Genomic DNA, 70,301 nt, shown 5'->3' on the forward strand with positions numbered 1-70,301 from the left:
GCCCCTTCAGGAACCCACCCCAGTCTCCTCGCTTCCAATGCTTGCTTACTAAGAGACAAAGCCTTCATCACCAGAGGGGAGGCTCAGAGGCTGCTGCCTGGGCCCCGAGAGCAGACTGGGGAGCTCTCAACAGCCAGGAGCCCCCTCCTGGAGGCTGTATGGATGGGAGGGGGAGGGCGTGAGGAGATCAGGTCCTACATCAGGAGAGGAAGCAGGACCCAGGACAGCAAGGGGCACAGGAGGAGCATCATCCACCCCCAGGACAGTCCAGGGCTGGCACTGCCAGGAGCTCTTGGTCAATAGATTCATTTCTCCACCATGTTGGAGAAGGGCTCTTCTGGAGATGCCTCAGAACAGATCTCGCAGCCACCTTGCCTGTCCCCCTGACCCCTCTGATTTGCATGAAGGGCTAGCTTCTGGGCCTCACAGGCTGCTGTGTTGGCTGGCCCCCACCTGGGGCACCTGCCACCCCCTGTCCTAATTGTCTGCAGACTTACCTGTCTCCCCACCAGCCCTGGGCAGCTGGAGGGCAGGATCCACATGTGACGTGGCCCTATGTCTCCATCTCAAGCCTGGCGCCTGGTAGGTAGGGGGTCTCATAAGCCCAGCAGCTGCTAGGTAGGAGGGTCCCAGGATGCTTCTGTTGTGGAGTGGGTGACTGCTGATGATGGAGATGTGTCCATGGAGATAGCTCCTGAACAGGCATCAGGAGAGCTGGGTTCTGCTTCCTCCTTTGTCACTAGCTCACAGTGTGACCTCAAGTAAAGCATTCCACTTTTCTGTGCTTCAGTTTGCCCAGCTGTGAAAGAGGGGATCAGATGACAGGGAAGTTTTTCTACGTTTCTGAGAGTATGTGTATCAGCCAGGGGTTCAAACACAAAATCACTGGAGCAAATCAGTACAATAAGGTGGAGATTTTAGATAGATTAGATAGATAGGTGGATGGAAGGATGGATAGATAGATAGATGATAGTAGATGATAGATAATAAATGATAGATGATAGACAGTAGATGATAGATGATAGACAAATAGATGAAAGGTAGATAGATAGATGATAGTAGATGATAGATAGATAGATAACAGGTATATAAATATAGATAGATAGATAGATAGATAGATAGACAGATGGATAGAGAATAGATAAAGAGGTATATAAATAGATGATAGATAGATTGATTGATAACAGGTACATAAATAGATAGATGATAGATAGACAGATAGATTTATTACAGGGAATTGGCTTACACCCATTGTGGGGGCTGGTTAAGTGTCTCCATATCACTTGCTAGATCTTGACATCCTCAGGGCAGCAGTCAGGAAGGGAAGACCACGAGCAGGCTGGAACCCCAAGAGCATGATGGACTAGAACCCCACAGGATGGACTGAAACCTGTGTCCATTCTTGTTGCCTCTGACCTTGGTGACAAGGCAAACTGGCAGAAGCTGGGGCCCTTCATCTAACACATGCTTATGTGACCCAGCTGCCACTTCACACCAGTGAGGCAAGTCAGCAGATCAGCACTCTGTGTACTACACAGCAGAGGCTACCTTCCTTCCTCCCTCCAATTATCTCTCATGAGAACATTCCTTTTAGCCCACCCTAATCAGAAACATGCAAAAAAAGGAATTCTGGGGGACAGAGTTCACAAAGCTATCACAATGTGGTTATGATTTATTTCTTGTGTAAAAAAATCATGAAAAGAAAGTTTGGGGGAAAAAACTATCATTCTGAAATTTCCTTAGCAAATGGAGATTATCACCAAATAAATGACTGATTTTCTAATGTGCAGCTCCCAGGTCATTAATTCAGAATTAGATACAGCCATGGATTTTCCACTTCCTCAGGATGGGCCTGAGTCTCCTTCTCCTGTAACCTTCATACACACAGGCTAGACAGGCTCTGGTCAAAGGAGGGCTGATAAAGTGTGTTAAAGTGGCCTCATTTATTCATCAGGGCTGGTGTGCAAGTTTGTCTCATTGCATCTCCATACCAACACTTTGAGAGAGACACTAGGTCCCCATTTTACATATGGGAAACTGAGGCACAGAGAGAGGCTAGTAACTTGCTCAAGATTACATAGCCAGTAGGGAGTATAGCCAAGATTTGAACCCAGGCAGTCTGCCTCCAGTGCCTGAAGCCAGACCACACCATACACTACCTCTGAGACTGAGCATGTGATGCTTGTCATTTTACAAGACTTGCCTTAAGGTGTACTGATGGATTGTGAGCAAAAACTGTCAGGGCCAGAAAAGTGGTTCATTTTCACATTTGTCCCTGGAAAACTGAAACAACTGACCCTGCTGACAAGGCAGTCCGTGAATGTGTATGGTCTCATCCCTTAGCCCAGAGTGCTGTGTGCCGGGGATTACCAATTGCCTCCCTGGTTAGGTAATATTCCTTACCTAATTCTTCAGTAATAGGGCTCTCAGTTTTGAGCTGGGCATATGTTGCCTATAAAATAGGCTATTTCCCAGCAGCCTTTCCAGAGGGACATAGGTGAGGCCATGTGGTTGAGTTCTGGCTAGTGGGATACTAGTGGAAGTGTGCAAATTCTGATGCATTCTTAGAAGGAAGGGGCATGATCTGCTGCTATCAGTTCCAGCTTCTGGAGAAAGGAGCAGGCTGAAATGCAGATGTGATGGCCGGAGCTCCAGCAGCCATTTTGGACCCCAGGAAGCACCTTGGTCCAATGAGAGTCACACATGGGAGCAACAAGTAGAAGCAATGTGGGTCCCTGACACTACAGAGCACCATGCCAGCCCTGCACTGACTACTTCTGGACTTCAAGAGCATTAGGAAAAATAAACTATTTTGTGTACCTGCTTGCTACTCAAAGTATGCTCCAAGGACCGACAACAGTGGCATCTCCTGGGAGCTTGTTAGAAATGTACAATCTTGGGTTGCACTCAAACCTACAAAATCAATATTTACAGTTTAATAAGCTCCCCAGTGATTTGTATGAACATTAGAGTTTGAGAAACACTGATTTAAGCCACTGTTATTAGCTGAACCTAACTCTAACTGACTGTGACCATGATGGCCCAGCTGATGCTGGCAACTTGAGCCTCCCCTGTTATTCTTAGAGTCTATTGAGGCTGCAACTTCTGAGGAAGGCACCCATGACTCAGGGGAGCCATTCTTTTGACAGTTCTTTCCTCATCCTGATCTTGCTGTGCAGGGCTCTGCATGAAGAATGAACCCATCAAAAGCATTGGGAGAAATCAGGAGTCCCAAGGCTGTGTGTGGGTGTCTGTGCACCTGAGTGGCTCTGTGTGGGCCTGCATGTGTGTGCAGAGAGGCTGGAGAGGGAAGGGGGTGTGTTTACCCACAAGTTGTGTATGCCAATCTGTAAGGAAATAAGAATAAGACAAGATGGGGACATCCCGCTTATGGAGAAATATGATTAAAATCAGATTGGCTCTATGGTGAGCGCCTAACTGCAAGAATTCTGTGAAACTAGGCATCTGGGAAGGTGCCATCATAAGAAAGAGAACTGGGGACCTAAGTGAGGTGGGGCAGGGATGCTGGCCCCTTCTGAGGATGGAGGCCATGTGGGCTGAGAGGCTGATGCTCCCCATCCATAAGTATGGAAGGGCTGTCTGCTGGCGCAGATCATGGATGTTAACATGTGGCCAGAGGGTAGGTGCAGAGCATGGTTTATGTGTGCTGGCCAACGTTTCCATTGTCACTTGTGTTTCTACATCTCTCTCACCCTCTTTTGTCCCTCCTGGAAGAATTCCTTAACGCCTGATAGCCAGAAGGGCCCCCAGTTCCGAGAAACGTGGGAGGTGGTGAGGCTGGTGTTGTTTGTTTTCTTGCTGCTGGCGGCTATGCCAGCCTCCCCTTCTCTCTAGGAAGGAAGGGTAACAGCCAGGGACCCAGGAGGTGATGTCATGCAACTGGCAGGTGTGGCAGCTGACCAAGGGGTTCTGGGACGACTGCTGTTTTCATGGGCAGTGATTTTAGTCACTCTTTGCTGGACAAACACCCCCCTGGACTCTGGCCCAGAAAAGCAAGGCATAGCCAGGTGGGAAGGGCCAGCCCACACCTGGAGACCCACCCCCTGGGCAGATTCGCAACTGTGAATAACTGCAAGGCACTTTTCTGCCATAGAAAACTTACTTAACCTCTCTGGGCCTCAGTGTCCTCACCTGTGAGATGAAGATGATAATGTCTCCTTCTGGAGTTGTGAGGAGAACCTGAGTTAATAGATGTGAAGCACCTAGAGAGGTGACTGGCAATGGTAAGCTTGGCCGTTTCTCCCTGCTGTTATTGATCATGGCCATCACTACTATTATTGCTAATATTCTTATTACAGCTAGTTCAGAGTCCTGGAGAAGTTGGAGGAGGGGCCCTCCATGTAGAGGGATGGAGGGAAGGTAACACTTTCCAGGGGGGCTGAAGATAAGCAGAAGTTTGCCAGGCAGAGAGAGGGGAGAGCATTGAGGTCCAGGGGATGGACAACATCTGCCAAAGGCATGGAGGAGCAAAGTTGTGGATCGGGAGGAAATCAGGCATGGCGGGGATGGAAAGGTCAAGGGCAAGCCAGAAGTGTGGGCGGGGCCTCATCCAGAACCTCTCTCCTCTTTGGATTTCCCAGGTGGCCCAGCCTGGAGCCCTCTGCCCTCCTCAGCTGCACACACCCTTGTGAGGACTCTTTCGTGGTCTGGCTGCCCCCTGCCTTGTGCCTGCCTGGAGTGAGAGCTCCAGAGGGCTCAGTGCTGCCGTCCCTTTTTGGTCTGATTCTCTGCTGAAGCAAAGAGCCTTGATGCCAGATACCTCCATGGGGTTTTGTTCAATATATCAGTGACTCTCCCTCTTGGTCCCGCCAACCCCCTAACACCTCCCCACCACCCACCTGTGATGCCCTGTCTACTTCCTCAGTTGCCCCAAATATTCTCATTCTTTGGGACTCAACTGTCCTTTGCACAACATCCTCCAAGACGGCTCCAGACTCTCTCTGACCTCCCGTCCTCTCCTGTTCCATACCTGCTCTGAGCCTGGGCCTGCCCCAGGCTGCCCTTGAGCACTTCCTTCCTTGTGTAGGCCCTACAGAGGGTGAAAGCCTGGGCGCCAGCATGGTGCAGAGCTGGGAAGAAGCCTGCAGCCCTGGGGCCCTGCCTGTGCAGTTCCTGTGCCCCCATCCCAGACCAAGCTTAAAGACCGGAAGGGCTAGAAGCTAGTGAGGACAAAGTATTACTTTCCTTACAGCCCAGCATCACTGTGCTTCAACACTGAGGCCTTGTTTGCATCCTCAAGCTTTGACTACAGGTGGCTGTGGTCACAGTCCTGTTGCTGACTGCTGGGGGCCCATCTGGGGCATTTGGCCATGCAACCTGGGCATGTGCCAAAGGGAGTGTGCAGAGTCCTCCCAACCCACCAATGTCTGACTTATTCCTGTGCTTCCTGGGTAAGGTGTTTTGTTTTGTTTTTTGAATCCATCTCTGCTGGACTAATAACCCATAAAGAGGACAAGAACCTTGCCTCAACTAACAACCCACTGGGCTGAAAACAGCAGCCTCTGCAGGGCTAATTTGCTTGCTTCTGATGGACAGGCAAGTTTGTGCTATGAGGACTGGGTGGTCTCAGGACAGGGCTTTGCCATCTGGTTGCTGTCACCATGAGTGGGAGTGCTGTCATCGAGCTATGAGTCAGCTAGTCAGTGTCCCCTTCTCTCCTCTCTGCATTGGCAGCAAGTACCCTTCTCTCCTCTCTGCACTGGCAGCAAGTCCCCTTCTCTCCTCTCTGTACTGGCAGCAAGACCCAGAGTCACAGTGGATGCTCACGGGGGAGCTGGGATCCCAGCAGTCACTCCTTGTCATTTCCCCTTCCGTCCAGGGCCGTGGGAAAGCAGTGTCCACCTGGGCAGGCTGCATTCCTCATGAGTCGAGGTGGTTTCCGCCAAGAGTTTCCATCTAGAGGAGCTGCACTCTGAAGCCCATCACTGTGTTCAGGGCAACTTTTTGAATGTGAAATCCTTAACAACATGGCAAGTGGATCAAATAGCTTTTGGTTATTAAAAAACACCTGGCTGATGGAAACCTTCCATCCCAAATGCTCCATCCCTTCCTTCACTCCTCTACTCAGATTTGACCCCATAGTGGGGAGGACCTGAAGTAAGATGGGAGGGTGTGGTCTCTTCTGAGACATAAGGTACCTCCCACCCCACCCTGCCTTCTGGATCTGGCTACTGCATGGATGGGGCAGGAGAGAAAACGCTGTGTCCCGGGACCTAGGTCCTTGCCGGTGATTGGAGGCCTCCCCACTGCAGTCTGTGGCTGGTGCAAGCCCACGTGCCCTCTTCATCCCCATGGACAAATGTTCTTCTTCACCTTAGGACCCTCTGTCACTGACATCTTCCTTCAAAGGGACAATCATGTGTGGTCCCCATTCCTGGCCTCCACCCTGGCCCTGTCTAGGTGGGACGCCTCCTCACCCAGGCAGTTCACAGCTCTAGCCGCTCTGATGTTGGCGCTCCTGCAGGTGGAGTTGTGGAGCCCTTGGGATCTTTCTCCATGCCTGGCCAGAGCTCTATGGATCTGGGACAATGCGGGGACTTCCCACACTCCCCTCAGCCCTCAGCCTGCAGGGGGTTCTCTGCTCAACTACTGAGATTACACCCATGGAGCTTCCGGCTTCAGAAAACTCCAAAGGGGAAGAAGGCGCCATGGTTATGCCCATGGCCTCCTGAAATGCTGGGACCCTGGACAGCTCTCACAGGTGGCCCCTCACTCTGCTCCATGTTGATGAACAGCCAGCAGGAGCCCGCAAGTGGGGAGCAGAACGCCAATGACTTCCTTGGCAACCTGCATCACTTGACCTGGCTTAATGCTATGGCCAGGGGCAGGGCAGGCAGGGAAGTGGCCCCCCACTCCCCTTGGGAATGGGGGGCAAGCTCTCACCACAAAACCTTTCCTCCCACAAGCCACACTCAATCCTGCTCCCTGCCCCATCTCCAGGTGCTGTCCTGAGTGACGGAGCTGAGCAGAGGCTGATGATGATAGCAGGCCACAGCTCTATTTTTGGGAGGAGGAGCTCGGCCTCCTTATTTGGCTCCTCTCTTCACGCTATGGGGCATTTAGTGCCTCCTCGAGTTCACCTGTGGACCCAGTTCCCAATTCCTGAGCCCCAGGAAAGGTCCCCCTGGATGTGGCATTCAGCAAGGTTTGCTGAGTCACCAAACAGGACACTACAACAGGACATACTATAGACAGGTCATATTGTATTATATCCAGCTAACTTTTCAATAACTTTCACTAACTGTTTCTGTTTTGATCCTCTTCACCACCCTGTGAGATAAAGTCTCAATGCTGTCATCAGTCCTTGGGTAGGTGTAAACAGTAAACTAGCATGCCTGAACTTCAGCGGCCTCGTCTGTAATACTAGGACCTATAGAACCCATCACACACGGGTGTTGAGAGAATTCACTACGAAAAGGTATGCAAGGGCTTAGCATGGAAGCCTCAAAATGACCATGGAGGCACAGCGACTGCATCTGGGATGGGCAGGGCTGGGGAGGAGGCCGAGTCAGAAAGCAGGAGAGCTGGAAGGGGTGAGGTGGCAAAAGCATGGGCTCGGGGACCAGGCACACATGGACTTCAACCCCACTTTGCCACTTATTAGCTGTATGATCAGAGGCACGTCACTTAAATCATTTAATCATTAGTTTCCACTTCTACAAAGTGGGCACACCAGCATTTACCTCAGCACTGCTGCTCCTGTAGCTTTGCCCTTGTCACTAGGCAACATGCCATCTACCTAGTGTGAAAATCTACCTTGTCACTAGATGACGTGCCATCTACCTAGTGTCACTCAACAAAACCTGGGAGTCACTTTGGAAATCTTATTCTCCTCACACTCCACATCTATCACCAATCCTGTCAATTCTATTTCTAAGCACCTTCCAAACCAAATGGCTTGTGAGCAAGTAAAATTGACTGTATCGGGGTCCTTTCCAGAGATGCAGGTTCACTGTGCAGCCTTGGCCAGCTGAGAGCCGTTCTTGTCTTTCCCCCTGCTGGGTGATGGAAACCCAGACTCAGGCATGGCCTACATTGAAACACCAGAAATTCTTTATAGAATTATAGTTCTGAAGTGAAGTTATTATGCGTGAAGCTCTCTCTAATTTTGTTCCCCAAGAGGACACAACTTTCACTAGAACTACATTGGTGAGGAGAGTGCTGGCCCCATTGGGAAGTGGAATAATGGCCTTTCTCTGAGGGCCGGAGATGCAGGTCAGAGAGAGTGTGGTGGAAACAGGCTCCTGATTTCAAGATGGAAGATCCTAAAGGGGCAGAGACAAGCAATGGTACATGACCACCAAAGACAGCAGCAGAGAACATCAGAGGGGACCATCCCAGAGAGTTGGGCTGGAGTGATAACTGTCTGACCCAAGTGGATCTTGGTTACGGCTCTTCAGTTTTAGGAACCTAAAGACTGAAGTAGATAGGTAGCCTGCTAAGATTCCCTTGGATTTGACTGGAGTCATTATGATAGAAAATCATGGATTTTCAACCAATCCCTAGGTAGGCTTGATTCAATTCCCAGACTCAGTGCCCCCAGGAATAAATCCATTGGCCTTAAGGTAGGACCTTGTAATAACATGAATATTTCTCCAGGTCTAACACAGAGTGACCTGGGCCATTTGTCAGGTAATTCTGCACTGGTGAAAGAACTGTTGAACGTTGGTTCTGAGCTAAGACTAATTCCTGGAAACTTAAAACATCATTGTGGTCTATCAGTCAGAGGATTTTGAGGCTAAGGGGATGATTGGAGTTTTGACTCAATTCACCTAACTGAAGGCAAGGAGAACCCAAGCCCATCCCATGTTTATTTTCCATTTTCACATGAACAGTTGGAAATGCTTAGAAATGGACAGAATCTCTACGCTGACTCCTTGATTTGTGGAATAATGGCTATCACAGGCCTAGTATAGTACTGGGATGGGCCAGATGGAAGCCCCTGGAATTCTACCTCCCTACCAAGTTATTAGTCCATACAGTTCCGAATCCTTTGGGGAATTTCAGGTATTAGTGCCAACATAAAATATTTGAAAAAAGTGCAAGAGTAGTGATTCTTATTTTGTTCTCATATAACTTGCCTGTTTAGTTGATACAGAAGACAGGTGGATCTTGGAGAGTAACCACAGATTATTGTAAATGTATTCAAGTGGTGACCTCAATTGCAGCTGTTATTTTAAGATGAGGAACCTTTACAAATTTACACAGCCCATGGCATCACAGTTGGTCATTTAAAGAAAATCCCTATGAACACAAAAGCATCAGGAATTCAGTAGTTTGATTTCACCTGGAAAGGATAGCAGTACACCTTCATGATCTGCTCTCCGATTACATCAGGCTTCTGGCTTTGTGGCACAATTCACTGTAATTGTCTCACCATCTCCCATGATGCAATGCTCATCTCCTACATTGCAGACATCAAGCTAGGAAACCAGGGAAAGTAAAAAGTACATGTACTTACATGCTTTGTAAGGCATATGTGTGATGTAAGATAGGTGATAAAGTCCATACAAACACAAGGCTGCCACCTCACTGAAGTTTCTGCGATTCTGGTGGTCTTGGGCATATTGGGATATTTGCTCCAAAGTGAAGAAGCTGTTTCACTTTATCCCCTTGTACAAAAAGGAGGCATGAGGCTTCGTGAACCTCTATACACTTTGTAAGGAGCACACCCTGTTTGGTTGTGTTGTGTTCTTCCGACTCATTTATGAGTAAGCCATAAGACTCCCCAGTCTGGGTGGGGCTCACAGCAAGAGAAAGCTCTTAAGTTAGCCAAGGCTACAAGCAGCTCTGCCCCATTGGGCCTTATAACCCAATAGATCCAATGGTGCTAAGTTTCTTTAGTAGGTCAGTGTATTGAAAGCGTTGATAGAATCTCGTAACTGAAACCCTAACATTTCAGAGCAAAGCCCTGATCTGTTCAGTAAGCACCTATTCTTTTGTCAATTAGCTCCTGGAAGAATACTGGGCCCAAAGAGAGAAACTGCATACCTGACCAAAAGATGACAGGTGACAGAGAGGCCTTGCGCCTCTCCTTATTCTCTGGGTGTTATCAGCTCTGCCAAACAGTAAGACTGAGCATGCCTGCAGCATTCCGTCACTACCTAAGGGACCCAAACAGGGCTGGACCCTGTACCTGGCATGTCGAGGACCAGAGTCAGAGGTGGACTGGTAAATATTTAACAACCAGCTCTCTGGGGGCTCCAGCACTCATTTGTGGTGTTTGCAGATTTCCATGGTGTAAATACTCCCATTGTGGCTAATTTCAAGCTACGGACATAGAACTGGGAAGAGACCTCACCATCAGTTGTCATGAGCCACAGCAAGCTGGCTCCAGCACACCACTGCACAGAGTGGCTCATGTTTTCACATCCCTTCCATTACATACAGGAGTCTCAGAAGGTCGCCATGAAATGAAGTCAATAATAATAATGGCTAGCAAAGAGGTACAGACAGTGAAAATTTTCTTTTAGTGAACTTTCCATATGTAATATATATGTCATGCTGGCTGAACATTTTCTTAAACAAAAAGTAAAATTAATATGCAGTACAAAAGAGAGATCATGAATTAATACTTTTAAATCGCATTTTTTTTTGAAAAAGGGAAGAATCTTTTTTAAAAACATTGGTCTCCAGGCGCGGTGGCTCACGCCTGTAATCCCAGCACTTTGGGAGGCCAAGGCGGGAGATCACGAGGTCAGGAGATCGAGACCATCCTGGCTAACACAGTGAAACCCCGTCTCTACTAAAAATACAAAAATTAGCTGGGCGTGGTGGTGGGCGCCTGTAGTCCCAGCTACTCAGGAGGCTGAGGCAGGAGAATGGCGTGAACCCGGGAGGTGGAGCTTGCAGTGAGCCGAGATGGCGCCACTGCGCTCCAACCTGGGTGACAGAGCAAGACTCCGTCTCAAAAACAAACAAACGAACAAACAAAAAAAAAACATTGGTCTGTGACGGTAATCAAGAACATCACAGATTTTAATTTTGAGCTTTAACTTCTGCAAGTTTGCCAGAGACTTCATCAAAATTGATCTTCTTTGAATATCAATATTCAGTGAACACTATAGCCAGATTTGGCATTCTATCTTTGTTCATAGGTGATTAACAAACATTTTTATTACTCTCAATATCAAAAAAGTTTTTGCACATGAAGCAAGATATAAACAAATAGTTTTGTAAATAAAGTCTTATTGGACCATAGACACATAAATCACCTATGTTTTATCGCGGCTGCTTTTATGCTGCAATGGCAGAGGTGAGTGTTTGTAATAGAGACCATATTGCCTGCCTGCCATATTTATTATCTAGCCCATTAAGGAAAAGTTTGCTAATGCCAGCTTATACAATGAAAAATAAAAGGTGACTGCATTTAAAGTGTACAAAATTTGAATTTATTTTTTATCAAAAACCCTAAATTATGGTAAATAGAATCAAAACATTTTAAAAATTTATGTTTTCAATAGAAATCTTCTTTAAAATATTTAAAATTCTCTGTTACAATTGAAAGAGAAAATATAATTAATGGATATCAAAATCTTAAAATTATTTAAATAAAGCTGAAGTTTTTAATTTAATTTTTTGAAAATTTAAGAAAATCATATTAAATGATTTTACAAAACAAGGATTATCCACAATTCTGTCATTCTGCATGCATCTAGTCACTAACAGAAAGCACTGGTATTACACTTCATCATGTTCTTCTTCTTGTTTTTGTTTTTTGTTTTTTTGTTTTTGGTTTTTGGGACAAAGTCTCGCTCTGTCGCCTGACTGGAGTATAGTGCCATGATCTAGGCTCACTGTAAACTCTGCCTCCTGGGTTCAAGTGATTCTCCTGCCTTAGCCTCCTGAGTAGCTGAGACTAGAGGAGCCCGCTGCCACAGCCAACTAATTTTTGTATTTTTAGTAGAGATGCGGTTTCACCATGTTGGCCAGGATGGTCTCAATATCTTGACCTCGTGATCTGCCTGCCTCAGCCTCCCGAAGTGCTGGGATTACAGGTGTGAGCCACGGCACCCAGCCTCATCATATTACTTCTAATGTAGACCTACATATATACTAATTGAAGAGTAAAATGAATTGTCTAATATTGCAATATATTTCTCAACTGCTCATGCAAAATATCAACTCTACTATTGCGAAAGATATGCTAATTATCAGGTGCTTTCAGAATCATGAATTGGAACAGGAAGAGAAGGAAATAGATGCTCAACGTTACTAGGAAACAATATTTTGTTACTAAACATAAGTCATTAAAAATCCATTGCATTTGTGCTGAGAGGATTTAACAACTGAAACAGTTTGTATTTTCTCTTAGGGAAGAGCTTCCACCATGCAAATTCTCCTTACCTTTGGAAGCAGTGTCTGACATCTGCAGAGGTGTAACTCACAAATTTTCCAGCATTCAGATGCCTTTTGTGTTGAGGACATTAAACAAGAGATACAGGAATGGATTTCCCTGGGGCCTGAGCAGTGCCAGTCATGAGAATGGATGTTTACTCTTGTCATCTACCAGCACCGAGGCCTGGCTCCTGCGTGTTTTTAAGAAGTGTGTGGGGCTGGGCGTGTTGGCTCACACCTGTAATCCCAGCACTTTGGGAGGCTGAGGAGGGTGGATCACCTGAGGTTGAGAGTTCAAGACCAGCCTGACCAACATGGAGAAACCCCCGTCTCTACTAAAAATACAAAATTAGCCAAACGTGGTGGCACCTGCCTGTAATCCCAGCTACCAGGAGGCTGAGGCGGGAGGATCACTTGAACCCAAGAGGCGGAGGTTGTAGTGAGCCGAGATTGTGCCATTGCACTCCAACCTGGGCAACAAGAGAGAAACTCTGTCTCAAAAAAGAAAGAAAAAGAAAAGAGTGTGTGTGTGTGTGTGTGTGTGTGTGTGTGTGTTCATAATATGCAGAGTCCTCTGAAGCCTGGAGCCGGGGCAGCAGCCCCTCTTACTGGGTCTAAGGGTGGTATGTACATCCCCCACATGGTAACTGCCCATGATCACAGTGTTAGGCTGTGAGCAGTCATGCTGTCACAGGGGACCTGGCCCCAGGAAATGATTCATTGAAGGAGACACTTGACCCAAGTTGCTCTCTCTCTCTCTTCAGAATCTGGAAATGTAACAGAGGAACTAAAAGCCAAACGGAGCTCATGACAGGATTCTCGATGAAAAGCAATCAATTTCCACCTCTGAGATCCTCCAAGCTGTCCTGGACAATCTTGGATTCTGTTCTTCTGTGATTTTGAGTTCCTTCAGGCCTCTCAGTATCTTTCTAACAAAGTTTTTTCTTTTGCTGGTTTGGCCTCTAGTACTTGAAATCAGGAGAACTGTAACTAACACATCATGTAAGGAATTATCTGCATGCCCAAATTGTAAGGTGGGGTTGTACATAAGCCAGCCTGTGAAGAAAGCCTCTGTCCGACATCTGTAGAGGTGGTCACTTTATGGGGCCACACTGTGGTCACAGTGTCCACACTCTGTTAAGAAGTGGAGTCCACACCCATGTTCTATAAGCAGTAGAGTCTATCTGACTCCAGGAAGCCAAGGCTCAAGCCCAGCCTGAAGTTCACTTGCCCAAGGTCCTGGCTCCACTACTCACCTGTGGTGTGACCTTGGGCAAGTGAACTTTTCTGAGCCTCAGTTTCTCCCTCTGAAAAACGACACCATGCCTCACAGGGGTTAGGTATCTGGGAACTGCCAACCTGTAGAGCATCTTTGCATGAATTAGAAAAAGTTGCTCCTCTGGGCACAGGGCTTGGGGAGTGGACTGCAGGCTGGGCTCGAGCTCAGCTGTGTGCTGGGGTGCAGTGCCTGTCCTGCAGTGATGACACCTGTTTTGCAGGCCATCCGGGAGGTAAAGTGCACAGAGCCCCTGTGAGCAATCACTGTGCTTCCCTCTTCCTGTCCTTTCCAGAGTCTCAGGCCAACCACAAAAGACACAGAAAACCAACTTTGTGGATTTTAGGACAAAATTAGTGAAACGATTATGGAGAGAGGAGTGCTGTGTGAAGGGCCCTCACAGCTGGCCTGGGCTCCACACCACACTGAGTCATCACCTGTCTTCTTGATTCCTTCAGTCCTTAGTGCATCATCCGTCTCCGGCCAGCTTCAGGGAACACCTGTGTCTAGGCTGGTTCTGCTGGCTGGAGGGAAACCCAGATGTGAAGCCTGATCCCGGCCCTCCTGAGAAGGGGACACTGGAGGGGAAGGCAAGACCATTCATCAACACCATGATAGTCCGTTTCGGCGTGTGTGCACCCCTCGAGGGCAGGGAGTCTCCACACTCTCTCCCAGCATGTCCTCACCCTGACCCATGAGACCAGTGGGATGGGGCCATCGATGCCATTCTATAGCTGAGAAAACAAAGTCTCCTAGGACTGCGGTGAATGCCTGCTTCATAACAATACTCTCTGAAGCTGGGCCTGGAGCTTGGTTTTGGTGAGCCCTGGGTTCCCTCAGTGCACCCATCATCTCCAAGAGAGAAGTTCCTGCTCTAGTCAGATGGCAAAGCCCACCAGTGGGCCACCTTTGCTGGTAGGCAGAGTCCTGCGCATGCAAACCACCCGCTATGAACAGGCCGCCTCCTTTGCTGTGGTCTGTCCCTCTTGGCACAGGAAGAGGGCCCAGGTTTATTCTTAGACTTTGTTTGGTTCCTCTGCATGCAAAGTGTGTGGGTTTGGGCATGGCTGGCCAGAGAGATTTAGATTCACGCTTGTAGGGTGATAGGAAGCCTCCCCACTCCGGAGGACCAAAGTGCCTTCTCTGTCCCAGCTTTCCTGGAGCTCTGCACCGGGCAATACTGGACGACAGGCCAGTTTTCAGTGAAGTGGTTCTTAGTTTCCTACTTGGTATGTCACAGGTGGGGTTCTTTGGGAAGCAGCTGAGATAGAGATTTGCATTGGAGGTGTGTCCCCCAGCCTTTGTACCTCAGTGCCATCAATCAGCCATCGATGGGTCCCACGGAGGAAGGGACGTGCTCTTGGGCAAGGGGGCTCTCTTCTGCCTGCAGGAAGAGGAGGGCAGGGGGCACTGGAGACATCTTAGCAGCTGGGGAAATAAGTCCTCCATTCCTGAAGTGGGGTCCTGTGGCCACCTTACTATTGGTCTTCTTCGTACGCATCTGCCCAGGAGTCCGCAGGAGCGGCGGCAATTCGCAGAGCAGGAATCTTGCGTTGCTGGGTCCTCTGGCTAAATGCAGCACATGCTCTCGGAATCTCCGGCTAACTCTAGACGGCGGGGGAGTGAGCACTCTAGGCCTTGGGCTGCGTGGGGCATGGGGATTTCAGGAAGGCCTGGATGCTGGGATGAATTTGGAAGAGGAGATTGAGGTGTGAGGTGGGCTGGGATGAGCGTAGGGAGGGGATGTACAGGGTCCTCCATCAGTCAGAAAGCCCTACCTGAGCAGGACAGGCCTGCTGGATTGGGCACGGGGCACCTTTCTGCCCTCCCTCTCCTCTCAGGGAGACCCAGGTTGCCGTTGAAGGGATGGGGACAGGCAATAGGGTCACAGCCCTGGGGTGGCAGTGGGGAGAGCCAGGAGGGGCCAGATGCAGAGGAATGGCCCAGCTATATCTGGGTGAGCTGGCCCGGCTGCAGCGGACCTTGGAGAGGCGTGGAGGGGCTGACCGCGCTGAGTGGGGCCAGCCTGTCTGAATTAGCACAGCCGGTTTCTTCTAGCGCAGGTTTTTCCACAGCGGAAGAAGATTGAGGATGGTGGGGAGCGGCTGATTGCCTTTGGGGTCCCTCCGTGACTCAGAGCGTTTTCCAGCTCGTTGAACTGGGGCCACGCTGTGCGAAGTTTTCTCCTGACGCTCTGGCGGATGCATACTGAATAGGGAATTTAATCCATATGCTGGTGACTCCTCTACCCTGAACTCATCCGCATGCGCTCCTTAAGAGCCCTTTGATGTCCTGCAGGACGCACAGCCTTTTTATGAGATGTTTTATGCTCTCTCCCTGCACTCCCCACCCACCACTCGCTGGTTATGTTTGAGGAACGGACATTGTGTTTCTAGGAGTCTAAATAGACTCAGACCTTGAGAGACTCAAGTTCTAAATTTGAAGCTTGTGGGCTTCCCTTGGACTCAAGCCCTGGCAGCCCTTTCTCTTCCAGCCCGGGGCCTGGCGGCACAATTCCAGAGGCCTGGCTTTGCATGCACGGATGGCAGGCGGGGTGGGGCGGAGCTGGGGAAATCAGGGGCAAAGCTCTGGGCCTTTCTCCTCACCTCCAGGGTGGTGCTAGCCCTGGGCACAGGCGGAGTGAGGGCGGTGAAGGAAGGGACTGGCCCCTGCCCTCCCTGCCCCAGTCTCTCTGCCATCATCCACATCACCCATGCCGTTCATTCCATTGGGCTAACGCATTTTCTCCCTCCATCTCCAATCGCATTGCAAATATGTGTGATCTGCTCAATCCTGAACATTTATTACGGGCTCCTTTTTCAGCTGGGAGATGATCTGGGGCAATGGGACACAGGACGGCAAGTTTCCATGAGAGGACAGGAGTCCCTGCTGAGAAGGGCATTGGAGAGGGTAAGGATAACATTGGAGGCTGAAAGTCAGTTCCAGGACCCCTAGATGGCCCTGGGATTTTGGGGGTCTGGACTGGGCCTGGGAATGGGAGTGGGGGTGGGGGTGAGAGCGGGACCAACTCAGATTGCAAAAGATAGAGCCTCCAAACTACAGCGGCCATGCTCAGGAGACACGTCTCCCAAATGAGGTGCGTGTGTGTGTGCACGCACGAGTGTGCTGGAGTAGAGGGCATTTTCCTGAACTTTGGGTATGGACTGAAGTCACTTTTAGTAGCCTATTAGCGCTTTGACCCTGGGGAGGATGGCAGCTGTTAAATGCTGGGGCCCAGGGTGGTGCCAAGAATCTGCTTTGAAGAGGGAGCAGGGAAGGTTCCCAGAGAAGTCAGAGTTTTGGTCTCAAGTTTGGAGATGGAGGGGTTCTCTGGGGATACAGGGGTGAAGAACAGGAAGGGGAAGGAAAAGGAGACACGGAGATGTGCAGTAGGTGTCTGGGGGTGGCTTATGTAGTGGAGAAGGTGTTCCGTCCTTCAGCTAAGAGAACTGTGTGTCCTGGTGCCACAGAGGCAGGTCACACCTGTTGCACAGAAGACTGAGAACTGGAGTTACTTTAGCTAATTTCTGCCTGGTTATCATCCTCAGCTGGCAAAGGCACCCTGCTCTGTGTCTCCGGGACACACCCTGTTTGGGAATGTTGGTAATCCTGTGACCCAATGCGTCTCCAGCTCCCCACTGCCACCCCACCTGGAGATGGGGACAGGGGGCAGAAAGTTTTGTGCTTTTCCTTACATGGCAGATGAAGCAATAGAGGATTGGAGAGATGATATGCCTTGCCTGGGGGTCTGTCCCACATCCACATCTCCCAGAGCTTGTTGCTGCCGCATCTTCCCTGGGCTCTTGCTGGCTCTGTTTCTCTGGGGTGAGGGCGGCGAGCGGGGGCACCTGATAGGTCTGCATGTGGAGCCCCGCTGTGAAGACCAGCTTGATGGCTCCTGTCCTTAGGGGCCCACTGTCAGGTGGGGGACAGACACGGAAACAGATACAGGTAACATGGTGTGATAGATGCAAGAAGAGAGGCGAACCCACACGGGGTCCCTGAACCCAGTCTGGGGGAAGAATATGGGAAGGTAGTCTGAGAAGGCTTCCTACAGGAGGTGAGGCCTGAGTTAAAAGAGAAAGGGGAGCAGGAAGAAAAGGAGAGGGGTGCCAGAGGGAGGTTACAGGTGTTAGGAAAGTGAAGTGCAAGGTGGGGCTGAGTGCAGGGAGTGGACTGTTGTGAACAGGGAAGCTGGGGGGATAGATCAGCTTCTTCCCTGGGAAAGAGGGGCCTTCTGAGCCCTGCCGGAGTGTCTGCACTTTTTCTTACAGGCCTTAGAGACAAACAAGTGTGCATCCGGGGAAATGCAGGCTGGGTAGGGGAAGGGCTAAGGCAAGACACCAGTGAAGGGGCTGCTAAAGGGATCCTGGAGAGGAGAGGGTGCAGAGGAACAGAGAGAAGGGACATGTTCAGGAGCTACGCCCAGGTGTAATCAGCAGCCACCCCGAATGTGAAATTGTTGGTGGGGGATGCGGGGTTCCAGGATGAGCCCGGATGGAGATCCAGGTGAAGTGGGCTGGTAGCCCAGCACGGCTGCTTTTGTGCACTTAGGGCTGGAGTGCGGGGAGGCCCCTCGGGAGCCGATTTTCTGGTGTGGTCCAGGAGAGCTGAGGAGCTTAGAGAGGGCCGTATCCTCAGAGAAGGCTCAGGATGGGGTTGGGGTGAGCTTTGGATGAGCTTTCAAGCCTTAAAGAGGGGACTTGAAATTGAAGGAAGACCAAAGCCCTTGAGAGACACCCCATCTCCCCTGCTCCCCTCCCAGCCTAGCTGTGAGCATGACACGGCTGACTGAACATTTGCAGAAAGAAAGGGAGAGGAAGGGGAGGAGAGAAGCGAGGCTTCAGCCGTCATTTCTGCTCCTCCCACAAAAGCAAGAGCTAGAAGGTGTCCTAGTACATACATCTCCTCTTGGCAGGCCCATGGGAGGGCCGCGGTGTCTGAGAGTCACACCCTCTACTTGCCAAGCACCTTGGGGGCTACCTCCTGCCCCTTGGAGGGAGGGATCTAGGACAGGGCGACTCCTGGTTGCAGCTGCTACAACAGCCAATTGAAGCCTCAATTTCTAGTTTCAAGGTGGAACCAGAAGCAGGTTCTGTCCATTTTGAATGATGAGCCCTTTCCAGAATCAAAGGCTTAGAGGGGAGTGAAGCTAGGACAGCTTCAGCATAGCTTCCCAGGTGTGTGGACCTGTGGGTCAGGAGGGAAAGCAAGTGGTTTCTGAGCAAGGAAGCCAAGGGCCGCCTTCCTCATCCACCCAGATGGGGCCAGCACATGCCTGTGGCAGAACTGAGGCCGGCTCAGCCCCGCCAGGAACTGCGGAGCCCCAAGCAACTGGGCACCAAGGATGCCTGGAAACGAGCTTGCCTCCTGTGGTCAAGGGAAACACACGTCCTTCAGGAGGGCTCAGCAGACACACAGCTGCCCCTGGGCCAGGCGGGGTGACTCGTGGCTCTGGCTGTTTCAGACAGTTAGGCAACCCTTTCTATTCATGGGGCCAGCTGGGTGGAGTCCTGCCTCACTTTTGATGAAAAGGTTTGGGCAGCTCTGCCAGGCACAAGTGACTCCATGTCCCCACCAATCCTCTACAATTATATTGCTAAAGACCAGTCACAATATTGCACCATACCAAACACGGCACTGGGAACTAAGTTCAAAGCACCAGGTCACAAACAACACGTGTCCGCCAGCTTTTCAGATGAAGCTTCAACCAATTATAGGATAGCTGGATGCCTCCAGAAAGGGTCTCATGACATCTGGGCGTTCGTTTGGGAGGGCCTGGGTCTCCGAAAGCCCACTCCCATTTTGAAGCCTGCTCACCTCTCAAGGAGCATCACGAATGGTCCGGTGGAACAGCCTAGGGATCTCGGAGGATTCTAATCTCACAGCTATGACTCTTCCAAAGTGGGAAGAGTCACTCAGCTCGCTCATCTGTCAAATGAGTAAATATCTCTGGGTCCACTGTCTTCCAGGGCTGTGAAGAGAATCAAATGAGCTCATAGATGAGAAAACTAACTTGAAAGTTAAAAAGATCTTTCCACAACTCCTCCGCCTGAGCTGGCCCTGAAATCTCTGAAGGCACAGTGTTCATTTCCTGTCCGGGGCCAGTTCGGTGGCCCTCCTGGGCTCCTCTTAAAAAGCAAAGGACAGAGCCACAGAGATCAACCAGGGGTTGGAAGGAACAGCCCCACTTCAGCCCAGGTAAGCAGCGTATATATTCCTCCGCACGCCACCTCCCACCGAGGGTCATTCGACTTTCCATCAGCAGCAGCTAATGACGTGAGGAGACACGACCCTGGCGGGGTCTCGCTCATGTGGCCTCGCTCATAGCTCGGAGGAGGGCCTCATAAGTCTCAGGGAAGCCTCTGGGCTGTAAAACAATGAGACGATTCCTTGGCAGAAAGTGGATGCTGGCCCGGAGGGTGCAGACTTTTCCTTCATTGACCATCCCGTGAAGATCTTGTCTTTACTGGGAGCTTGGGAGGAGGCCGACGCCTGTGGAGCTGGGCTTTTCTAGAGAGGCATCTGAGCTGAGGCCCACCCCATTGGGCTGTATTTATTCTTTCTTGCAGGGCCTCATCTGATAGATGTCGCAGAGCCCACACTGAGGAGCAGGCATCACTCCGTGCTGGGCGGCATTAACCCAGAAGGGCCCCTAGGGTCCAGCCTGTCTGACTCCAGATTCACATAGCTTCCTTGGCCCTCATCTTTGCAGCCCTGGCCGCAGCCAGGGGCCCCTCCCCCGGCCACAGTGGTTCTCAGGTGTGTGTTGCTGTGTAACCCCGAGGACCCAGACAAGGGCTGGCCTTCCAGCCTTCTTTGCACCCAGTGTGCTCGGCTCCCGTAGGCCCTGGGACACTGTGGTTCTGAAGGCCCCAACCTATGTTGCCCTGGAGGCTGGTCACTTCTTCAACAGCCCCCACTCAGCCTTCCTCCCTGGTGAGACTTGGTTTTGCTGTTGTCCACACTCACTCCATGACTCAAGGGTAAATCCTAATTACTGTAAGCCAAACATGGCTCTTTGTCAGTGATGGGTCTAGAGGTAGGCCTGTGACACAGTTCTGGCCAATAAGATGCTGAGGGAAAACATGCTTTGGGAAAGGTTTCTCACTGATAAAAAAGACACATAGGGAGAGGTGCTCTCTCTCTCCCTCAATAGTGTCATCTGTATGTGATGCTTGGAACACTGGCAGCCATACCGAGACCACGAGGGGTGTGAGTCTGAGGACAAACCTAACATACCGAGTGGGGGACAGACTTGAAACATGGAAGGAGCCTGGGCCCACCATGATGTCACTGAATTGCTAAATTAATCAACCCTGGTGCTGTGTTTCCTCAAGAGTTCTTGTGTGACATTTTCCTTGGTGCCACTGGGGTTGAGTTTTCTGCTCCCTGCAGTGGAAGCCTCCACACTGCCTCAATCCCTGTCTCCACCTGCTCACAGCCCCTTTCCTCCTCTTTAGGAGCCACAGAGATCAGTCAGGTAGCCTCATACGCCATTAAAAACAACAGTAACAGTCTCAGCTAAGGTCACCAAAGTGCTGTGGTTACATTGCATGGAATTGCCCCAAAGATGTGTGGTTTGATGAGTTGGATGCTGGTAGCATGAAGCCCCTGCCCCCTCAAAGCCCTTCTCCGGAGGGAAAGAGGGCCTCAGGACCCTCCCACTCCATGCCCACCCCACTGCTTTCCATCCCCAGCGAGGATTGAGAGCTGGGGGATCCTCATGCTCATCCTCACCTGGGTGTTGGGATCATCCCTCTGTAGTTGGCCCCCCTGTGAGCCTCCCTGCTCCACAGGCTTCCATCTTCCAAGGGGCATTGCAGCTGTTGCTCACACTCCTCACCCCCGGAGACCAGGGCTTTTCTATCTCTGCCACAGCAAGCAAGTGGGCCTGTCTCCCCACCATTCAACCACAGGTTGGATTCACCCAGGATCTCCGCCAACCAGGGAACAAGCAAGGTTTCTGGGAGCACCAGGGCTCATGGTCTCAGGAAAGCCTCAGGGATGGCAGAGTGCAGAGGCAGCCTTCTGTGGCTCTAGCTCCCAGGAGCTTCCTCAGGGGTGGGAGTGCTAGTGGGGGCAGCTTAGAAGCAAGGAAGAAAGCTGTGGTCAGGGCTGAGGTTCTGATGGGGAACGAGCCAGCAACAGGGGTGACCCCTGCACTGGGAGCTCCTTGGGGTTGGGAACCTCATCCTTCTCTCTAAGCTGTCCCATATCTGACATGGCTTAGGATGGGTGTCCCATGGGTATAATCATTCCTTCATTCAACATGCCGGACATAGGACTGCAGTTGTGATCTCTCGCATCCAGAGCCGGGGCCCCTTCCCACACCCACCCTGCTTCCCTCTCCCACCTGCCTCTGCCCCTGGAGGACCTGTTGCCCGCCTCACTCCCTCCTGAGGGGGGAAAGATGGCAGACCCCAGGCCTGGGGCAGCACCTGTTCCCTCCAGGTGAGCCATGACCGAGGGGACCTGGCCTGGGACCTCCCCTGCTCCCCCTCTATGCCTCAGCACCTGCCAGCCTATCTTTGCTTGCCGGTGTCCCTGACATCCTGAGACCCCGTGGGTTCCCTGACCTTGGGCACCTGGCCTGGCTCCCTTTACTCACAAGGTTCCCTGGCTCAGGTTCCCCAAGAATGGGCTGACCTGTTTGTCTTTGCTGTGGGTTCCACGAGAACTGTTAAAGATGAGCATGTGAGGCTTCGCTTGACACTTCTTAAGAAAACAATCAATAAAGAAATGAAAGGGACACAGGGGAGAGGGCAGGGGCCCTGGCTGGGACCCCGGATCTTAGGCCAGGGCAAACTTGGACACCTTCCCTGACCCTCTGAGCTCTGCCCAGGGGTGGAGCGAGACGCCTCACAGCAGAGTGGCGGGGAGGACTAGCTGAGCTGTGCTGCAGGCATGGTGAAGGGCTTGGTGCCGCTGCCTGTCTGTCTGCAGGGCTGTCGCTATGAGGTGGACCACACGGTCGGAAGAGAGGGCTGTGGATGGAAGCCAGCATGGGCATTTAGCTCTGTGATTGCAGGCAAGCCAGGGAGCCACTCTGAGCTTCAGTTTTGCCACCTGTAAAATCTGAATAATAGCAACTCTCTGATGGGATGGTGGACAAAAGTGAGCTAAGCTCTGGGTAACCTGCCTGTGCTGGGTCCGACACTTGGTGGCGCATCTCCCCACTTCCCTCTTCTCCTCCTTCCTGAGCTTGAATTTAATGCATTACCCACCCCCACTGAAGTTCCCACAGGGAAGCATAGCACTTTTCTGCATCCTCCTGCTCTGTGTCCTGGCTGCCTCTCAGGGATCAGCTCAGGCATCCGTCCTGGGGCCAGCCCTGCCACACGCTCCATCTCTTGGTTTGGCTCTGGGCTCTTCACCCTGGGCCAGCTCTGCATGCCTCCCGGACTGCCTCAAGGTGTTGGTGACAACTCTATTTGGCTGAAGTGCTGTCACAGTCTCCCACATAAGGGGAACCATGCAGGCTGGCGCCCAGCCTCCTCTGGCTCAGCCTGCTGCTGTGTGGGTGGGGTGTACTTGCTACCCCTCTGCACGGCTCATGTGGTAGCGGGGGACCGACCTTCGCCAGAGGCTGGGAGGGAAACACGCAGTCCGGCCTCCTTCTAACACAGGGCTCACAGCCTCAGTTCTGGTGGGTGGTAGGGAGGAAAGAGACGTCTGCAGTGGGTGGGTCCTGGGGAAGGTGTGACCTGGTGCTAGAGGATGAGGGTAGAGATGGCCTTTGGAGCATGAGGGTGCCTCTGTCTTCTGCAACTGTGCAGGGGTAGAACCCACGCCCTCAGTGGCGCACAGGCAGGTGATAGGGAGAGGGGCAGGCAATAGTCAGGCATGGCCCCTCGGGTCTGCAGAGGAGGAGCAGAAGACTGGGGAGAGGGAAAGAACTCACTTCAGGACATGCTGGAGTGAGGCTCCGATGGGGTGCCTGGAGGTGCAGGAGTTGGGGGTCACTGGAGGCCAAGACAGGGCTTGAACTGGAGTTCACCTGAGTCACTCTCAAATGTACACAGAGGGCCTACTGCCTGCCAGGCACTGTGCTGGCTATACCAGCTACACCGCTGCAATTGGGGGTAGTTAAGACCACAGGAAAGAGTGAGGGGTGGCCCCTGGGCACCCACATCAAAAGGCTGATAAGGAAGATGTAGCTGTGTGTGTGTGCATGTGTGTGCGTGCACACACACACACACTGCACCAAAGTCCTTCATCTAAAGCTTCCAGTCAGATTCAGAATAAAGTGGCACCTTCCCCTGTGGCCTCCAAGGCCTGTCTGTGATCTGGCCCACACTCCTGCTCACCTTGAGCTGCAGACTGCCTTGCTGTTTTAGTCCCCTCCCAGGCCCTGGCCCTGCTGTCCCTCTGTCCGCAGCACTGTCGCCCTGGCAGTGGTGGGGCTCGCTCCCCCACCCTGTTAGCATCTCTGACTTAGACTGTCTTCTCCGAGGGGCCTTTCCTGACCTCATCATTGTGAATATGGCCCTGTGTGATGCCCTCCCTCCCCAGACTCTTGTGTTTTCCCCACACTACCTGAAATTGTGCTAACTGCAGATGTTAGTCCATTGTGCACTGCCATAAAGGAATATCTGAGACTGGGTAATTTATAAAGAAAAGAGGTTTCTTTGGTTCACAGCTCTGCAGGCTGTACCAGCATGACACCAGCATCTGCTCAGCTTTGGTGAGGCTTCAGGAAGCTTTTACTCACGGTAGAAGGCAAAGGGGGAACAGGTGTGTCACATGGTGAGAGAGTGGGGGAAGTGCCAGGCTCTCTCTCTCTCTTTTTTTTTTTTTTTTTGAGACAGAGTCTCGTTCTGTCACCCAGGCTGGAGTGCAGTGGCGTGATCTTGGCTCACTGCAAGCTCCGCCTCCCAGGTTCATGCCATTCTCCTGCCTCAACTTCCTGAGTAGCTGGGACTACAGGCGCCCGCCACCACGCCTTGTATAGTTAGTAGAGACAGGATTTCACAGTGTTAGCCAGGATGGTCTCGATCTCCTGACCTCGTGATCCACCCGCCTCAGCCTCCCAAAGTGCTGGGATTACAGGCGTGAGCCACGGTGTCCGGCCTCAGACTCTTTTAAACAATCAGCTCTGGCATCTCACTACCACTCACAGCCAAAGGGCGGGGCTGACCCATTCATGAGGGACCCACCCCCATGACTCCACACCTCCCGCTACGCCCACTTCCAACAGGGGGGTGTCACATTTCAACATGAGATTAGGAGGGACACACATCCAAGCCACGGCACCGTGTGTTTGTTTGTTTGTTCTCGGTCTCCTCCATTGAACACATCTTTCCCAAGACAGGGGCATGATCTAGTCGAAGCAGGACCACCAGTGTTTGGTGCCTAACAAAGGCTCAAAACATGCTTGTAGAATGACTGAATGAGGGACCCAGGGATGGGGAAGGTAGGACATGTCGGGGCATCTGCGGATCCCAAGGCAGGACTGGGTTTCACAAGGAAGGGAGTGTCATTCTGCCAAATTCATTTCAGATGGAAGAAGGCTGTAAAAGGAAAAAACAAAGCTGTAACACCACAATGTCAAAAGAGAAGAGCACATTTTCATGATCTTGGAGGAGGGAAGACCTTCCTAAGCAAGACACGAAATCCAGAAGCTATAAAACAAAAGCCTGACAGATTTGACTACATAAAAATAAAAAGCTTCTGGCAGGGCATGGTGGCTCTTGCCCATAATTCCAGCACTTTGGGAGGCCGAGGCAGGCGGATCACTTGAGCTCAGAAGTTTGAGACCAGCCTGGGCAATATGGCGAAACTCTGTCTCCACCAAAAATACAAAAAAACAAAAAAAACCAAAAACCAAAAAAAAAAACCAGCTGGGCGGGGTGTGTGTGCCTGTGATCTCAGCTACTTGGGAGGCTGAGATGGGATAATCACCTGAGCCCAGGAGGCGGAAGCTGCAGTGAGCCAAGATCGCGCCACTGCACTCCAGCCTAGGTAACAGAGTAAGACCCCATCTCAAAAAAATAAAATACTTGTCATCCCAGCACTTTGGGAGGGCTGAAATGGGTGGATCGCCTGAGGTCGGGAGCTCAAGACCAGCCTGACCAACATGGAAAAACCCCGTCTCTACTAAAAATACAAAATTAGCCGGTGTGGTGGTGCACGCCTGTCATCCCAGATACTTGGGAGGCTGAAGCAGGAGAATCGCTTGAACCCAGAAGGTGGGGGTTGCGGTGAACCGTGATTGTGCCATTGCACTCCAGCCTGCGCAACAAGAATGAAACTCGGTTTCAAAAAAATAAATAAAATAAAATAAATAAAAAGCTTCCGCATAGCCAAATACATGATAAACAAAGTTAAAAGATATCTGATGGACCGGGAGAAAAGACTGAAAGCATGTACCACAGACAACAGATTAATATCATAACAGATAATGGGCTTCTATAAGTCAGTCAGTAGAAACTCACATAACCCAGTAGAAAAAAATGAGTAAAGGAAAGAAATAGGCAATTCGTAGGGTAAGAAATTCTCACAGCCAGCGAATGGCTGAAGAGACGCTTCACCTCCTCAGTCACCTGGGAAATCAAAATAAAACAGCAAGAATACATTGGGGGCAAAATTGAAAGGAATAGTAGTGCTGCACTGGCAAGGATGTGGGGCTCCCAGGATCTCCTAAAACAGAGTGTGATCCCCATGGAGGATGTGAGGCAGCTGGGCCACTTCGTGATATTCAAAAATGCACACTCCTTGGGACCCAGAAATTTCGCTTTTAGGATGTTCAGTGCCTCAGGGTTTGTACGAGCAAAGGAAGGAAGTGGCGCCATCTAATTGCTTGTCAGCAGGGAGGACGTTGCACAACAGAAAACTGTGCAGCCAACACAAAGCCTGCCCCGCTGGCATTGAGAAATGCTCTCAACTCAGCCAGTGAAAATAACATCAAGATGCACGACAGCACGGGCAGCACGGGCTGGTTTGTGATTTTTATAATCCTGCGTGCGCAGTCACACGGATGTATACACGCCTGTAATCCCTGCATATGTAACTGCGTGCAGTCATAGGTATTTCTGGAGTGAAATGTACAACTGTCAACGGTAGGTAGCTCTGAGGAGTGGAATGGAACTGGAGGAGTGATCTCCATCTTTATTGTTTCACTGTTGCAGAATTTAAGCAACTAAAATGTATTCCTATTATAACATTTTAATAATGAAAAAATAACAGCACTAAAGAAGGGTGTGGCTGGGGCGTGGAGGGCTGCAGGTCAAGGCAGGAGAGGCCTGAAGATTGTGCACCAGGTTGAACCCTCAGGATCCTGCAGGGAGGCTACTGGGCAGAGGCATGGTGGGTGGGAGCCGGGCCACAGAATCCCCACGGGGGCCAGCCTGCTCCCAGGCCACCCCACAACTCTGTGAGGCAGGCTTCTATGTCCCCACTCTTCTGCTATGTAGAGAGATGCAACCCAAAGTCTCTTGGGCAGGGTGGAAAGTGCAGAGCCAGGGCCCACCCCACCAGGCACACTCTGACCCTCTCCCGGTACGGTCAGAGGCTTGGGACCTGGCAGTGTGAGGTGGCAGAGCCTTCACTGCGGCAGCACCCTCTCAGCTCAGCAGTCCTGGGTGGGGTGCAGTTCCGGTGCAGCCTCCTCCAGCCCCTGGGAATTTCAGGCTCCCCTTCCTGCGAGGCAAGGGTCGTCTCCTTACGGCGGCCTCCACCATGCCCAGAGCGGTGCACAGCTCAGTCCTGGACACGTGGCTATAGCAATGGGTGAGGCCTCTGGGCAAATATCAAACCAATGGACGACTTTGGACATCTGCACCTCGGGGGAGAGAAGCCCAGCTGGAGACAGACTCTTGGATGGGACTTGGAACCAAGAGCAGGTGAAGGCACCGGGGAGGGCGTGTTGAGAGGAACAACAGCCCAGCACAGAGCTCTGGGCTCCCCCATGCAAGCATAACCCAGGAATCACGGTCTCTGACATCCTGAGCCCAGAGGGGCAGAGCCTTGGGCGGGCAGAGACTTGCCCAAGGCCGCCCAGATAGCACCTCGGTCTGCCTGGCTCCCTAACGTGCCAACCCCCACCGGTCACTCTCCTTGCTGTTCCTATTTCAGACTTTGTATCTCATCTTTGTTTTATTTTCTTTTACTGCCCTCGTCCATAATAGCTAATGTGGTGATGTAAGACAGCTGCACTGTTTTGTCTTTATTTCTGCCTCTGACCTTGGTCCTTGGGGTCAGAGGCTGATTGGCTGGAGGTTTGAAAGGTTGGAAGGAAATTGGGAACAACTGCTAGAGGCCAGAAACCGAGGAGACGCAGCCGGGGACAATAGGCAGACCAGTGCCCCACGGTCTGCTCCTTGGGTGGCTGCTGAGCAGGGGCTGGAGCACGGGTCAGCCCTGTCCACTCACACAGCCGAGGATGGGACTCCAGTACAGAGAAGGAGGCACACACACCAGAGCTGCAAGCGAAGCCATGGCTGCTGCCTGCTGGGCACTTGCTCCTCCTTATTTTGCCTGCGTAGCCCCAGAAGGTGGGCGCCATGGCTCTCTTGCCATCTTACATAGGGGTTAAGGGCACAGACAGCCAGGAAGGGGTAGGGTCAGGCCTGTCTGACCTTGAGTCTCAGCCTCATAATCACCAGTCAGTAGTGGCCCTGGTATTAGGCTCGTGTCTGCACGTACCTTTTTCTACATGTTTTCACTTAGGTCTTACAAGGATCCTATGAGTTGGGTATTTTGGGCTCCATTCTACAGACAATGAAACAGAGGCCCAGGAAGGTCAATTAAGGTCACCCAGCCAGTACGCTGCAGAGCTTGCATTCTGACCCTGACCGTGGTCCTGGCTCTTTGGGTCTAGCCCAGCCCGCCTGCCCGGGGAGGGGTACAGGGAAACGAGCAATGCCCGGCCGGTCTCGCTTCATGATAGTGCCCACGCTTTTTCCTTTTCCGTTTCTTTTTCTCCAAACCTCAGTTTCCTCATCTGTAAAATGGGGGATAAGCTGCCTTCCTTCTAGGGTTTTTGAGAAGATGAATGCCAACAATGTATATAAATTTTTGGGCTTGCTGGCCAACAGGTGGCTGATAAGAGTGGTTAGGAATATTTCCGAGGGGCCTGGTTGTCGGAATTTTTTATGCAATGGCTTCAGGCAGAGCACCTAACCCTAGCTCTTGGTCACAAGATTCAGGGGAAAGCATGAATGGCTCAGTGTAAATCCATCCTAAGGGCAGGGACAAAGGGCAGGGAGTGACTGGAGCCACCAGTGTCTGCAGGTGTGTCTGTGGCCTATGGGGGGCGTCTCCAGGGCAGGGCCTTGGCCTATTGGCCTCTGTCAGCTGTCATGCACAGGAGGTATGCAATACAATCTTGATGAATAGGTGAGTCATTGTCCACGAGCCCCTAAAAACAGACCTGGACTCTCTCTCCCCCCTCCCTCGTCCATGTGTGTGCATACTCGCTCACACACGTGTGGCACACAAGCACACTGGCTTACTCGCCCGGCTGGAGTCTTATTGCACATCTGGGGCTGCCCTGGAATAGTCAGGTGATGTCACTGTCTGCAGCGGCTACCTAGCCCACAGGGACTCCAAGTGAAGCACAGAGCAGATGTTCATCACCTGTTTGCAGAACTGCCACCTTGGGCCACAGAACAGGGTTCTAATGGCACTTGCCCTCTCACCATCACTCCTAAGCTCCTGCTCAAGTGTGGGAACTGCGGGTTGTCTGCCTTTGTGTTTTCCCCAGCGATCTGTACAGAAATTGCTCAGGACTCGCTAACTGGATGGATGCACGAAAGAATGAAGTGGATCCAGTTGGGTAACTGATAAGAATGAATTCTATGTAAGATGAAAATGGTAAGCCACGTGAACCCGTTAGAACACAAGCTCACTATTGCCGTAAAATACAGGCTTGCTGTAAAAATGACAAAGTAACTGTCTTGTAAACCAGATCAGAGTCTACTGGCCCCTCACACGGTGGGCTGAATGGAAGCCTGATGGGCTTATCTGGCAGCTCCATGGCACCGTGGACCCAGGCTCTGCTGATTACAAGAATCAGCTCTCACCACTCAGTCTAAGGTGGCTGCTCCCGCTCCTGCCATCACACCCACATTCCTGCCAGCAGGAAGTGGGAAGGGAAAGTGGAAGGCACTCCTTTTTCTTTTGAAAACATGGCCCAGAAGTTGCTGCTGTTCACATCTGACCAGTCAGACTTACTCCATGGGCCACACCCTGCTGTCAAGGAGGCTGGAGAAAGTGGTCTTTAGCTGGGAGGTCCCGTGCCCAGCTTAAACTCAGAGGGGCATTTAGTGAAGCAAGAAGGAGAGAACAGAAACTGAGGGCATATTGTTTGCTGTGTCCTGCCTCATTTTGAAAGGTGGAACAGCCTGTGCATTGGCAGTGTGTAGTGGGGTGGAGGCGTCATGCCAGTGTGACTCTGCATGAGGGGAAATGGCAGGAGAGGCAAAGGTGGGCATTGGTGTGAATGGACTGAGGGGTTCAGGGGTGTGTGGAATCTCCCAGAGGTAAGGTGGAGAGCCCCTGAACCCTCTGAGAGGTACAAAGAAAAGAAGAAGGCTACACAACAGCTGGCCTGTGGCCTGCCCCGTGCCAGCCTGTGTTCTAACCCAGACACACAGACAGAGGGCACGAATGGGTGGCACCAGGCTGGAAGCTTCATGCATATGGAGTGCATGGAGCCCCTGCTTCATGGAGCCCCTGCCACGGCAGCTGCACCACGTGTTGCCAGCAAATCTGAATGAGCCATCAGCTTGTCCACAACTAGGAGTTTCCCAGTTTCCCTTGAAATATCAGCAACTCAGGCAAGGCCAGTCTGACTCTCCTCAGGGTGAGAGTTGGTAGCCCTGGGCAGTGGCCGTGAGCCCTGGCTCTCCAGTCCCCACCACTCCCTACTGGCCCGCTTTCCTCCTGCAGCCCCTATCTGCCTGTCCGGAGGGGAGTGGACCACTTTCTCCACACCACCGAGACCCCACTCAGTCACCCCAGGGTGACAAAAAGCAGGACACGTCCATCCCTGGAGAACACACATTCAGCTCATTCCCGTGTACTCAATGCCAGGCCTGTGCCCATGAGACAGGGGCTAGCAGAAAGGGTGGAGATCCCTTAGGAAAGGAGAAAGAAGTTTCTGTCTTGTGGAGAAGCAGTCCAGAGGGAGGCAGGTCAAGACAGACGCAGTGGGACCCCCGCTGCACCCTGCTCCAGACGCAGCCCAGGCCTCGTGGTCCAGAATGGGCCCTGGCACCAGCCATGCTTTCTACATTCCAAGCAGTGGGCGCAGGTGCCTGCTACCTGTCCTTTAAGGAAATTTCCAGAAGCTCCATGTAGCACTTATGCTCGCAGCCAGCAGGTCACTCACGTGGCCACACCCAGCCACTAGGGAGACTAGGCGGCCCTGTGCTCAGCGAAACACTAGGCTTGTGTCTCTAAGGCAGCCCCAGGAGAATGTGTATGGGCAGGGCTCTCTGCAGCCTCTGCCTGGGCCTCACGGATTTCTTCCCTTTCCTCCCCACCTCTGACCCCATGAGGTGGTGAAATACACATCCACGGCACGAAAGAGAAACTGTAGCCCAGAGAGGTTTCATAGTGTGTGAGGCTCAGCCTCTGAGCGGCGGGCATTCACTTCACACTCGGATTTACCCCTAACATGGGAGCCCCCACACATCCCTGCTTGGTGCTTCCATGGTATGAACCCCGCTGCCAACACAGCACTGATCCCAGAGACATCCAGACACCCGACAGTCACCACTGACCTTTGAGGTTTCTTGCCACTGGATGGAACTGGTATTTTTTCTTCTTATTGGGGTTGGGTCTAGGGTGTGATTTAGCCCATGCTGTGGAAGATGTGACTGAGTATATGTGTGGGTTACTGAGGTCTGCCCTAGGAGCCCCAGGCCTGTGGGGACGCGGCAGCATCTCTGGAGCGGAGGAAGACAGAGGCTGACACAAGGCTCTCCCCCTGGGGCGGAAGAGCTGCCCCAGAAGCTGAGAAACTGCCACAAAACAAAAACAGTTTGATTTCATCCAGCAGCCAGTGACTTATTAGCTGCATTGTTTTCAACATCATCCCTGGCCAGGGCTCAAATGTGGCTTTATTTTGCAAGCGGCTTTGTGTGTGGAGACACATCCGGGGTTCATAATGTTGCAGACTGGGATATTTTGGTTCTTTATTGAAAGGGAAGATCTTACTGCCACCGGGCCCCGCCTCACCCTCCCGATTGGAAACTATGTGACCCTTACGATGGGGTCCCAGCTGGACACCTCGAGCCAGATTTCCGAGCTGAAAGGAACACGGGGCCTCCGGGGCCGAACACATGCTCTGCACAGCTGGCCCCGGTGTTTTGTCCTGTCCGTTAAAAACAAAGCTTACACTGAGCAAAGACTTGCTTTCAGATCAAATATTTGTTGGCACACATACGTGTCCTGTTGGTTAGGAAACATGGTTTTTTTTTGTTTTAAAATTAGATTTCCCTGGAAAGAACAATGGCAAAATCAAAGGAGACAAGTGTTTGGTGGGGCAGAGAGAACAAAATCTTTTGCCCAAAAAGTCTTACGGTTTGGTGAGCACCAAGCTGTTGGCGATGCCTGCTTCCTTGGCTGGTGTCACAGGATGGGGTTTGCATTTGTCGAGAACAGCAAAGCTGCCACCTGGGTCCCACGGGGGGACCCTGGTGCAAGGCATACTGGAAGCAGCGTCGGCGACGGCGTCTCTCAGCTCTGGTCAGCCTCTGTTCTTCGCGCCTGGCTGTGGCACTGCCTGAGGGTGCCCCAAGGGCTGGGAATTGCTGGACTGATACTGGATGTGTGGGTTCTTAGACTGCTCCCCACACACAGCCAAGGACTCTGCCACGCTGCTGACCTGTGGAGGGCCAGCACCTCCATGCAACCCCGCTGCTCTGGCCACAGCTGGGGAGGCCAGCCTCGGAGATTGGCCCAGGGTAGCTGTCAGTAGCCTGGCTGGAGTGTGGCACAGTGCCCAGTGTCTGTCCAGCCAAGCAGATGCTGTCTCTTGGGGCTTTGGGCAGCAAAACACACAGAGAAGGATCCAGAGGGCAGAGAGACTCGCTGAGAGCTGGCAGTGAGCAGTGGGCGGGGAGCAGCAGGAACGACGGAGGGCCACACTGACCTGGAAGGGCAGAGGGTGGACCATGTGGAGGGCCAGGGAATGGGGAGGGCAAGGGCCGGAGACAGGCAGTGGAGGCCAGGCACAGGGGACAGTCAGGACTGTGGCTGGGCCTCTGAGCTGCTGACAGGTGACCAGAGATGCTGTTCCATGGAGAATGGCTCCTGCAGCTGCTTTTTTGCATAGACTGAAATCTAAACTACCTGCTCATATGTGCTTGAGGGGACATCTTCAGGACTTGGGCTCTAAGGAAGGGGAGAGATGCTAACAGTCAAAGTGTACTCACAGACAGCTCATTCCTTCTAGAGTTGTAGTCCCTTCCCTACCTCTTCCAGGAAGCCCTCCCTGACTGCCTCCCTCCCTACAGTCCTCAGCCCTCTCTTTCCATGGGGTGTCCACAGAACTTGTTCCCAAGGGTTCCCAGCCCCCTGCTGTGGCCTCACTCCTCAGCTTCATGTTTTACTCTAATCCCAGCCATGACTAAAGGCAGGAATGGTTTCTGGGCATCCCTGCAGCACAGAGGGCAGGGCTCGGGATGGCTGAGGCTCGGTGTGCACTCATCGGTGGGATGGAGAGTTGACCTGTATGACTCATGGATGGGGGCCTATCTGCAGACCTTTCCCTTAAACAGGGAACACTAGTCCTACTGGCCTCACAGACAGGGACAGGAGCTCTCTGTGGCCTCTGCTCTTCACAGAACAAAGAAGGGGAGCCTAGGGCCTCCACCAAACACCATGGCTGTGAGGAGAACAAGACAGGGGCTCCAGCCTCCAGCACATGGCTATGCATTCCTGGGTCAGCCGCCACCCTGCTCCCCAGCCAGGTCAGGTTCTGTTTGCTGCCCCGCACCCCCAGGGAGCACAGAAATCGAGTTCTGATCTTCTTGAAATGAGCATCTGTCCAGTTGCATTGAGCTCAAGGGTTCATTCCACCATGAGCACCTACTTGGTTGTGAGACCCGGCCAGCCCCGTAGGGTGGGCATGCAGGGCCCTGCACAGCAAAGAACAAAGGACCGCAGCCAACAAGCATCCACTGCACCCAATGCTGGGCTCAGCACCGGGCTGGCTCTGGGAGTCAGGGTGCAGGGCGAAGGTGCAAGAGACATGAGCCCCACAGACACAGAACAGACAGGAGAGTAATCGGTGACAGAGGCCCAGAGGAGCAGGGCGGGGCCCAGGTGAGAGGCCTTCCGGAGGGGCGGGACTGTGGAGGAATGACACATTCCTGCTCCAGTCCAAAGGGAGCAGCTGCTATTCAGCAACAGCTGCTTGACATCTGGCAGGAATTGGCACCGAGGGTGGCCAGGTCTTCTGATTTTTTCTAGAGAAGGCAGAAATGCAGGGTGTGTGTGTGTGTGTTATGTGTGCATGTGTGAGAGAGTGTGTGCGTATGTGTAAGAGTGAGAGAGAGAGAGACAGGTCTCCTGATTTTTCAAATATTGACTGAAGGCTCAGTAAGTTTTGTTGCATTGAGTCCCTGGGCTGCCCCTCCACCCTCTGCAACAGAGACCCACCCAGGGACTAACCGATGTGATTCAGAAGGCAGTGCTGGGCTGGAGTCTGGAGCCCAGGTTTGTAACAGGCTGGGCCTCTTCACTGCATTGAATAGGCCAGCCTCTTCATTCTGGGCGCCTGTCATTGGTATCTGAATTAATTCTCACAAGACGCCTCTGAGGTAGGTGTCATGACTTTCCTCTTTCTATGGCTGAAAAGGCTGTGGTTCAGAAAGGTTGAGTCACTTGCACAAGGACACACAGCTTGTAAGCACCCCAAGAGACGGTGCTGAGCCTTAGAGGTGTTGGAGAGTGGGGCTCAGAGCAGGGCAGTGATTTGCCTAAAGTCACCCAAAAGCAAGGTACGGGTGGGGACCAGCTCCAGGTCATGGATGGCCAAGCTAGTTGCTCTTTCCCCTTTATCCCCAAAGGTTTCCAACACAATTCCACAACAGCAGATGGGGCCACATCTTCCCGGCAGGGCACGTGGGTGGGTGGAATCCAAGGGTGGCGGTTGGGGTAGGGGGGTGGTTCCCTTTTGTACAGCAAAGCTTTCACAAAGCACATAATCACCTACCAATATATCTTCTTGCTAAGCCTGAACTTTAGTCCATCCAGTTTCCGCAGCCCAACCCACCTGCATTGCATTTCTGGCAGGATGTGGAAGACCTAAGCCAAGGGAATCTCCCTGAGCTCATGGCTTCTGCGGGTAATTAATAACACTCGCAGCCTAAATGTACACTGTTGCACATCTGTCCAATGTGGCTTGGGTAGATCTGTGCCTTGAGGCAGGGAGCTGGCCTCCATGGCCTCAGGTAACCCTTCCAGCTGGGGACGGCAGTGACCGGGTGACCTCTGCCGTGTGCCTTTCTTTCTTGTAAAGTACGTATCAATGCCCCATTCTCCTGCCAACATTTAGGAAGCGGCACCTTCGAGGTAGGTGGACAGCAGCCTGGTCTCCCTAATCTCCTCGCCTAGCCCCCTTCTCCTCTCTCCCCACCCGCCTCCATTCAAACCTGCTCTGAATTCATTGCAAGGATCCCATAAACGCATGCTCACACACAGAGCCACAGATCACTGAGAATGGCTTACAGGACGCCCTGTCAAGGGTTATCTGCATTTCAAAAACTCTGTGGTTACTTTACCCAAAGGAAGAAATCTCAGGCATTGGCAACTACAGATTCTGGGACATTTTCAAGTTCTACCTACATTTTCAAGTTTTTGCGGTGCCTGTCCTGACAGACCCCCTTGTCAAAACATTTATTATTTAACCGTCTTCATATATCACCAGTTTTCAAAGCTTTTGCATCCATTAAAAAAAAAATACTTCTACCTTTCTAAAAAGAACTTGGGATGAAATCTGGTCTTGCTTTCACTCTTAGGGTCTTGGCACGCACTTGCCATCATTAGTAGGGCTTCTGCTTGGTGGAGCCCTGGTAAAGAGACACCCTTGGCCAGGCACGGTGGTTCACGCCTGTAATTCCAGCACTTTGGGAGGCCAAGGTGGGTGGATCACGAGGTCGGGAGATCGAGACCAGCTTGGCTAACACGGTGAAACCCTGTCTCTACTACAAATACAAAAAATTAGCCAGGCGTGGTGGCATGTGCCTGTAATTCCAGCTACTCAGGAGGCTGAAGCAGGAGAATCGTTTGAACCTGGGAGGCAGAGGTTGTAGTGAGCTAAGATTGGGCCACTGCACTCCAGCCTGGACGACAGAGCAAGACTCCATCTCAAAAAAAAAAAAAAAAAAAAAGAAGAAGAAGAAGAAGAAGAAAAAAAAGAGACACCCTCTACTTGGTGGGGGCCAGCTAGCCACAGGAAGAGCCTCCTTGAACCTTATGGCTGTGTCAGGAAGACGAAGATCAACAGGCCCCATCTCTGGGCCAATGAAGCCCGCCACTGTCTGTGGACACATAAGCCCATCTGTGGAGGACTTGGGCCATGTTTCAAGCAAATAATGTTTATTAGGTCCCAGGTCAGCCCATAAAAGCTCTTGGAATCCAAAATGTGCTTGAAGCTTAGGATCATTAGTTCTGGTTTTCCAATACTTTGCTCGTTCATTCATTCAATTCCTCATTTAGTCAGCAAATGTTTACCAGGTGCCTACCAGATGTAGGGGTATACAAATTAGGTTTAGGGTGCAGTTATATGACCTGGGCTAGAATGACAGTGGCTCTAACAAGACAGAGGCTGACTCCTTGTTTGTCAAAGCCACAGCTGCTGCATTGCTCAGGCCCCTCTACCTGTTGCTCTGCATTTCTGGAGTGAGCTCCTGTTCGTACGATCCTCACACCTCACACCTACACTGCTCAAGCTCCTGCATCAGCAGGAGGATGCGAAAGAGGAAAGGCACAGCCAGGTGCCGTGCACAGCCTGCTCATTTGGACTCCATTGGCTGGAACTTGATCACGTGGTCACAACCTGCTGCAAAGGTACTGGGAACTGTGGTCTTTATTTTGGGTGAACATAGGCCAAGCTAAAAATCAAGAGATCTCTTACTGGGAGAGAGAAGGAGAGAATCAATGTTGGGAGACCACTAGTAGGCTCTGAAAAAACTGGTGAATAAAACAGATGTGCTCCTGTGCCATGGATCTCACAGTCCTGATGGGGGGATGGGGCAGTATGAAATAACAAGTGACCCCAAGAGTGAGTGCTTCCCTCTGTGATGAGGGGTGCCGGGGAAGGTGCAGGGCACTCAGAGAGCAGTGAACAGGGTGTGAGGTCAGGCTTCTCCAAGGAGGGGGCATTAGCCTGCAGGACGACAGGCTGGAGGAAGGGGTGGATGCTGGGGAGGCGGAGGGAACAGCATATGCTGGGATCCTGTGGCAGGCAGGAAGGCGGCTAGCCCTTAGGAAGATTAGGGAGGAGCTGGTGTGGCCGGGGTTCATGGGCAACGAGAGGGGATGAAAGGCAGCACCAGGACAGGCAGGGCCTGTAGCCCAGTGGGGCATCTGGAGACCCCACCCCACCATCAGGACACTGGGAAACCTCCCTGTTGGAGGGTGGGGATTGGCTGGAGGGGCGACACAGCTGCATGTGTAATTTTAGATCACTCCACTCTATTGCCTGTCTTCTCTGGAAACAGGGATCCCTGGAGCTCAGTAAAGGTTACAGGGGTAAAGCAGGGGAAGTGCTCCCACCTGCACTGGAGGCAGAAGCATGGACAGAGAGCTTTGCTGGCTCCACCACACACTAGACATCTTGTGCCTAATTACAATCCCAGAATGCTGGCGTGGAGGAGACAGAGCATCCGGCCCTGCTCCTTGTGTACAGACGAAGAGGCTGGGCCTAGAGAGGGAGAGGGGCCCACCTGGGTCCCCCAGCAGGGTGCTGGTGGTGCTGGAAACAAGACGACTCTTTCTGAGTCCCTCGGTGGTGGTAGTGGTGGGTGGCAGGACCTGGGCTGGGGTCACTGGGTCAAAGTACTGTCACCTGGTCCCTGGGAGCTACCTATCTGAAGCATCTCCGGAAACTTAAATTTGCTAATTAATTTGTAATTCCAGCCCTAAGCCATAAAATCAAACCACACACTGAGCTGTCCACAGTTGCTTGACAGCTGGCCTGTCTGATCCTGGCTGTCTGCTCACAAATTGGTATTAGTGGTACCAAGAGCAGATTAACATGGTGACCAGGCACCCAGAAACTTGATGCCACCCGCTGGGCTCACTAAAGCTGTCAGTCTCCCCAGCTGCTAAGCTGCCCAGGCACCCATGTCTCCCCAGGCTTGGGTTGCAGAGCAGTCCTGGGCCCAGCAAGGGGTAGGACCTTTCTCAGCCATCGAGTGATGCCATTGGTCAAACATAAGTTACAGGAGAGAGAAGCAGGGAGGCATTGCCACGAAAGCAGTACTCAAATTTCGGAGTTTGCACAGGGCTTGAGAATCAGTGGGGACCGTGGGCATTCATCATCCTAGCCAAAGCCCACATTGCAGAGCCAGAGAACTGAGCCCAGAGAGGAAAGAGCTGTGGTGGTGTCACACAGCACAGGATGATAGCTCTGGCTCCCTCTCTGACAACCTAATGCTCTACCTGTTCCTCTAAGTGAGAACGCCGCTTCCCATCATCTCTGCCAACCTGCATGTTTCTTTTATGTATTTGTTCACCTCATCAGCTCCTACTCCTGAGCACCTACTACTGTGCCAGACACTGTACAAGGCCCTAGGATACAGGAAGCAATCACTGTGAGAAGAACTGGAAACATGAAGAGTCATTCGCTGAGGTTAGTATGATACATGTTAGTGAACAAAGGAAGGGAGGGCAGGATGAGCCACGACATGGGCTGCCTTAGATAGGGTTGGAAAACACCACAGTACAGTGGTGTAAGCAAGGCATTTTCCCTCCTGTAAAATTCCAGGGACAGTATGGTCATTCTGACCTGCAAAACCTTCGACACCCATGCTCCTTCTATCCACTACGTCTCTGGTCCTCATGGGTCAAGATGGTAACCAGAGCTCCAGCCATCAGGTCTGCACTCCAGGCAGCAGGATGGAAGGACAAAGAAGTGGGGAACTATATGTTCATAGAAACACTTGTACAAGAATACTTAGTGTCAAGAACTATAAAGGGTCTGAAATTTTACTCAACTTGTAAGGTAATGAGTTAGGCTCTTGAGAGGCTGGCAGAAGATGCCAGAACCATGAGTCAGAGACAAAGGATGTTATTCCTCACAGCACAGCAAGCAGCATGTGTATCAGCATATTTGCATCCGTTCCTTTTGCCCCAAGTCCCACAGGACAATGTGAGTGGGCCCAGATGGATCCTGCACTTGTAGTGAATTGCATTACAGGAGAGGAACCCTGAGCTTAGGGAACCCGGATCTTTTATAATGGGAAGCAAGCATGCTTGCCCTTTGCTCCAGAGGGAGACGCTTGATCTTCCAAAACTCTTTGCAATACAAACATCCAAGAAAAGATAGGTCAGTCAGTGCCTTACTCATAAGATGTGCAGAAATGCGAGAGACTCATGGGGAATTGTCTCCCAATACACAGCAGCTTTATTCATAATAGCTCCAAACTGGAAACAGCCCAGACATTTAACAGGAGAAGAGATATGTTTATGCAATGGACCATATTTGTGCAATAGCCATCCTAATGGGTGTGAAATGGTATCTCGTCGTGGTTTTGATTTGCAGTTCCCTAAAGATGAGTGATGGGCATCTTTTCATGTGCTTGCTGTCCATTTGTATATCTTCTTTGATTAAATGCCTAAGTCCTTTGCCCCATTTTTTAATCAGGTTGTGTTGCTGTTGTTGTTGTTGTTGTTGTTAATTATAGAAGGTTTTAACCAGGGTGGTAACTTAGATTTATGTGTTTGGAAGATCCCTGTGGTACCCTATTTGGAGTGTGAATTGAAGGCAAGATTGAGAGTAGCATGATCAGGGAGGAAGCCGCTGCAATGATCAAAGATGACTGATCATCTTCACCGAAACAGGACCTCAGGAATGGAAAGGAAGGGATTGGGGAGAGGCATTAAGGAGCAAGAATGGGCAGGCTTGATGAACGCATGGCAGTGGTGGGGAGAGAGGGGAAAAGCCAGGGTTGTCCAGGTAGTTGACTGATGACTAAGTACATCGCCACAGAGAGGGCATCCTACAGGAAACATCTGCAAACTCTCCTCTGGCAACCCCTGCCCCCATGAACTCCTACAGAAGCAACTGTATGGGACCAGCATCATCAGCTTTTCCTGTTTGTTAAAATATCTCACCTAGCTCTGAGCACTCCCTGTTCGCCTTCCCCTCCCTCCCGAACCTCCATCACGTCTGGGCACCTGATGCCCCTTATCTCTTGGCCCCAGTGCACGTGGGTTCTCCAGATCTTCAGTTCCAGGCTCTGTGTCTGTCCTTACAGACTGACAACCTTCAGAAATGTCTCTGGCTTTCGGACGCTGGCTCCCTGGACTGCTTTTGACTTTGCCTGCCGCCCAGGTTTGGGGTCCACTTGCATAGTGGGTATCGATCGGGGTGGGTGTCCAGCTGACAGGAGTGTGTCCAGTATGTGACCTGCTCCTGGCCATTGCCAATTAGCCCAGGGTGGGGCCACTTGAACCAGGCTGAGCCAAGCAGAAACCTTTACAATTCCCCATGCACAGACTGTCCCCAGACCAAGAGAACCCAGAGACTCCAGTGTCCAGCTGGAACTGGAGCCAGCACCCCCAGTCCCAGCCCTGGTCACCTCTGCCTTGTCTCCATCCCTCCCACTTTGCTCCACACACCCGCCTCCCCGGCCTCCTTACGCTGCAGCTTCAAGGTCATTGCCTCTTCCTGGAAGTCTCTCTCACCTCCCTCAGATCTCTGCTCAGGTGTCACCTCCTTCAAGGGGCCAGTCCCTGTCAACCTGCTGGCTTCTCCTGGTGGTCCTCTCGCTGGTGTCCCACAAGGCCAGAATCTCCCGTTTTGTTCCCTGTGGTCTAGAAGAGTCTAGAAGAGTGCAGGTGCGCAGTGGGTCCTGTTACATTTTTGGAATTCAGGGAGAATGAGTAAGGATGGTGCAGTAGTAGCGAGGCTCACTGAACTCTGCCTGCAGGTGCCATTTTTCCCCAGCGAAGGGAGCTGCCCAGTGAAATCACAGAGGCCTGGGGCTCACACCTTAATGGTGAAGGGCTTGGTCCGGGCCAGGTGACGGTCTTCACCTCTCTGCCTCGGTTTCTTCAGCTGAACAACAGGAATAATCACCTGCCTCTTAGTGCGATTTTGAGGATTAAATGCAGGAATGCATGTAGGCTTTGGACTTCAGTCAAGGCTCAGTAGCAGAGTAATGGGTCAGGAGCACGCAAGCTCCAATTCGAAGCACTTAGGGGATCGTACTGTTCTCCCAGTACCTGATTTATGTAATAACAGAACTCCTGCTATCACCCGCTAGGCACGGTGGCCCAGAGAGGGGCGGTGCGCCGCCCGACGGTGCACAGCCTCTGGGTTACAGGGCCAGAGGCGGCCCCAGGTTTGCAGCCGATCCGCCAGCCCGGGCAGCGGGTCGGGACCGGCGCCGGCGACCCAGCCGAGGGCGGCCGAGGGCGCGGCGCGGCCCGCGGGGCGGCTTTGTGCGTCGCCTGATTTCCATTCCCCCAGATAAACACGCGGCGGGGGCCGCGACCTCGCTGCCTAGCAAATGCCTCGGCTCCCCGCCCCGCGTGGGGCCCGCGAATGAGATGATTTACTCCTGTTTTGCATATTAATTGACCTAAATGCCACCCGTTCTGGGAACAATTAAGAGGCCCTTTGGCGCCCGGGGCCACGGGCTGGCGGCGGCGAAGTGGCGGGCGCCCCCTCGGGGCCGCGGGCCGGGCCGGGGCAGGGGGCTCCGGGAACGCGCGGCCCCCACCTCCGCCGGCCGCGGGCACAAAGAGGCCTTTGTGCGGGCGCGGGGCAGGGCGTTTCCGCGCAGACAAAGCCCCCTCGCCCTGCCCTCCCACCCTGCCTCCAGGCGCCCGAAGCCTCGCAGAGGACAGGCCTTCACGCCCTTCCCTCCCCAGCCCCGCGACGTGGGGTTCCGCTTTCATCTTCGCTCTTCCCAGGAGGCTGAGTGGCTCACTGGCTCACAGGTGGGATCCGCCTCCTACCCGGTCATGGCCGTGCCCTTGCCCTTGGCGGTGCTGCAGCCAGGGCAGCGGGCGGCGCGGGGACACCGTGCCTTGATCCAGGCTTCCCCGCCGACCTGAGCCAGAACCACGGAGCTGGGGATGCCCGCGCAGCCCTGCGCTGTCACATTGTGTCTAGGCGCACTGTAGAAGGGGGCCGACAGGAAGAGGCGCTGCGCCAGAGCTGTTCTTCCAAAGCACACCTGCTTCGTGCCTTCCCTGGATTTCCACCTCAGGAAACTGGCACCACCTCCCACCCCCTGCTGGGGCTGGAAACCGCGCCACCCCGCTCGACTCTTTTCCCTGTTGCGTATGGCTCTCACCCTACTCCTTCCCTCATTTCCGTAAGTCCTGTGGGTTCTAGAATGCCCCATGTCCTCTCTCCAGTTGCACTACCTCTGCGCCTGTCACCAGCACAAGCGCTCCAACTCTCCCCGGTGGCTACTCCAGCCCTGTGGTTTCCCATGGGGTGCTACTGGCAGCCTTTCAGGGGGTAAATCAGATCCAGCTGCTTCATCGCCCCACCCCCATCCCAGCCCTTCAAAGGTTTCCCTTTGCACTCAGAAATCTACTCCTCTTTCCACGGGCCCGAGGACCCCTTGGCAGTCAGCATTCCTGCTGTCCCTTGGCCTCTAGGAGTGTATCCCAGACTTCCTTTAGGAGAGCATATTTAAGAGGAAACCTGAAAGATGAGGCGGGAACTGGCCAGCTAAGGAGTCAGGGGAACAGTATCTCAGGCAGAGGGAGCAGTGAGTGCAAGGGCCCTGAGGTCAAAAAAAGTCCTTGACTGGTTCTAGGATGTCCCAAGGCCTGCATGGCTTGGAGTACAAGGGAACACAGAGTGAGAGCAAAGGATCAGGTGGGCAGGGGCCCAGCCTCTGGGGTAAGGGGTGGGCAGGGGCTGGGCCTCTCGGGTATGGGGTGGGCAGGGGCCGGGCCTCTTGGGTAGGGTGCTTGGGTTTTAAGCAGGAGGGTGAGTGGATCTGGTCTACATGTTCATGAGCATTTACCTGTCTGTGTGAGCCTCTTGGGGTGCTTCCTTACGTCCTCCTCCAACAGCTAAGCTCCCCTGCCCACCCCAACACACACACACACACACACACACACACACACACACACACACACCCCCATCATCTGTCCTCAAGCTGTGGATTCAAGTCCCAAATTCCCTCCAGCCAGGCCTCTCCCTCCCGTTCCCTCTGCCACAACTTCTCACCTGGGTGACCACAACAGCGCAGGAACTGCCCCTCCCTGCCACAGCTGCAGCCTCATCCCCTCACCCCCTACCCCAGGGCTCTGGGCCCACCAGCCACTGCTCCCCATTACCTGCCTGTTCACTGGGTCCTGTTGGCTCCTCAGGACTCCAAGACCATATGCCCCATCCTCAGGCCTTTAAAGGGCAGTGGCTCAGCTGCTTGGTCCATGAAGGAATGAGGGTCTAGTGCTGCCAGATTAGTATACATTTTCAGGGGAAGCCCGAAATCCAGATTTTGATGTGAAATATCCCTTGTAAAATATCAGACCAAAATGAAAACTATTTTAACACTGGTAGAACCAGACAAATGACATGTAGTGAGAGTTCGGATGTTTGCCTCTCCCCTGCCGCCCCACCGTGCAAATCTCATGTTGAAAATTGATCCCCAGTGAAAGGTATTTGGGTCATGGGGGGCAGATCTCTTATGAATAGATTAATGCCCTCCCTCTCAGGAGATTGGGGGATGGCAGACAGGCGGGCGGTGTGAGTTCTCATTCTATTAGCTTCTGTGAGAGCTGGTTGTTCAAAAGAGACCAGCACCTCCCTCCCCCATCTCTCTAGCCTCCTCTCTCCCCATGTGATATCTGCACACATGGCTCCCCTTCACCTTCTGCCACGAGTGGAAGCAGCCTGAGGCCTTCCCTAGATGCAGATGCCCAATCTTCCAGCCAGCAGAATTGCGAGCCAAAGAAACCCTTTTTTCTTGTAAATTACCCAGCCTCTGGTATTCTTTTTTTTTTTTTTTTTTTTTTTTTTGAGATGGAGTATTGCACTGTCACCAGGCTGGAGTGCAGTGGCACGATCTCAGCTCACTGCAACCTCCACCTCCCGGGTTGAAGAGATTCTTCTGCCTCAGCCTCCCAAGTAGCTGGGACTACAGGCGCGTGCCACCACGCCCAGCTAATTTTTTTTTTGAAACAAAGTTTCACTCTATCGCCCAGATTGGAATGCAGTGGCACAATCTTGGCTCACTGCAACCTCCGCCTCCCAGGGGCTTCAAGCAATTCTCCTGCCTCAACCTACCTAGTAGCTGGGACCACAGGCGTGCACCACCACGCAAGGCTAATTTTTTGTATTTTTAGTAGAGACGGGGTCTCACCAGGTTAGCCAGGCTAGTCTCGATCTCCTGACCTCATGATCTGCTCGCCTCGGCCTCCCAAAGTGCTGGGATTACAGGCATGAGCCACTGCGCTCGGCCTCTGGTATTATTTTATAGCAGTACAAATGGACTAAGACATGTAGCAAATCTAGACCAGTGCCTGCAATTGGCAGCCGCTGCTACAGCATCTTGTATGGGACAGGACCTGATAGTCAATCAGTCCATTATTCAGCCAGCAGTCCATGAGCTGGGCCTGCTTACCATCACCAGGCCCTGAGCTGAAGTAAAGGCTCAATAGATGATCATTCCCATATCCCCTGCTTTCTTCTGGTTCTTTAAGGGTTTCATTTAAACCTTTGATTCATGTAGAATTTATTTTGGTATAACATGTGAAGTGAGGATCTAAATTAATTTCTTTTACAGATGGGTAGCCAATTGTTCCAATACCAAATATGGATAAATCCTGTTTTAAGTGCCAACTTGATCATATGGTAACTTCCTATATATATTGGGAGACTTCTAGTAATTTCTGAATTATATGGTTATTCATGTACTTGTGCCATAGTTTTAATTGTTTTTGCTTTATAATAGATTTAAAATACAAGTAAATAATGGATGGGGTTATCTCTGCTTTTTACATTTCTGTTTTCAAACTTTTCCTGGATGCATGTATATTTTTCCATATCAACTTTAAAATCAGCTGGTATAGTTCCACAAGAAATTCTGTTAGTATTTTCACTGCGATTGTGTTGATGTGTAGCTTAATTTAGGAGAATTGGCATCCTTATAATGTTGAGATTTTTTAACCCAAGAATGTGGTGTAAGTTCACATTTGTATCCTTTGGCAGCATTTAAATGGTTTTGCACATATTTTAAAAAGTTTATTTCTAGGTTGCTTTTGCAAATGGGGTCTTATTCCGTTATATTTTAGTTCTGGCTGTTGCCTGTGTATTTGAAGGCCATTGATAATAGAACACTAATTTTGAATCCAGTTACCTTACACAATTATTTTGTCATTTTCAAGAACTTTTTCTTTCAGTTTATTCTTGTGGGTTTTCCATGTAAATGGTCAAATACTCTTCAAACAGGGATAAGTTACCTCCTCCTCTCCAATCGGGTACCTCTTTCCTGGAGCATTGGCTAATCCTCCAGAGTAGTGGTGATAGTGATGACAGTCTGGAAAGTATCTGGCCCCTGGCTTATTCTAAATATAAAATAGATGGCTGGGTTAAAATAGATAAATGCTAATTTATGGAATTATCCATTTTGTCTAACTTATTAAAAGCATTTTTTTCAGAATAAGTATTAAATGTTATGAAAATTTTTTTTAGAAACAAAAGATAAGCAGACAATTCTAGAAGCTTTTGGAGACTGAAAAAGTCACACCATGAGGATCGAGAATCAGAATGGCATCGGACTGCTTAACATCAACCCAGAACACCACATGCCAATAGAGAACTGCCTTCAGAATTCTGAGGGGAGATGATTTCCAACTGAGATTTATACCTCCAGCCAAACTGTCAATCAATTATCCAAAAACTGAACTCCCATATGCAGCCTCCAAGGAAGCTATTGGCGTGTATATTACAACAAAATGAAGGGAGTAAAGCAAGAAAGAAGATGACTTAGGATCTAAAAAACAAGGCACCAACACAGGACAGAGGGAAAGGGAATTCCCAGGGTAACGTTGAAGAGAAATTTCACAACTTCTACTACAATGGCCAGGAGAGCAACTGATCCAGGTAGAAGCAGGAGGGTTCCAAGAAAAAAAACTGAACTGATAGGTTGCCAGATGTGTTTGACTATATTACGAGAAATTTTAGAGTTTTACTGTCATGGTTTGTGGGAAGAATTAGTAATCTTACATCAAAAACTAATTAAATTAAAAAACTGAGGTAATTACTAACTCCAGGGAAAACAAAAAGCTGTACAAGACTGCAACTGTAACCATAATATAGTCCCTTGTTTAGCTGTGAATAATCTATATGTAGATATGATACGGTAAAAACTGAGTGTTGATTTAGCAACTGTGATAGGACTATCTTGGAAGGAAAAGTGTGTGTTTGTGGATGGTGGCTGGTGGAGAACCAGCAATTTTCCACAGGAGGAAGCCAATACATAATATTCAAAAAAAAAATACATCTAGAGAATGATATTTAGAAATATGAAAGGAAATGTCAGAAGGAACAGCTAAAAGACTTAAAGTAGCTTCCTCTGAGGCGAGGCAGGACTGCTGCTTTTCATTATCAGCCTCGCGGCACCATTCGGCTTTTAAAATTTTGGACATACAATTTTTTAAAAAATTAGAAATTTAATTTAAAAATTTTCCTGCATGTATTACCTAAAAGTCACCTTTTGTACCAGCCTCATTCTTAGCAAAATGAGCTGACCAAAATTTAGACAGACCAAGGTGCCAGTCCCAGCTCTACAGATTGCTAGCTGCATGGCCTTAGGCCAGTTGCTCAATCTCTTTGAGCCTCCATTTTTTAACGTAGAAAGTAAGGATAATATTAGCACCTACATCGTGGTGGTTGTTTTAATTTCACTTTGTTCAGTTGGTAAGTGACTAACTGTGGGCAATTTCCCCAAGCCTCCCCAATTTTAAAATTGGTAGAAAATATTCTGAGCCTCTGAAGAGATAAATGAAATAATGAGTGTAGAATACCTGGCACCTAATCTTTCTAAAACTCAAATATCTCATTTGCAAAATGGGAAAATCCTTTTAGGGTTTTCAGAGCATTAAGTGAGATGACATAGTGAAAGACACAGCCCAGTACCAAGGACACATTTATTTACTCAAAAAAGCTAGCTATGCGTAAGACTGGGAGCTTTTAAATATTGTAAAAGTAATACATGCTGACTGTAAAAAATGGGAGAAATCTAGAAAAGTGTAAAAACAAAAATTACCAGTCACTGCAATGCTTCTCGATAATATTTTTCCATCTATTTTGTATACTTATTATATCAGTCGATGTAGATCATGTGCCAGGAAAAACCGTACCAAAATCTCAGTGGTTTCAAGGCACAGAGGTTCATTTCTGCTCATACCCAGATCACAGGCGTCCAGATGACTCTCAGGTGCTCTTTCCCATACTGCGGTTCAGTGATAGAGCCTCCTTGAGCTTCTAGGCCTTCAAAATCAATACGCATTTCTATGACCGCTTAGGCCAGGGGACAGTGGGCTGGGAAGGGTTGCACCAGCAATTGATCACCATCACCCGGAAGTGACACAGGTTACTTCTCTCGCATTTCACCGGCCAAAGGAAGTCACACAACCATCCTGATATCAAGGGGCGAGGAAGGGAAATCTTCCAGGGTGCCTGGATGCAATGGGCAGTTGGACCTGGGACACTGTAACTACATCCACCCCACACATTCCCAGAATCGAAAACACATCACATGTGTGATTTTGCTTTTTCACTGCTTTTGTCTCTTCTCATTATGTCACAAAATATTCTTTGAAAACATGTGGCATGGATAAAACTGCAGATTTAAGGAAAGATTTTAAGTTGTATGGTGACACTATTTCCCTCTTCCTCGTTCTCTCCTTCCTCTTATTCTTCTAATTTAGGAAACTGTATGTAGGTGGCAGAGATCCAGGCCCCAGAACTTTGCATGTCCTTGCTCAGAAATGCCTCCTCTTCTCTTCCTGGCCGACGCAGGACAGGCCGGTTCTGCCATTCCTTCCTGGAGAGCTTGTACAGTTCTGTGGGCGTCTTTCCCTCCAGAAGTAACACGTTTGGAGGTGAGGCCCAGAGAACCTGCTGAACAACTGCCGGATTAACAACTCCACATGTGGGGTGTGGCTGCACGCGGCTCTGCCGGGGCCTCCTTGTGCAGTCAGCCGGTGGTGTTAACGCACAGTGTTAAAAGTGACACCAAAGTGGTGCCGGCGCCACTGTCAGCTGCTGCAAGAGATGACACCCGGGCCTGCAGAGTTGGGTGCGAGCTCAGGAGCGACAGCCCCTCCTCGCTGGTGTCCCAGGATCCCAGGGACCAGTGGGAAGGGGTCCAGGGGGAAGGAGTTTGGTGGGCCCACTAGAGAGAAGTACTTTGTCCCAGGCATGCAAAGTGTGGGAAACTGAGACTGCGGGGACAGTGAGGAACATGCAGAGGTCAAGGTGCTGAGAACTGGAAGGAAGGGCCTGTCAAGTCAGCAAGAGCACTGTGCTGAGAGCTGCTCTGTTCCTTTTTCCCTCAACAAACTTGCTGCTGTGTGCCTGCTCTGCTCCTGCATGGAGGGCATCTGTGATCTTCCCAAAAGAGATCATCAACAACTTCTGAGGTTTAGAATCCAGCTGTGAAAAGTTACTGACATACTTGGAACAATTAAAGAGGAACGCAAAGTGCACTCTCATCTGGCGTTGGGCTGTGCAAGCAGGTGACCTGGGTTTCAGAGGAGTTGGCAGGAGGGAGAGTTTGCTGAGGGTATAGAAATGCTCCAAAGGGCTCCTTCCTTGTCAGCTGCCACCATCCACAGAAACTCCAGAGAGCAGGGGAAGAAAGCGAATATGGAGCAAAGAAGGCAAGCAGGGAGAAGGCGATTATGTAATCCTCCAGCAGCGTGTGAGCTGGGCCAGGCAGTCCTCTGCAAGCCCCTTTTGCAGATGGAGAAAGTGAGACCCAGAGGGCTAACCCACCTTCCTCTGGAAACAGCACTACAACTGAAGCTGAGCTGGTCCAGCCTGGTGCCGTCTGCAGAAAGACTTACATGCATTTTCCCTCACAAGCTGTGGATGAAGGAGTAAGATCTGACCCGTGCCCAGCATCGGCTGGGAGCCGGACCAAGAGTTCATGGAAGGTAAAACTCAAGACATTCACTCCCTTGGGTGTGAAATAAAACAACTCATCTCTAGCTCTACGGCTTGCAGAGCACTATCCTCTTTATTATCTTATTTTCTTCTCACAACAACCTGTGACAAACACATTATTATTTCCATTTTGCAATATCAGAAACCGAGGCTGGGAGGGAGAATGAGCTGCATTCTGTAGCTCTAGAGGGAGGAGATGGAGCCCAGGTGGGCTGAGCCTGTTTCAGGCCTTCTTTGCTCTATCACGCAGCCTCTGGAGTCAACCACCAATCATCCAGGACAACCCAGATATTAGCTCATTGGCCTGCTGAATCCCGTTTCCTCTTCAAATGTGACCTGCCCCAGCAAGCTGAGTCTGGAGCCCACTGGACTAAGAGTGGAGTTGGAGGGTGCCACCCTTTGGCTGGCCAGCCGCCAATCAGATACTTCTGCTAGGTCTGACTTAAGTCTGCACAGGGAGCTGGGAGAACTGAGGCACGATGGAAGGGATATGAGCTGGAAGTCTGCAGGTGCTCAGAGCTTCCCAGGTTTCTCCCTCACTCCCCTGCCCTCTCTGCCCTTCCTTGAGGCCCTGAAAGCTATGAGCTCAGGAGCTTTCCCTCTCTTTATCCAAGGTTAGTAGAGTTTCCTGTACTGTGAAAGTCATGTACCCTAAGGCACCAAGGAAAGCAATCCTGTAGAATCCAGGGAGCCTGCATTTAGCTGCTGGGCCCCCAGCGAGGTACCTTCCTCCCTTTGAGATGACAATTCTCTGGGGGGAGCAGACTGCCTGCCTATTGCACATGCACTCTGGAGCGTGCTGAGGCCTGCAGCAGACATTTCCACCCCACGTGTGCTACCTGCTCAGCACCTGTCCTCACAGCCACCGTGCCTCTGTATCCTCAGCGCACTCACGGGCTCGAGCTTGAGTCTCCTCTCAGTTTATGCATTTGTGAAATGTTCGTGGAACACCCTCCATATATCAGGCACCTTTTCGTGAGCACACATTTTAGGTTTCCTCCCAGCTTCTGAACCTGGAATCAGTTTTCCTATTAGCCTTGCTGCTTGGCCGTGGTGCTGGGCCTTTCCTTGGCCAGAGTTTCTGCTTCTTCCTTCACATGTCATGCTCTGGGCTGTTCCTCTGGTCTTGCTGTCCTCACAGCTCTGAGTTAAATGCCACCATCGCCAGTCGATTCCTGGGAAGCTGGGTTGGACCCATCCCTCTATCGGGCTCTGGCTGCATTCCAGCCCTGCAGGCACAAACTGGCCTTCTGCTGGATTGGGTCACATAAAACAAGGCCAGCCTGGAGAATTCACTGTGGGCCAGGCTTTGAGATGCTGCTGCAGAGCTGGGGCCTGGGAGCCTAGGCCATTTTCAGTCTTCAGATATTCTCACGTGCCTCATCCTAGTCACCTTCCCATCTGTATCCCATCCCTCCTGCAGGCTCTCTCCTTTCCTCTACCACCAAATAATCTTGAAGGTGTGGTCTCCAAGGCCAACTCCATTTTCACCCCATTCCCTCTGCCATTCTGGGTCTGCCCCCCACCAAGACTTCCTCTCCTACCCTCTCATGCCCCTACCCTTCCCCACTGGGACCCCTTCCTCCTTCCCCCAGGGCCCTCTCAGCCTCTGTGGTTCTCCCTGATTCTTCCCTCCCTGACCACACCTTCATCTTCCCAGGAAACACCAGTTCCCAGGATCTCAGTTTACAGACGGGAAGACCAAAGCTCAGAGAATGTAAGCTGCCGGCAGACACACCACTGGTAAGAGGTGGAACCTCACCCAGGCTCTTCCCCTGCAGTGCAGGCTGTCACTGAAATCACGCCAGGCCCTCACCACCCAGGCTGGTGGGTGCCCCCAACAGAGCCACATTCTTGAAGGTGTTTCTCTACCCAGTCTAAAGCAGGATGTCCTTTTTCACCTCCACATTTCTGTTATCATGCAGCAGGTTGCACATCTCATTTCTGAGGAAGACATTTGGGGCTGTGTTCTGTGAACGGCCTGTTGCTATTTGCTCGTGTTCCCCTGGGGTTGTTGATTTTCCGCTGACTGTAGGAGTACTTTAGCATTTAAGGAAACTCACCCTTTGCCATATGTGTTGCAAATATTTTTTCCAGTTTTTTTTTTTTATAGTGGGATTTTAATATCACATGCCATTGAATTTTCAATATTTATTTTTTGGCTTGACATTTAAAGTAATCCCAGCCAGCCTCGTTCTGCGGTGTTCCTCTGGGCTATTGGGGTGCGAGGTTTTCCCCGATCTTGCCCTTGGCCGTGTAGGTGGATGCTGTCCATTTTCAGCTCTGCAGTGCTTGGAAAGGCAGCCTTCCTGTTAATGCTACCTTCAGCTTCCTCAGAAACAGGACGAAACCTACAGGTGAGCCTCTCCTCCTGGATTCCAAGTGAGGATGCCTAGAAACAGAGCAGGTGGCCCATGTAGGTCCGTCTGCCCAGGGCAGTCTTTGAGGCACAGCAGCAGTGAGGCTTCAGGTCATTAGGTTTAAGGAGGGTGAGTAGAAGGAATCTGGAGTGGTCTGTGGGCAGGAGAGGTCTGACTATGCCCAGAGGAGAGCGGAGGGCATTCCAAAGGGAGCAACAGAAAGAACAAAGGCGTGCAATAGGGCTGCTTACCTGTAGGACAGGTCATAGGTCTGCCTGGGCCAGGACAGGTTTCTATGAGGCAAGGCACACGGGCGGGGCACTGATGGTACAGCCTCAGGAGCAGCGAGACGCCCTCCCACAGCGTGGGGCAGGCCCTGGGGGTCCCGGGGGTCCCTGGGGTCGCGGCAGTCGCGAAGGGGAGGAGCTGGAGCTTGGCAGGTCTGGCGATGCCCTAATTAAGCCGCGGGTACATTTCCCAGCCCAACTGTCAACCGTGCGCGGTGCGAGCCAAGAATGAATATTCCCAAAGCGCCAACAGAAGGAAGTGCTTCATAAAAACGGAGCCCGAGGGCGTGAAGGGAAAACAAGCCCTGTTCACACGCAGGCAGCAGCATCCGCTCGGCACGGCCCCCAGGAGGCGGAAACGCGCACGGCGATACGGCTGCAGGCGCCGGGAGCCCCCAGTGCAGATGTGGAGCGCTCGGGAGCTGGAGGCTCTTTTCCTGCCCAGCTCGTGCCCCCTCGGCAGCCGCCAGGGCTCCCCAAGGTCTTTCGGGGATCCAGGAGGCAGGCCACTGCCTCCCATGCTCCAAGGTGGGGTCCCACAGGGCAAACGCCCCGGAGCAGACGGCCTGCCTGAGGCTTTCCCCTTGCGGGAGGGGGAAGGAGGCCATTTCGGCTCCGTGTGATGTGACCTTGGGCAAGTCATTCCTCATCCCCCCGGAGCTTCTCTGCTTCTTTTTCTGAAAAACTGAGTTACACTCTTGGGTGGTTAGAAGGATGGAAGGAGTTGGCCGGGCGCGGTGGCTCAAGCCTGTAATCCCAGCACTTTGGGAGGCCGAGACGGGCGGATCACGAGGTCAGGAGATCGAGACCATGCTGGCTAACACGGTGAAACCCCGTCTCTACTAAAAAATACAAAAAATTAGCCGGGCGAGGTGGCGGGCGCCTGTGGTCCCAGCTACTCGGGAGGCTGAGGCGGGAGAATGGCGTGAACCCGGGAGGCGGAGCTTGCAGTGAGCTGAGATCCGGCCACTGCACTCCAGTCTGGGCGACAGAGCGAGACTCCGTCTCAAAAAAAAAAAAAGAAGGATGGAAGGAGTCACGTGAATATCACTGGCTATAGTATCTCTCAATGAATGATGGAGATTCCAGGGGCGGGGAAGCAAAAAAGATGTTTTAAAAGGAATTTCTTTTTCTGCTCTGGGGAGTTCCTTCCTTTTCCACCCTGTTTCTGTTCCTTCTTCCAGGTGCTGCCACAGTGGCTGAGAGAAGACTCTCGAAAGAGCTGATCATCGGCCACCCTCGGTCCAAACTCCTCCGGGGTGTCTTTACCCTCAAAGCGGTCAGGTTTCGGAGATGACGAAGCCCCTTGGACAGGCCTGTCAGCTTCCCAGCCACTTACCAGGGCCCCAGCCAGGTCCAGATCTAGAGCTTCCAGGACCAGCCATGTTGCTGGGCCCATTCCCGGCCCTTCTTTGTGTCCCCGCAGAGGCTTTATGGAGGGAGGTAGGAATGTGGGCCTGGGGGCCGGGACCTGGCGTTGATCTGAGCTTGATGGTCTGAACAGCACCTGGCCCACTGCAGATCTCCATCGTTATTTTCTCTGTTATCTTCTCCATTGTTATTCCCTCAAGCTCAGCGTCACCTCTCTCTTTATCTGACAGGCTCTCTTGATTGGCAGCTTGTGGGGCAGGTGCCAAGCCTCATTCATTACACTTATCAGCATCTAACACAGTGCCTGGTGCACAGAAGATGAATTTAACTGGCAACGCAAATGGTGATCATGAGCAGCACCCACGAGAGCCTCTCTCCACAAAGATCCAACATCTGGAAAGCCTGAGGCTCCACCCCTGGTTCATTCTTTCGAGAGAACTGGCTACATAATTTGCAGAATTCAGGGCAAAGTGAAAATGCAGGTCCCTTGTGAGAAAGTGAAAAATTTTAAGATGATGACAACAGAGGATTAAACCCAGCATGGAGTCCCCTTCAGGGCAGGGGGCCTTGTACGACCTCACAGGTCACTCACACACCTCTGAGGCAGCCTGTCTTTAGGTCAGGAGGATTAGGCGTCTACTATTAAAATACTGCCCCCTGCCCCCATCTGAGACTCTGCCTGCAATGTGGTTCCACTCAGCTGAAGGGCAACATTTCTCTTATTAGGAAAAAGCTTCTGAAAATCCTGGAATAAGTGGGCAAAGCCTTGGCCATTCTTCCAGACAGGTCAGCGAAGCTCTGATTAAAAACAAAAAGGACCGGTAAGTGAATTCTCCTTCAGGGTGAATCTTTAAGTCACAAGCTTCTCCGCCTCCCTGGCTTCCCCTTTGTCCTGTTAATCAGGCTTGCTTTCTGTGACTGTTATTTATTTAGAGACAAGGTCTTGCTCTGTCCAGCCTAGAGTGCAGGGGTGCCATCACGGCTCACTGTAGCCTCGATCTCCCAAGCGCAAGCGATGCTTCCACCTCAGCCTTGTGACTGTTGATTGTCAGACACCCACGATGTGCAAGCACTGCACTAAGCTCTAGGGCTAGAGCAGGGACCAGTGCCTCTGAAGTTCCTGCCCTTCTAGGGCTCACATTGTAGTGGGAAGCACAGATGATAAATAAGGAGGTGAATATACAGTAAAATGTGAGATGGTGCTACGTGCTAGGTAGCCAAAAAAAAAAAAAAAAAAAAGGCAAGTAAGGAATTATAAAGTAGGGGAAGGCATAGTGGCGAAATGATCCGGGAAGGTCTCCTTGAGGAGGGGCCTTCAGAGTAGACACCTGGATGAAGGAAGGGCAGGCCACCCTGATGTGGGCAGTGTGTTCAGGGCTGAGGGAAGATCAGGCACAAAAGCTTGGGGGCAGGAATGTGACTGGCAAGGGCAGTCGGGGGCAGACAGGGGGAATGTGGGAGGAAATGAGGTCAGAGAGGTCAGAGGGACCCAGAGCTGGCAGGGGCTTGTAGGCTTGGAGGAGTTTGGATCTGACACCAATGGCCAGAGGACAAGAGATCCTTAGCATTATGGACAGCAGGCAGGCACTTCCCCTCCCAGAGGTGACACTCGAAGTGTCTGCTTTCCTTGGCACAATGACTTGTGCTTCAGCAGTACCTCCTGGGAGCCAGGGAAGATGCAGGGGACACAGGAAATGCGAGGGTGCTGGGTTCAGAGCTGTCTTCTGCTGTGACTGCTTTGGAACTTGGGTCCATTGCTTAGTCTCTGCATCTCAGACTTCTGTGCCCTGCCGCTTTGTCAGGAGGGCTTGGGGACATGACATACCTTTTGGGCAGCCTGGCACACAGCGGGCACTCGGGAAACATTCGCTACAGTGATCACCCCTTTTCCTTTCTCCAGAGGGCTCACTGTTGGGTTTAATCCCAGCATCACTAGAATTCCAAGTCCCCTCCCTCTTGGGGAACAATCGTGTTTTGTCATATGCATTGTCTTCACATTTCCTTCCTGGAGTTCAGGGCAGGAAAGGGACTTAAGATTTCTTCATTGCCAGCCCCTGCCTGACACCTGCTACACACAAGTCCACATCATCTCCAGCAAGCCCAGGGAGTGGACACAATCATCCTATTTCATAGGCAAGGAAGCCGAGGTTCAGGGGGCCTAAGGAATGTATGCCACAGCTCATAGGTGGCAGTACCAGCGTTCCAGTCCAGGCAGGACTGCAATCAGCCTGGTGCTGCTGGAGGTCAGTTGACGTTGTGGGACCCCATGGTTTTCCCATGAAAGAAACGTAAGGACCAGTGCTTATCCCCTGGGCCCCAGTGCTGGGGTCTGAATCCTGCCTGTGCTTCTTCTAGAGAAGTTACAGGGACAACATCCAACATGCCTCAGTTTCCCCATCTGTAAAAGGAGAAGAATAACAGTCTCTACCTTATCTGATTATTGTGGGAATGAAATGAGATGCATGTACCTAAGACAGTCCCTGGCACACAGTAATTGCTCAAATAACCTTAACTATCATATTATCCGAAAGTTGTGACCTGGCATTTTCTTTTTTTTCTTTTTTTTCTTTTTTTTTTTGAGACCGAGTCTCGCTCTGTCGCCCAGGCTGGAGTGCAGTGGCTGGATCTCAGCTCACTGCAAGCTCCGCCTCCCGGGTTTACGCCATTCTCCTGCCTCAGCCTCCCGAGTAGCTGGGACTACAAGCGCCCGCGGCCTTGCCCGGCTAGTTTTTTGTATCTTTTAGTAGAGACGGGGTTTCACCGTGTTAGCCAGGATGGTCTCGATCTCCTGACCTCGTGATCTGCCCATCTTGGCCTCCCAAAGTGCTGGGATTACAGGCTTGAGCCACCGCGCCCGGCCCTGACCTGGCATTTTCTTAGTAATGTTTTCTGAATCAGATCCTTCAAACCTACCCTTCCTTAGGCTGCCCCAGAGGCAAGGAACCAGGTGCCCCGTCTGCAGCAGATTGTACTTTCACGGAGGAGCACAGCAGCATACCCCACCTCGCACGCTCTTTTGCACTGGCACTCTGCATTACCCTTCAAGAGGTGGAGTCTTATTCGCCTCCTCCTTGGACCTGGGGCCAGAAGTCATGTTCCATTCTTCTCATGGGTCGGAAAAGGCCACTCAGCTTCCCCTTGCTTCTCTTGGGATGCTTGCTCTGGGGGAGCCAGCTGCCTCCTAAGAAGGTCGAGCGCCCCGGGACTGTCATTGTGGAGACCAGGAGCAGGTGCCGGATGTGCCAGCACGGCAGTGAAGCCACACTGGACTCTCTAGACCAACCCACCCACGGTTGATACCACGGAGAGCGGAATAATTTTCCAGTGGAGCCCTGCCTGAATCTCCCAACAGAGGGGGAGCCCACAAGGTCAGCTGAGGTCGGTGACCAGTCAGGCTCAGGGGCTCCAGGGCACTCACACAGGGTGTGACCTGAACAGAAGGGGAGGTTCATTTAGGGCTGCCTCTGGGGATGACCCTGGGACTGCCCCCAGCCTGCTGCTTCCCACGGGGCTCCTGCCAGGGGCTGCAGGTGGGTTGCTGGTCACAGACTCACCTGCTAGGAGGCCAGAGACTGGCAACCCCCTGCCCTGGGAGAAACGGACGAGGAGAATGATACATAGCCTGGCGTCCTCTACAGGCTATAGTAGCCTCTGCCAGTTACTGTTGCCCCAAATTGCAGACCTAAGCCCTGCCTCTCCTTCTCCTTAGCGCGGTGGATAAATGGGTGGGGCAGACGCTGAAAGGGTCTCCAGGAGAGATGCGCTATGTGCTGCTGGGAGGGGTGGGGGCCTGAAAGTTTCTCTAGTGCTTTCCTCCAGCTGCTGGGGGTGGTGTCAAGGCACTCGGAGGGAGGGGGACCCTTCCAGGGATCCAGAGACTTGCCCTTGTCCGTGCTGCTAATTGGGGAGGGAGGTTTTCTGTTGAGGGGCTGTAATGAGTTCAGCATTCCATGCCCTGGCCTCTAACTCCTCCTGATGTCACCATTTGCTCCCACAAAGAAGGGCCTCAGTGTAAGGAATTCCAGGAGGGCCTCCCCTGGCATGAGCCTGTGTTAGTTCAGCATTCACTCAGTTGGAGAGCACCGAGCACTGCCCTGTGCCAGGCCCTTCCCGGGTCCTGGAGGTGCCAAGATGAATAGGGCCTGTCTGGGGGTGGGCACTGGAGCCAGCTCCCCACAGCTCCCAGAGCACTATGCACCTCTTTCCAGCTCCATGTTCAGTGACATCTTGTGGGTGACCTGGCACTGGCCATGGGGGTATCCACCCCCACAAAACAAGCAGACACTGCAGCTCAGGCTTCTCCTGTCCCTCCTCAGAACCAGCTCAGCACTGGGCAAGGCCCCTTTCCTGGAGGAGCTCTGAATCTCTTTGTGAGACAGACCTCCTGTGACCGCATCACCTCCGCAGACCCCAGGTCAGGTCCTCAATGCTGGGGATGAGATGGGCCGTGTTTGTGGAGCAGTTGGGTTACCATGTCTCCTGCTAACTGTTACCACAGATCCAGGGATCTATTCTTCTTTCCCACACAGTCCCAGGTTAGTGGCACACCTCTCCCTTCATAGTTGGGCCAGTTGAGGCATCTGAAGGTCCAAGACCTTGCTAAAGTCTCTGTTGCTTGTTGAGCTGGAGACAAAAGTTAATCCCAGGTCTACTGGGCATTGGGGACCTTAGAAATCCTGTGTCCAAACCTCTCATTTTTAGGTAGGCTACAGAATTCCAGAGCAGGGAGGGAACTTGCCTGCAGTCACACTACAAGTTAGAGATAGAGGCAGGAGGGGAAGTCAGCCCCTAATTGGAGCCTTAGCTAGGACTCCTCCTCACACCCCTTCCCTGCCCCTGGGATCCCTTCAGTGGCCATCACTACCTTCCAAAGAGACCCCGCTTCCTAGAATGCAATCTACAAATGCCATGCTGTGGGGCTGGTTCGTGTATAGAGTCAGATGAAGGGTTGGCCCCCACTCTGCCCCTGACCCCAGGGCCCCAGCTTTGAGAATTGCCTCCTACCCTACTTGGCAGGGGTTGAGCCCGGTGCTTCCGCACTTTGTACTTTGCTTATCTCCTTACAGGGTCAATATTGGCTGTTTAAAAGATGCCGTTTCCCTGTGTTTGAGGTTCTGCATTTTGCCCTGTCTTTTGGGTCCTGTGGTCAGGGAGGCAGCGTGGAGCCCACGGCAGCTACTGGGAAGACAGAGCGGCCTCAAGCAGACATCTGCTTAGGAGTCTTCCTGCCACGCCTCTTCCCCATATTCATATTTATACACATCCTCTTACTGCTATTCACATCTCCTCATCCAAAATGCCTTTCCTGAGTGCCAGCATCCTGCCAGGAACTGCCAGGGCTGGGAAGCAGAAAGTTGACTCAGCGAGGTGTGCTGACCTCCCCAAACTCATCCCTCCACCTCCAGGGTTCCCCGTGAGGTGGTAGCTCCCAGCGTCCACTGCAGTGACAGGTGGTCAAGTGACAAGGTGAGCAAGAGGCACACCAGGCCCAACTCAGAATCCTCTCCTCTTTTCTGTCTTGCAGTTGAAATCCGAAGATCGGGCAGAGAGTGCCAAGGGTGCGCCCAGTGAGATGGCAGCCCCAGCATGCGGCTGTTTAAATTAAAATTAACTGGTATTGACTGAAATGAAAAGTTCAGTTCCTCCATCACACAGGCCACGTTTCAAATGCTCGGTAGCCACATGGGCACAGAATCGCAGCAAGTTCTATTGGAGGCACTGCTCCAAGGCCCCAGGGTCCTACTGACCAGGTGGAAGGCCACCCGCCAGCTGGGAACTTCCACATGGAGCTTTGTGTGACAGACAAGTCAACTTCTTGTATGAAGTTAAGACGTGGACTGGGGGAGGTGTTTGCCACTGTAACTAACAGGTGTCCCCTGGCCTGGAGGAGAGTTCCATCTGGTAGAGAGCGGAGATAAGTAAACAGCCCATGGTGGACTGGGGGAAACACAGGAGCCTGAAGATCCCTGGGCCTAGATGCAAGGCGGGGTAATCAGAGATGGCCCCGAGGAGGAGGCGGCACCTATCCCTGGCACCGGATCCAGCCGAGGGAGAATGGTGAGAGGCATTTCACCTCCATTTCTCTCCCTCGCTTCCTAGTGTCTGCTGTCCCCCCTTCAGGCACGAAAAGCCTCTTGCTGTCTTCTTTCCTGCTGGCAGACATGGGAAACAGTAGCCCATCCTCCTCTGGGGCCCATACTCCCCCGCTCTCGGTGCCTGTGATTGCATTGGGAAAGGAGGGCCGCGCTGAGGTCATGTCACTCCCTTGGCTGCAGAGCGCTTGGTTGCGTGATCCGAGATAGGCCAGTGGCAACAAGGAGGCCGGCGCTGAGGCTAAGGGTGTTCTCTTCCCCCAGCGCATTCTCAGCAGCCTGAGCAGGACGTGGGTGTCTTTCTCGTCGCTCTGGAGACCCAGCCCTCGTAACCAGGAGATGGGCAGAGGCTGATGCGGAGGACACTACAGGCCTTCGCATAGACAGTCCTGGGCTTCACAGCTAAGTCAGCCAGTCAGAGACCTTCCAGTTCCCAGTGAGAGTTGTGAGTCTTACACTCTTACAGTCTTCCTTTTATTGGGAGATTTTCCCAGGTTGAGCTCTGATAAATTCATTTATGTAGTGGCGCCAGTTCATTCGGCTTACCCCATTTGCACGTTACGCATGATCGAGGCTGGGCTGTGTAGTTGATGGTGAATTTTCAGGACCATCAGTAGTAGTTGAGGGGGATGCTGGACATCAGTTTCAGAATGGGGAGCTTGACTGTGCCCACCCACAGGCAAGAGAGAGAAGGGGTGCAGGGCATGCTGGGCTCTGTGCCAGCCCACTGATCATTAACAGAAGGGGCAGACCCCAACGATGGGGTGGAGTGGGCAGAAAACTCAAAGACACTTTGAAAACTCAAAGAGGCAATTCCCTGTAATAGCCTTGGAAGACTGAATAAGACAAGTGCCCTTCACATTGGCCATCAGTCCCTCGCCAGGGTGGGGACAGCTGGCCAGGAGTGATAATATTCCCTACACGTCAGGTCTGCTGGGGCCCAGAGCCCACAGCCTCTGGGTCTGGGGTCTCCTCCCTGGGGGGCGGGCTGAGCTCCCTCTCCTCTGGAGAACGCCCCACGGTTGGAGGTCCTGGGGTGCGAGGAAAGAGCCACACAGGAGGCAGGAGGCAGAGCCCAGGCCCAGGTGTGCCACTAACTCCAGAGACCTTGGGCAGGTCACCGCCCGTCAAGAGCCTCAAGCGCTGGTCCACAAAAACAAGGGTTTTTATTCATTTGGCTTTGTATATTTTTAGCTACTGTACCAGTCAGGGTAACCGGAGGAAACAGATGACGCACTCAAAGTCAGAGGACCTGAGAATTTAATAAAGGAACTATTTACAAGTTGAGGCCAGAGTGTAGGACGCCACGAGGGGTCTGCTCCCGCCTCTAGGCCCAAAGGGATGAGGAAGCAGGGAAATATTCCAGATCCCAGCAGGAGGGCCGAGTGGGGATCAGGGGGTAAAAATGAGATGGTACGGGTCCGGGGGCAGCACAGAGCCCAGTGCTAATGACAGTGTGTTTCTGATGGGCAAGACACTCAGCCAGAGTATGGCCACTACACGCCCCCTGCCAGGGAACCCCACTGGCCAAACCCCACCAGCGCCCGAGCACAGGGACTCGTTGATGTGGTCACTGGGTCAGGCTCTGGGGCACAGAGAAGGGGCAGCGGAAGGGATGTTAAGAAGAGCAAGGGCAGGTGGTGTAGGGGACCTACTGCTTCATGGGGCCACTGGGAGCTGGGGCGCTTTGCTAGGCGTTGCACAAGCATCATTTCACTAAAACTCAGCCTGAGAGCTGCAGAGAGGGCACCAAAGCCTGGCAGAGCTCAGGTTCTTTCCACGGGGCCCCGTGGAGATGACTGCTGGCAATCTCCCGAAAAGTCACAAAGTTGTTCTGGAACAAGTGAACTCCAAGCCTGTGAAAGGTGAAGATTGTTCCAACCTCTACATTCCTTGCTGTGGGTGTGGGATCACCACTGGGGGACCCTGAACCCTTGGTTTCTTCAACCCAGGTTCCACCGGCAGAATGATTTAAATGGAATGGTATGCAAGCAAAGACTGGCCAGGATAAAAATCACAGCACGGGCAGGGATTAGAGGTCGCTGTCCAAACTCACAGACTGTCCTGAGGAGCACCTGGGGTCTGGTCAGCAGCTCGGCAGGTTGGAAGGAAGCTGGGCCTGACACAGCAGGTGGAACCGGGAGCCCCAGGGGCTTGGCCTGCAGGAGCCAGGGTGGCTGATCCAGGGGCTGCTGCAAGGAGGCCACAGCAGGGTGCATCCTCAGTGGGTCAGGGCCAGAAGGCCCCTGGGAGCACTTGGGCCAGGCCCTGCAGGGGCAGACAGAGAAGCCAGAGGGGAGGTAGGGAAGTCTCAGTGGCAGGCCAGGCCTCCCCAGCAATTATACCAGGACTGCTCTCCCCCAGGGAACATATGTAATGATGAATGCACAGAGCTCTGAAGGTACATACCTGGCTTCCCATCCTACTTCCAGTAGTAAGTTACTTCTCAGTTCCTCAGCTTTCTCCCCCTGTAAAATGGGAATAGCAGCAGAATTTGCCTACCAAGTGTGAAGAAGCTCATCAATAGCAGGTTCTTAGGACAATGTTCTTGCACATGTTGAGGCCTCAGTGACCCCAGACACTGTCATTAGCACTAGGCTCTGTGCTGGCCCCGGACCCACACCATCTCATTTATACCCCCAAGCACTTGGGGTCTGCCTGGTCCCCAAGCCTGTGTTCAGAGCCACTGCCCTGGCTGCCTCCTAGTTGGGTGCCTACTGCACACTCAGGTCTGTGTGACACATTTGTCCATTTTCCAGGCTGATCTTTGCTGTAAAATTGTTGGCTGTTTTCTTCTGAGAGACAATCTGGTGCCATGGAGGGAATCTCCATTTTCTCATCTGCAAAATTGACTTCTGAAAAGAAACACACTGTTACATGCTAACATGTTGGATGCCATGCCAGGCTCCAAAAAGGCCAATTTTCCTTTCTTCCCAGTAGCACCTGCAGGCTCTCAGGAAAGCCGTGGTGCTTAGACCTATGAGCCCTGCTGGGCTGTGTCCCTGGGTTACTGAGTCAGGTTGTCTGGGGGCAGGGGATTGTGATCTCCATTCTACAAAAACACTTCAGGTGACCCTGTAGGCAGGCAGCACTCTCCTGCTATGCCTCCAGGCCAGGGTCTGTTAATCAAAGGGGCCTGGAGGAGGCTGTGGGGAGGAGGCCTCATCTCAGCTGGGGCAAAAGAGCTGTGGTTGCAGGATGAGGTGACACAGGCCAGCCTTGAAGTCAGGCAGCCCTGGTCTGCACCTGGGCTGAGCCACACACTGGCTGATGACCTTGAGGAAGTCATCTCACCTCCTTGAGCCTTGCTTCCCTCCTCTGCCAAATGCGGATAACCCCTCTAACCTTGTAGGGCAGTTAAAAAAGAAACCATGTAGGTCTGTGGTGTCTGGAACGGGTGGAAGGTCCGTCCCACGGAAGCGCCCTTTGCCTCTCCCTGCAGAGTGGATGGGGATGTGTAAAGAAAAATGCTCTCCCCAGAGGTGGACTCTCAGCCCAGGTGCCCCTGGTCGGCTGGCAGAGGAGGGGTTAACGATGACTGTGTCCACGGAACAATAAGTGGCCGGTGGTGGAAATGCTGAACTGTGATGATGGAGCTGACAGCGGCTATTTTCGGAGGCCAACCACACGGAGTAATAGGATTGGAGCAGAGGCAAGCGTGACCAGAGCCGATGTTCTCAGCTACCGAGGCAACAGCCGGCTGGCCTGCGCCAAGCAAAACACTCGGCCGCTCCCTTCTCCCCGCGGTTTTATCTTGACCTTCAGGCAAGCTACCCTCGCCGGCACCAAGAAAAAGATTGCTTTAGATTTCCTAACTGTGGTGTTCCTCAGACTCACTGCTCCCACACCCTATGACTTCAGCTTCGTGTCTACTGTGCAGTGGGGAAACTGAGGTGGGGTGGGGCAGGGGCAAGACCATCCCAGCAGGGGTGGCCTGGGGGGAAGGGAGCTTCTATGTTTGACTCCAGGCATGAGTCAGGGTAGTCTAAGGGCTGTCAGCCCCCGGTCCTGCCGGAGTAACCCGCAGCTTGACGGGTAGCCCAGGATCCAGCCTCCTTCTCTGTCACACCCATGCCTTCTATCTGTCAAAAGGCCATGCTGGGGAGACGATCCCTTTGTGCCCTGTACACCTGGAAACTGCATCAGGCGTCGACTTGCTGCTCTCACTGAAACCCGCCTGGAAGAGGAAGGCATGGGGAACTCCTGTTCTGGGGGCAAATTCAGTCTGGCTGGGCATTACGACCAGCTCGAGAGAGAGTAAGACGAGGAGCATCTCACATGTGCCCAGTGGTAAGGCCGAGGCTACACCCGGCATTTACTCTGTCAATCCTCACACCTTTGTGACATAGGCATCATCGTTCCTATGCCACAGGCATTTGGCCACTTGCTAAGAAGTGGCAGGGGCGCTTTGCCCTCTACCCTGATGCCAGAAGATCCTTGGGCCCAGAGGGGGGCCCCCTCCACACACTCCTGTGTTCACCAGGTGCTCTTCCTGGGACATCTCCAGGGCAGACTGACATATATAATGGAATAGTACATTGAAAATGTGGGAAGGCCTTTGGTGTTTTTCTTTTCTTCCCTGTTGGTGACCTTCCTGCTAGTCTGCCACAGACCCAAGCCTCCAGGAGGGTTAGGGTTGTTACAAGACACAAAGAGAAGGTGAGTGCCTAGCCAGACTAGGATCTCCAGGCCCACAGCAAGAGGGGTTCAAAAGCCAGGCTTCTCTGCAGGGGAAAACGCTTCCTACGTCTGTACGTTGCCCTTTCTATATCGAGTGCAATGCCTGCAGGTCTGAGCATGAGGTTTACTCTAAGCCCGTGTAGGGTAGAGGACACAGAATGTGACGAGAAGGTGAACTGGAACTGCATAAGACATCAGAAGGGTGATACATGAGGCTGCACCCAGGCGGGGTAAGAAACTTCCTAGATCCAAGGGAATGCTGACGCTGCCCCCCTCCCCTGCCCCCTGTGCTTCTGGTGCCAAAGACCCCAACTCTACAACATGAGGCCGCTACCCAGAGTAGATGGTGGTGGCAGGTTCAGGAAGTACCAGAGGGGCCTTCCCTAGCACCCCCAGGATCCTAGGCTCCCAGCTTTGTGGAAGGGGGACCAGAGGGAGATGAGAGTGGCTGGTGCCCTCTCATCAAAACTGCAGGGCAGCCAGCCATGCCAGGGGTCATTGGGGTCAGAGCTAGACCTCCAGGTGGTAGCCCCAGAATAGGGGACCCAGCCACAGGGCCCTGAGCAACACGCCTGCATGGCTTAGGTATAGTAAACAGACCACAGGACACCCCCCCGCCCGCTGCCGCCCGCTGCCACCCGCCACCCACCGCCCGCCGCCCCCCACCCCAATCCCACTGTCCCCAGGACTGCAGGGCATGTTGCAAGCAAGATGGCCCGACCCAACACTGCAGCCTGGGCCACCAGGCCCTTCCACTGCATCCTGGCAAAGAGGGAGTGGGAGGAAGGGTGTCCTCCTGAGAGCAGAGACAGCCCTGCAGCAGCTCTGACCTTTGAAAAGTCAGGTACTTAGCTAAAAGAGACAGAATGAACTTGAACTAGGATGTTTAACGCTCACTTGCCCAGCAGGATGAGGTCAGGTGGGGTGTTATTTGCACGGTGGTGAGGGGGGAGCATTACATTTGGAGCCCCTGCCCCAGCTTGGGAGGGCCAAATAACAGCCCTGAGCTCAGCAGTAGCTGGGCCTGGGTTTACCCCAAAGCTATATCTGTGGGGCAGGTTTGCTGAGCAAATGAAGAGTGCAAACAGGATTGCAGGGGGATTGTTTAAACGCTTCGGGCAAACAAACTTCCCTAGCCCCGGGGCTCCCCTGGAAGGACCTATTGACAGGCAAACAAAGGATGCACTAATTTATCCATTCACTGGCGCCCCGCCCCTAGGGATCCTCGCCCCTCCCCCGAGTCCCCACCACGGTCACTGGTTATCCTTGATAAGGCTGCAGTGTGGAGAGTTCTGCCCTCTGTTGTCCCTCCACCCTCCTGCCATGGGGAGGGCGAATTGATGAGGTGTCCTGTGACCCACCCTCCTCTTGTTTAATGTACGGCAGAGGTCAGAGTCACAGAACAGTGGCCCCCGTGTCGTCCGGGCCTGTCCAGAGGGGGAAGAAAAGGCTGATCCGGGGTTTTATGTTTCTATTAATACCTACCCGAGCAAGAACGCATTGTGACTCAGCCTCCTCATGCCCAGGTGCGCAGGCGCCCAGCCCCTCCTTCCCTCTGCCTGCCTCGCCCCCAGGGGTCGCCCGCTGGACTGGTGGTTGGAGAACAGGTTTTGCCCCCCACCCACTGAGACATACCTGGGCAGTGGGTCCCTAAACCAGCATTTTAATAAGCATTTCTGGTGATGTGTCTGCTGCATACTGGAGTTCAGAAACCACCGGCACCGTTTGGTCCTGGAATCTGCCTTTTTTGTTGATTGAGTGAAAACTGACCGAATAAATAGAAGAAAGGCGCCATCCTGCCAGTCTTGCCAAGTGGGGTCCTGAGTGCTCCACGCTGGCCAGCTGCATGGCCTTGAACCAGGTCCCCACTTCCTTTCCTCACATGTGGAGTGGATTTGGGGGAAGGTTTAATGAGATAATCCACTTAAAAACATGCAGAGGGCCCAACACAAGTGCTAGGGAGTGAGAGATACATAACCAACTTTATGGAGGTGTAATTCACATACAATAACATGCACGCTTTGAAGTGTACAACTCAATGATTGCGATATATTTTGTGACATGCAATTGTGTTAGACATAGCAGCACTTGTATTAATTTTCCTTAATGCCCAGGTTGTCCTGAGTGGGACCCACAGCGGCTTTTGCCTATCAAGGTTTGAACACTCTTCTTAACGGGAAAGCCAGGGTGATCCCTCAGCCCTAGAACTCTCCTTCTAGCCAACTGTCTCATTTGGGGACCTGGCTGCCTGCCCTTCCCTATAGCAGTAGGACCACAGCAGAGAAGTCAGGCGCACTGTGAGGCACTGTGGGTCACCACATGGGAACAAGTGTCTGCACCCATACCCTGAGGTCCTCGGAGGGCTCTAGGGTTAAATGGGTGGTGGTGGGGACAGCGGTGCTGGGCTCCCTTCACTGCCAGCTCTCCAGCCGTCCTGCCCTCACCCTGACCCTGAGGAGACAGCACACAGGGTGTCTTGTCTCTTCACTGCTGCCCCTTCGTGGGGCTTCTGGCCTACAGAGGCAGGTCACCTGAGGACTTCCAGAGGGGAGACCTGGAAGGGGGCATCAGGGTGTCAGGGCGACCCAGCACCCCTCCTAGCAGGCCCACGCTGGGCTATTTTTACTTCAAGATGTCCTTTAGCAACTGAAAGAGTCTCCTTCCTGCCTTTCCTTGGGCCCTAATTTCTGAGCTGACTGTGCTCCCTTGTCTGGCTCTGGCGTTGTAAACCTGATCCTCTTTTTATTTATTTTTATTTTTATTTATTATTATTATTATTATTTTAAACAGAGTTTCCCTCTTGATATCCAGGCTGGAGTGCAATGGCCTAAGCTCGACTCACTGCAGCCTCCGCCTCCCGGGCTCAAGCAATTCTCCTGCCTCAGCCTCCCGAGTAGCTGGGATTACAGGCGCCCGCCACCATGCCTGGTTAATTTTTTGTATTTTTGGTAGAGACAGGGTTTGACCATGTTGGCCAGGCTGGTCTCGAACTCCTGACTTCAGGTGATCCGCCCGCCTCTGCCTCCCAAAGTGCTGGGATTACAGGTGTGAGTCACCGTGCCTGGCTCAGCCTGCTCCTCTGTACTGCACATGTGCCAGAGGCACGGGACTCTGTGTGTGTAGGCAGGAATGTGTGCGTGTGTGTAGGCAGGAATGTGTGCATGTGTGTATATGGCGTGTGTCTGTAGGACTCTGTGCAGCACATATGGGATGCATGCATGCGTGTATGTGTGCATGTGTCTCAATGTGCAAGAATACACATCTGCAAAGACACTTGCATACATGAGTATGATTTCTGGTGTGCACGCACACATATGCTTGAATGCTTGAGCCTACGCACATGAGTATGCAAGGGTGTGTGTGCAAGAGGATTCTGTCTATACAAACTCTTAGATGATGCCAGGTGAGTGACGACCATGGCTGTCAGACCAATGTTTGGGAATGCAAATGGTGAAGGGAGCCCTGTTGTGTCAGTGGAGGAGGCAGTTCCTGCCTGGAGGGCTGTCCTGTGCCCTCTGTTTTCCCACTCCTCGGAATGTTAATAAATCTATTGAGTCCAGATCTGGCACCAGACTAAGTGCTTAGCTGCACCATCTCATCTAATAATCGTAGCAGTAACCTGATGATGCATTATTATCCCCATTTCACAGATAAAGGGTCTAAGCCCCACAGATTAACTTGAAGTAGCAGCAGAATCAGATCTGACTGGTTTCAGTCTTTGCTTTGTGTTGCTTTGTGTTGTTCGGCTACAGTGATTGGAGATAGACACACAGAGACATACGCACTGTACGTTTAATAGTGTAGACCCAGCACCAGTCAGTTACTCTTATAGTCTGTGAGGACATCAGAAGTATAGCCTTTGCTGGGAAGGTCAGTGAAGGAGGAGCAGGGCCGGACTTGAGTGCAAATGCTTAACTTGGAAAACAGGCCTGAGAGGGTGGGCAGGCAGTGGACGTTAGGGCTCCATGGGAACATCGTGCTGAAGACACCCCAAAATGAGAGTGAGCAGTCTCCCTCCATCCAAAAGACAAGCCCAGCCCCTGCTTGGAGGGCCCTCAGTGTAGTCCTGAACCCTAGGTGAGAATACAGCCCTGGAACGGGAAGGTTCCCCTTGCCTGCTCTCCACCAGCCTTGAGACCCCGTGGTGCCCCATCACACCTCTGTCATCCAGGCCAGCAGCCACAGGGGAGAGAAAGGGAGGGAGGGACTCAGCCTGGAGCCCCTTGGAAAATAAACAGCTGCGATTTGTGCTGTTGAACCAAAGAGACAGGTCAAGCCGCTAAACCTCCCTTCTCTCCTGTTGGCCATAAAACTAATTAGCCCTGGAGATGGTAGAGGCTATAAACCAAGTACCAGGGCTCCTTCAGAGGGCTCTCGGATCATCACAGTCATAAATCAGTGTGTGGTGAAGCCGGCACTCCAGTTTCTGTGCAGCACTGTCAGAATGGGCAGGGGCAGGGGTCCTGGCTCAGGCGGGGGCTTTCCACACCAGCTTTTTGAAGACTCCCAATTCCCCAGCAAGAAGATGGCTTTGTGCCCACTTTAGATGAGAGGTGGTGCCTCACTTGGCAAAGTCAATGCGGATTGGGCAGAGGGGCATAAGCCGCCTGTCAGAGTTCTGCTGCTGGGGGCGGGTTGCCCTCCATCGTCAGGAGGTCCTGGCGGAAGGCCTCAAAGGGTCCTTGCAGCCTTTGCAGCCCTTGGCTCCTCCACCATCCCACCTCATCCCTCCTCAGAAACACCTCAGGGCCACAGCTCTGAGTCACTTTGACTGGGGAGAAGGTCCACACCCACGTAAGGGGCTCAGATGGGGTCCAGGGACCTGGGACTCTGACCTTGCTCTACCACCAAGCAGCTGGCAGCCTTGGGCATTGCTGCTGGCCCTCCCTGGTACCTGGCCCTGGGTGCCTGGGTCACACACTCATCAAACCAGGTGAAATTGACCACCAGCTCCGCATTTCATGGTTCACAGGGCCCAAGTCCAACTGTTGTCTTCAAACCTCTAGCCTTTGCCTTCGAGATTCAGCAGCAATGGGAAGGTGGTGACGCATCCCTAGGGGGAGGTCATGGTCCTAATGCCAGTCTGCCCTCCCAGCAGGGCCCTCTGGGTCCTCTGGAAAGCAGGCACTGAGACTGACTTAGGAACCTGAGAGGGTTGTGGTAGGAAGTGCCTGTGAACTATAGGGAGTGGGTACGGGGAGTGGGATGGCCACTGAGACTGCAGTGTAGACACGCCAACATCTTGGCCAGCTTTACAGGGAGATCCAGAGCAACGATGGCCCCTCAGAGGAGTCCCGGGTGGGCAGGAGTAGCAGGCCGTAGTGCCCTGCCCCACCCTGCTCAGTCCGCGGCCCAGTGCTGCCCAGGATGCAGGGCCTTGGTTGAGAAGTGGATGAGGGTCCTGAAAGTGCTGCAGGGAGCCTGGTGGCTCCTGTGCTCCCCACTGCTGGAGGGCAAGTTCTCTCTTACAAGGAGATTAAAGAGGCACCTCTGAGGCTGTCATCCCAGCTGTATGACCCTTAGCATGTGAGGAACAGCTCTGAGCTCAGCTTCATCACTGGTTGAGGAACGATGCCTCCCTCCTAGAGCTGTCAGAGACAGCGTCAAGGAGGCGCTCACACAGGGCGCACTGCATGGTGTGGATGAGGGGCGGCCGCTATTATTATGACTATGGTTTGTAACATCATTGGCGTGTTTCCCCACTGCCTGTTGAGATTTAAATCCTGGAGAGAACCTTTCTCTCCTGCCTTCTCTCACCTTGGGCGGTCAGCTCATCATCCCAGGCTCCCAACAGCCATTCCCGCTCTGTGGGTGGCTCCATGCCCTGTCTGTCTCCAGCCCCAGGAGCTGGCTTTGGTTGACAGAAAATAATTCTGGATCTGCGGTGTTATGGGCTAAATTGTGACCTCCCTGTCCCCTGTTCTTAGGTTGCAGTTCTAAACCCCAGTAGCTCAGAATATAACTGTATTTGGAGATAGAGTCTTTCAAAAGGTCATTAAATTGAAATGAGGTCATTGGGGTGGGCCGTAATCCAATATGACCGATGTCCTTATAAGAAGAGGACATTTGGACACAGACACACACATAGGGATGACCACGCAAAGAAACAGGGGAAGGTGGCACCTACAAACCAGGGAGAAGGCCTGCGACAGAGCCTTCCCTCATGACTCACAAGGAACCAGTTTTGCAAATACCTGATCTAGGACTTCCAGCCTCCAGAACTGTACAAGGATACATTTCTGCTGTTTAAGCTCCCAGTCTGTGGTACTTTGTTTTGACAACCCCAGCAGACTAATACATGTGGTTGAAAAAAAATGCATCAGTTAGAGTACTTTCAACTGCAAATAACAAGACATCTGATTAAGAGTGGCTTAAGCCACGAGACATTTAATGACCTCATGCAGCAAGAAACGCAGAGATGGAGAATTCTACAACGATGAACGTAGAATTGTGGAATGTCAAGGGTCCTACCTCTTCCCAACTCTGCACTCTGTCTCCTGAGTTGGGCTTTTGGTCTTTGGACAGCTTTAGATGGGTGGTCTGGGAGGG

At 52.2% G+C, this 70,301-nt stretch overlaps 1 protein-coding gene and 1 long non-coding RNA gene across 14 annotated transcripts; one reads left to right on the top strand and one right to left on the bottom strand.

Moving 5' to 3' along the window:
- Positions 1 to 24,890: 24,890 nt before the first annotated feature.
- LOC110740841 lies at positions 24,891 to 31,627 on the bottom strand. The gene is made up of 2 exons (XR_002516023.2): positions 31,363 to 31,627; positions 24,891 to 25,146 (listed from the first exon to the last, which is right to left on the bottom strand). It is a non-coding gene; the product is annotated as an uncharacterized LOC110740841 (long non-coding RNA).
- LOC108581764 lies at positions 30,720 to 59,608 on the top strand. 13 transcript variants are annotated; one of them, XR_004176466.1, is made up of 10 exons: positions 35,958 to 36,658; positions 38,337 to 38,444; positions 45,483 to 49,471; positions 50,623 to 51,319; positions 51,804 to 52,137; positions 52,794 to 53,052; positions 53,211 to 53,598; positions 53,707 to 55,223; positions 55,904 to 56,358; positions 58,505 to 59,608. XR_004176466.1 is itself a non-coding variant. In XM_031651172.1 (8 exons), the coding sequence occupies exons 3-7, from the start codon at positions 48,863 to 48,865 to the stop codon at positions 52,904 to 52,906; spliced, it is 717 nt and encodes a 238-aa protein (XP_031507032.1). In that variant the 5' UTR covers positions 35,958 to 36,658; positions 38,337 to 38,444; positions 45,483 to 48,862; the 3' UTR covers positions 52,907 to 53,052; positions 53,211 to 55,590. The 13 variants fall into 13 exon arrangements, 2 of the variants coding, with proteins under 2 accessions (XP_031507032.1, XP_031507033.1); XR_004176459.1 differs by having other exon boundaries at positions 50,623 to 50,705; positions 51,223 to 51,319; positions 53,211 to 55,223; XR_004176462.1 differs by having other exon boundaries at positions 45,483 to 48,952; positions 49,213 to 49,471; positions 53,211 to 55,223.
- Positions 59,609 to 70,301: the final 10,693 nt, after the last annotated feature.

This window comes from Papio anubis, chromosome 10 (assembly GCF_008728515.1).
Source record: "Papio anubis isolate 15944 chromosome 10, Panubis1.0, whole genome shotgun sequence".
In the NCBI taxonomy this organism is placed as follows: domain Eukaryota; kingdom Metazoa; phylum Chordata; class Mammalia; order Primates; family Cercopithecidae; genus Papio; species Papio anubis.

Coding starts and splice junctions, on each gene's coding strand:
- LOC108581764 (XM_031651172.1), top strand. CDS start 48,863: ATGCATTTTCCCTCACAAGCTGTGGATGAAGGAGTAAGATCTGACCCG. Junction 51,320..51,803: donor AAACAGGACGAAACCTACAG/GTGAGCCTCTCC, acceptor TACATTTCCCAG/CCCAACTGTCAACCGTGCGC. Junction 52,138..52,793: donor ACTGCCTCCCATGCTCCAAG/GTGGGGTCCCAC, acceptor TCCTTCTTCCAG/GTGCTGCCACAGTGGCTGAG.